Source organism: Engystomops pustulosus, chromosome 1, assembly GCF_040894005.1.
Source record: "Engystomops pustulosus chromosome 1, aEngPut4.maternal, whole genome shotgun sequence".
Taxonomy (NCBI): domain Eukaryota; kingdom Metazoa; phylum Chordata; class Amphibia; order Anura; family Leptodactylidae; genus Engystomops; species Engystomops pustulosus.
The window spans coordinates 252490808-252562896 of record NC_092411.1 but is presented as its reverse complement, the minus strand read 5'-3'; the positions used below and the strand labels follow the sequence as shown (position 1 = coordinate 252562896).

The 72089-nt window shown below is 42.8% G+C and overlaps 1 protein-coding gene across 1 annotated transcript; it reads left to right on the top strand.

Annotated features, from left to right (window-relative positions):
- The first annotated feature begins 41069 nt into the window (after positions 1-41069).
- Positions 41070-61646, top strand: NIPAL1 (NIPA like domain containing 1). The gene is made up of 6 exons (XM_072124696.1): positions 41070-41301; positions 53150-53413; positions 57288-57344; positions 58380-58470; positions 59251-59411; positions 60820-61646. Exons 1-6 carry the CDS (start codon positions 41244-41246, stop codon positions 61434-61436), a joined length of 1248 nt encoding a protein of 415 aa, XP_071980797.1. The 5' UTR covers positions 41070-41243; the 3' UTR covers positions 61437-61646.
- The last annotated feature ends 10443 nt before the right edge of the window (positions 61647-72089 follow it).

Genomic DNA, 72089 nt, shown 5'->3' with positions numbered 1-72089 from the left:
CTTAAAGACGCAGCCTTTTTTCGTTAATTATTTGCTTTCCACCATTAAAAAAAAAAGTATAACTTTTTCATTTTTCTGTGTACAAGCGGGGGGAAAAAATTCCACATGCAGTGAAAAAAAAAAAACACTTTCGTCTTGTGGCCTTGGTTTTTACAACTTTCACAGTGCACTCTAAATAACTCCACTACTTAATTTCTCGGTTCGGTGCACTCACAGGCATACAAAATTTATACTAGTTTTATTGTGTTTTAATACATTTGAAAAAAATTAAAACCTTGTGTATGGAAAAAAAAAACCCCCATTGACAGCTGAATGCATACATACCTGTGACTTACATCTTATAGACAACCCCTCAGATAAAGGAAACATTTCCCCAACATTTCAAAATGTAACCATTCTAATAAATATTTGCAAATGAGTTACTGATGAAATAATAATTCCACATCTCTGGTCACAATTCCTTCCTCTGTTATTCCTCCGGATTAAACAGTTAACTGCGCAATCACTCTCAGCGTTCAAATATGACACAAAGTTTTTACAGCAGCTTCATTCATCGCATTTTTCTAGATGGGAAAGGTAAATTGTACTTATATTCAGTACAGATATACAGGCGGTCCCCTACTTAAGAACACTTGACTTACATACGACCCCTAGTTACAAACAGACTTCTGTATGTTAGTAATTTACTGTACTTTAGTCCTAGGCTACAATGATCAGCTGTAACAGATATCAAAGGTGTCTGTAATTAAATTTTAGTGTTAACCATGGTTCTTATGACAATCCAACATTTTTAATATCCCATTGTTACACAGAACCCAAAAGAATTTTGTCAGGGGTTACAATTATAAAATATACAGTTCCGACTTACATACAAATTCAACTTAAGAACAAAACTAAAGAACCTATCCTGTACGTAACCCAGGGACTGTCTGGTATAAGTAGTAGGTTTATCTCATTTAGAAAACATATTAGCACCGGAAAAACCACCTTGTGACTATTATGACATTTCTAGTGTAGGAAGGTGTAATTAGCGGTTGCAACATCTTTGTCTTCATCATTCACTGCAGTCACAAAGTGCAGGTCGGTGATGTACATTGCTTCATAACTGGGTGAAAATCACGAGACACAAGGGTACGGCACTAGTTTATGATTTCCATTGTTGGACTTTCTGATCTATTACAGGTGACCCTGGTTATTGCTGAGGTGGGGGCAGAATTAGTAAACTGCTAGTTTCACACATTTTAATAATTTGTGTATGGCTTTACAGCTGAGCCTAATTTACATAAAAACATACAAGCTGTACTATAAACGACAGGCATATACTTACCTCCCAACTTTTGGAGCGACGAAAGAGGGACAAAAGTTGAGGCGCCTTTTACCCCACCACTTTCTCCACCTCCACACAGTTTAGTGCCTCTAATCTCCCCCTCACATCGTGGCTCCCTCATATTCAGGCCCCCCTCATATTGTAACTCCCCCCTGCAGAGCCCCTTCAAGCTGTGCCCACTCTAAGTGTCCCCCAGTAACAGCTACCCCTCACAGTGCCCCCTAGCAGCAGCTCCCCTTTGCAGTGCACCCCCACCAGCAGCTCCACATCACAGTGCATCCCCAGCAGCAGTCCCTCATTACAGTGCTCCCCCAGCAGCAACTCCTCATTACAGTGCTCCCCCAGCAGCTCCCCATCACAGTGCATCACCAGCAGCAACTCCTCATTACAGTGCTCCCCCAGCACAGTGCCTCCCATTACAGTGCTCCCCCAGCACAGTGCCCCCCATTACAGTGCCCCCCAGCAGCAACTCCCCATTACAGTGCCCCCCGGCAGCAGTCCCTCATAACAGTGCCCCCCAGAAGCAGATACCCCTCACAGTGCCCCTTCAGCAGAAGACTATTAGTAGTAAACAAACATAACTCTTAATAACTATATTAATTGCACTTTCCCAAATATATATACAAAACAACCCATCCCTTTAACCCCTACCCGCTGATGCCCTTTCTCGTTTTTGAGTTTTCATTTTTCACTCCCCACTTTCAAAAATCTATAACTTTTTTATTTTTCCATGTACAGAGCTGTGTTATGGCTTATTTTCTGCGTAACAAATTACACTTTAAAATGCTGGTATCTAATATTCCAAGCAGGAAAAAAATTCAGAAATTGGTAAAAAAAAGCGCATTTGTGCCGTATTCTTGTGGGCTTGGATTTTACGGATTTCACTGTGCGCCCAAAATGACATGTCTACTTTATTCTTTGGGTCGGTACGATTACGGGAATAACAAATTTGTATAGGTTTTATAATGTTTTCATACATTTACAAAAATTAAAACCTCCTGTACAAAAATTTTTTGGGGATTTTGCCATCTTCTGGCGCTAATAACTTTTTTATACTTTGGTATACGAAACTTTGGGGGGTGTCTTTTTTGCGGCTTTTGATGACGTTTACAATGGTATCATTTTTAGGACTGTATGAGCTTTTGATCACTTTTTATAGAATATTTAATTTTCTTTAAAATGGCAAAAAAGTGCCATTTTTGACTTTGGGCTGCAAATTTGCTGCCAGATATACTTCTCTCATAGGCGTCTATAGCGCCCGGGCTCGGGAAGGTGAGCACAACGAGCACTCACTGTTTTGAGCAAAAGAGATAGAGCGTGCTAAGAACGGCCATGCGGCTGTATTCTCTATGGAGAGGGGAGGGGTGAGACGCGATCACCTTTCCTCCTCTCCAGCGCGCCAGACGTGTGCCTGCCAGGCTATAGCCAGGCAGGCACATGTTTACGTGAATGCAGCCTACATATGTATATATTTTTTTAAGGGGAAGGGGGGCCCCATGCAGAAATCTGCTATGAGGCCCAGCCTCTCCTAGTTACACCCCTGCCTGTGAGGCAATCCTGGAAAAAGTCCTTCTCTGAACTATTCCCACAAAGTTGGAAACATAAAATTTAGCTGTTTTACAAAACCTCTAATCACAACACCATAGGATTATCCCTCTTCCATCAAACTCTACAGTTCGCACATTGCAGCCGGGTGATGTTCTCCTTGACTTCAACAAGACTTACAGGCATGTCCTTCTAAAAGCCAGATAGAAAAGTGAGTTTCCACATTGCACGGAATATGTGTCCACCTCCAGCATGTTATTCTGTCCATCGCTTGTGGATGGTGATGTAAGGCTTGCATGTAGATTCTCATCCGTGGAAATCTATACCATGATGCAGTGGTCATCATTGGGGCCTATAAAAATAATAAATAATTTTGTTATAAATAATTTTTATATACTTTTTACGCATTATAATTTATTTTATATGTCACTGTTCATTTATGGTAAATCCACTAGATGCCCATGTGATGGGTTACTTCATGGAAGGGCCAATAGCTTAAGGAAATAAGAACTCTGTACATCATATATACATAAATATAATGCCCCAGCATAGTCATCAGTCCTCAGGGGCGGACTGGGAATTTAAAGTGGCCCTGGAAAAAAGTTTAAAAGTGGCCCCGTTCTGTGGGCGGGGTCAAAACACGTAGGCGTGGCCTTGTGATGTGGGTGGAGTTACTAAACTCCATACAAACTATTAATAGTTGGTCTAAATCACATGTACACCGCCGAGAAAGAGACTCATACTGCCTCCTTGTAAAGGAATAACACTTTAAGAGCACACAACTTAATACTGCCATATATGTACATTAAAAACATACTACAATACCTTCTCCAATAAATAAGAATGTAACTACTATGATACTACTGCCCCTAAGTAAAATATATTGTAATACTGCCCCCTATGTACAAGAATATAACTACTATAATACTGCCCCCTATGTACAAGAATATAACTACTATAATACTGCCCCCGATGTACAAGAATATAACTACTATAATACTGCCCCCTATGTACAAGAATATAACTTCTATAATACTGCCCCCTATGTACAAGAATATAACTACTATAATACTGCCCCCTATGTACAAGAATATAGCTACTATAATACTGCCCCCTATGTACAAGAATATAACTACTATAATACTGCCCCCTATGTACAGGAATATAACTACTATAATACTGCCCCTATGTACAGGAATATAACTACTATAATACTGCCCCCTATGTACAAGAATATAACTACTATAATACTGCCCCCTATGTACAAGAATATAACTTCTATAATACTGCCCTCTATGTACAAGAATATAACTACTATAATACTGCCCCCTATGTACAGGAATATACACTTTATTAGGTACACCATGCTAGTAACGGGTTGGACCCCCTTTTGCCTTCAGAACTGCCTCAATTCTTTGTGGCATAGATTCAACAAGGTGCTGGAAGCATTCCTCAGAGATTTTGGTCCATATTGACATGATGGCATCACACAGTTGCCGCAGATTTGTCGGCTGCACATCCATGATGCGAATCTCCCGTCCCACCACATCCCAAAGATGCTCTATTGGATTGAGATCTGGTGACTGTGGAGGCCATTTGAGTCCAGTGACCTCATTGTCATGTTCAAGAAACCAGTCTGAGATGATTCCAGCTTTATGACATGGCGCATTATCCTGCTGAAAGTAGCCATCAAATGTTGGGTACATTGTGGTCATAAAGGGATGGACATGGTCAGCAACAATACTCAGGTAGGCTGTGGCGTTGCAACGATGCTCAATTGGTACCTCAATGGGCTGCCAGATTCCAAGATGGCCACCGCTACTTTCATATACCGAATGCGCCTGCGCGAGTGGTGACGTACACATCAATGTCATCACTTCCGGCGCTTCCACACACCCACTTCCGGTATTACGTGGATCTATGACGCATGGCCCTGGCGGTTCCGGACACAAAAAAACAATTTATGAATGAAACTCAGGAGACGTGGTGCAGGTCTGAATACCGATGGGCGGGATTACTGGTTTTAATAAAGCACTATGTCACTTTTATATCGTTTGCACTTTTTATTATGATATGTATAAATATCATTGCACTTTAACCCCTTAACGACTTTTTTTCACTCACCAAATTTTTCCACATAAAGAGCTGTGTGATGGCTTATTTTCTGCGTAACAAATTTCACTTCATGGTGACGGTATTTCATATTCCATGGTGTGTACTCGGCAGCGGGAAAAAAATTCCAAATGCAGTGAAAATGGTGAAAAACCGCATTTGTGCCGTATTCTTGTGGGCTTGGATATTACGTCTTTCACTGAGCGCCCCAAATGACATGTCTACTTTATTCTTTGGGTCGGTACAATTAAGGGGATACCAAATTTGTATAGGTTTTATAATGTTTTCATACATTTACAAAAATTAAAACCTCCTGTACACAAATTATTTTTTTGATTTTGCCAATTCTGGCGCTAATAACTTTTTTATACTTTGGTGTACGGAGCTGTGGGTGGTGACATTTTTTGCGAAATTTGATAATATTTTCAATGATATCATTTTTAGGACTGTATTTTTAAAAATGGCAAAAAAGTGCCATTTTCGACTTTGGGCGCTATTTTTCGTTACGGGGTTAAACACATTGAAAAACCGTTATCATATTTTGATAGATCGGGCATTTTCGGACGCGTCGATACCTGATGTGTTTATGATTTTTACTGTTTATTTATATTTATGTCAGTTCTAGGGAAGGGGGGGGGTGATTTGAAATTTTAGGGTTTTTTATTATAAATTTTTTTTTACTTTTTTTTATTTTTATTTTTACTAGTTTTCAGACTCCATAGGGTACTTTAACCCTAGGTTGTCTGATCGATCCTATCATATACTGCCATACTACAGTATGGCAGTATATGGGGATTTTCCTCCTCATTCATTACAATGTGCTATCAGCACATTGTAATGAAGGGGTTAAAATGAAATAGCCTCGGGTCTTCGGAAGACCCGAGGCTACCATGGAGACGAATCTCTGCTCCCAGATGACGTCACAGGGACCGGCAATCCCAGGTAAGATGGCGGCGCCCATGCGCCGCTATCTTTTTGAGGCTGCCGGCAGCTTTTGTGCTTGCAATATGCAGCAAAGACTTACCGGCTATGGAGAGGGCTCAGCCCGTGAGCCCTCTCCATGCAGCGCAACCTGACCGCCGCCGTGAATACACGGCGGGCGGTCGCGAACAGGTTAATATATATATAGGAAATAGACAAACTATAGGAGAGAGAGAGCTAGACAGATAGATGATAAGCATCTTCATCCGGGCATTCAACGAAGGGGTGTTAAAGGAGCAATACATCCTCTGCCCACAAAAGTTCACTTGCAGGGGGGCCCTTTAGTGCACGGGGCCCTGGGAAAATGACCAGTTTGCCGGGCCCCTAACACCGGCCCTCCAGTCCATGTCAAGGACTGATCATTGAATAATCTGAAACGAGCCTTAGACTCATTGCTTACTCTTAATGATGCCTCCGTTTATGAGGTATATTTATGTTAAGGCGCTCAAATAGTTTGCCTACTACTTGTCCATTCACTTTTAGACTTGAACACATTATCAGATTTATTTGAGTTTTATAAAGTCTCCGATGAAGGATAATTAAATCAACACTAATTAAATTGTCGGTAACAGAGCAACGCATGTGGAAACCGGACCCGTTTTACAAATACTATCAGAAGTAATGTTTGCTTTATCTACTGATATGTGGATTTTTTCATGTTGCAATGGTTCTACTGATCTGATCATGTTATTTGTCAGTCTCTACAGTTTATCTTGACCAGATTCCAGAATTGCGTAAGGAGAGTCGGACACAGTGGTACAATAACTTTTTAGGCTTAAAGTGTAACCAACCTTTCCAGATGACTCCTGATGACTTTCAGAATAAGCTGCCATGTGTGTATGTAAGTAATGGTATGGTATGCCTTATATTCTGCAATAATCTTCCTCTCTCATTCAGCAAAAAGGACAAGGAAATTTTGCTCCCCTTTCTCCCCATAACACACTGGCAAAATCAGCAGCGTGGGGCACATTATACAGCAGTATTGAGCAGTAATTGAGTCATTATTTTGAGAACACAAGTTTAATATTACTTCAACATAAAGTGAATCATTAGTTCTAATTCTAAAATATTCGCCTGATACATTTTAAAATCAACTAAGAACTAAGCTTACAGCATAGATAAGGTACAAGAACCATACTGACTAAAATTAATTCCTGATTTTTTATACAGTTTGGTCACAGATCTATTAATCTGATACAGTTCGTAAACCACCTGCACAGATATAAATTGAATAATATAAAACAGGCTGCCTACACTCAACACTAGTTTTGCATACACATTACAGATCAAAATTAGAGAACATCACAGAATTTCCTAAATGTCAAGGTCATGAGTAAAATAGCCATATTTTAAACTTATTTCATAAACTGTCTATATTCTAAAGCACAGAATAAACATCTAAATGAGATCATTGTAAAAGAACATTGATCAAAATTAGAGAACACTTTCACACTTTAGATACCTGCAAGTTAGGCTCTGCTGCATATTGGGGAAACTTGAACTCTGTGCATCATATATTAATATGATCCACAGAGTTCAGACCCCAGAAGAGTGATCAGTCCGTGGCACAGCACTTTTGTGAATCCAGTCTTGTTGTTGTTAGGGCTTATTTACACGAACCCAATGAGAACTGATATGCAGGGGCACAAGTTGTGCGTCTATGGCGCCCAGCCACAAAGTGGTGAGCACACGTCTCACCGCACCATGACTGTGCATAGCAAAATATAGGACATGTCCTATATTTCGTTGTGTTACGGCACCGGCCCTGTGCTACTCATCCCTCCTCTTCAGCGCGTTGACGTGTGCCCCCCGCTCACGTTTGTATGAATGGGCCCTTAATCTGGCACCTATTGTTAATTTTGTTAACTATCTGATATTTACCTGGCAGTCTAACTTTCCAGTTTTCACTGACTTGTTGCAAAAATGTTGTGCCATTCCAAAGTGACGGAAACCCTCTCACAGCAGGTTGTCCATATAAAGACCAAAGGGGTTACCCTATCATCCACAACAATAGAAGTTGGTCGTTCCAAGTCTGCGATTTCTAGAATATTGCATCTTTACATCATCACAAACTTATTCAGGTTCGTCAAGAAGGCTTAAAAGACAAGTGCAAGAGAGGAAAGGATAATGCGGAGAATCTCCATGGGTAATCATTTAAACACTGCAACTAGTATTGCTCGCCAGTTCAGCACTGAACAGGGTAAGGATCTGTCTCGTCATACAGTGTCTCAACATTAAAGAGCATTTAGACTGAAAGCCTAGTGTGCAGTGACCAAACCTTTTATTAGCAGAAAGAATCAAGGGGCTCGAATCACTTTGGCTGAGGCGCATGTTGTGTGGACAGAGGAGAAGTGCTCCACAGTACATTATGGTGATGAAAGCAGGTTTAATTCATTTAGATCTGATGGGAAACATTTTGTTCATCAACAAACTGGGGAAAGACTGAATCTAAAGGGCTACATTTATCGTGACTTGTGCATGGCCAGAAATTGCGCCTATTTCCTCCACTACACCATCAAATAGGCATGGAGGGGAGTGAAGGGAGCGCGGTCGATGTCAGAATGGGCCGGCGCTGCTGCCCAAATGGTCCATATTATGATCCACTACTGGTTTAGAGTTATGTTTACAGCATGAAAATGCAAATCACTTAATCACATTAATAATTATTAATGACAAAGTTATTAATGACACCACCTGCCTCCCGTGTATGTCGGGATACTGCAGTGGTGTGTACTGTCAACAAGGTACAATCATGCCCTCCGGAAGTGAAGATAACATGTTTCCATAACTAGATAAAAGGCTTGGGTATTCCTTCTAGAGATAAGAACAGTTTCATATTTCACATTCCATTTATAACTTTGTAATTTACCATTTCCCACCATGGTATAAAGTTTTAATCAAAATCGTTGCAATATTCTTGTGTGGGACAAGACCCAGCACATGGGAGAAGGAGTCTTACATCATCATATAAAATTTGTGGAAACTGTACTTACGGGATCACAGGAATCGAATAAGCTTCACTTTCATTTACCAAGATATGAATTGGTGCCCCTCCCCCTGAGTAATACATGCCGCCATTGATGTGTGGCTTTATAGTTCAGCGGCCTAGTCATTAGCCTGCTACGCCTCGGCCAAAGACGCACCTGTCAAGATTAACTAATTTTAACCAGGTTGTAATTTTTATGCGAGATAATACTGATACCAAAGCCCTGCTGTATAACAGCACAATTGTACATATCGAAAAGTGGAAACTTTAGTTGTGAAATTGTAGTAATAAAATCCCTCTAATCTCCATTATTATCAGTAAGCATGTGGGAACGGCCCATTAGTCGGTGCAGTGGCTTTCGCAATCTTCGTTTACTAAATAGCAACAAAATGAATACAGCATTATCTGTGGAATGGCATCAGACTATTGATGGAGGCTGATGTAATGGTATCACGGGGCTAGGCAGGAGGCTAGGAGCGGTAAGGTCATGACTCGTCCGGGCGTTGGGGCTTTTGCAAGCGCAATTTATGATGAGAATTGGGGTTTTAAAATAGGGGAAAGGTTCAGTTCTCCAGGGTTTAATAAAACAATGCTGCCTTCCCCAAAAAATAGTCACTATGGTTTGTGCAGATATGCAATTGCATTTGTACAGAAATGATGCAGCTATGCTGCAAGACACATTGCAAATGAGGCTGTTTTTGAACAACTTTTGTAAATCCTAGACTATCCCTTTAAAAAAATAATAAAATAAAATACAGACGGTCCCCTACTTAAGAACACCTGACTTACATACGAACCCTAGTTACAAACGGACCTCTGGATGTTGGCAATTTACTGTACTTTAGCCTTGGACTAAAATAAACAGCTATAACAGTTATCACAGGTGTCTACAATGAAGCTTTATTGTTAATCCTAATTCTAATGACAATCCAACATTTGTAAAATCCAATTGTCACAGAGACCAAAAAAAATTTGGCCGGGGGTTACAATGATAAAGTATACAGTTCCAACTTGCATACAAATTCAACTTAAGAACAAACCTTCAGACCCTATCCTGTATGTAGCCCGGGGACTGACTGTACATACATATGTTGATCATACAGTATTTCATCGATCCAATAAGTATCTCTGCTATACTTCTGTCGTAAACTGAAAACATAATTGCATCCCTGGACAGAGGTCCCCGGAGACTCCAGGTATCAGAGATGTTGAGGTAGAGTCTAGGTCCATGCACTGATTGATCTGGAAGATACAGTCAACATACAGTTCATATTTCATGGACCACACAAGTTCATCTGAAACGGGCGAAAGACTGGGGACTCATGTGTCAGGTCTACTGAAACCTTTCGCTAGTGATTTCCTAGAGGCTGCTCTATCACAATTCCGATATTTTGTGAGTAAAGTTTAGTGCACAGTGGTTGTTCATGGTACAATTTGCTCTCAAACATGTGCAAATCACAACCATCGGGTAATGATATTTGTACAGTCCAGTGGTGACATAAAAGGTCATTTCTGTGATTTTATACAGGGTGCAGTCACGCGTGGCGTTTAAGGCCGCGGTCATAACGCGACGCTAGCGCACAGGGGGAGGTCCTCGGCCCAAATGCACATGCGTTTCCAGGGAAACACATGCGATTGATAAGCCGATTGCATGCATTTCTCTGGAAACGAATGTTTGTTCGGGCCGAGGACCGCCCCCTGTGCGCTAGCGTCGCGTTATGAACGGATGCAGTTCAAAACATATTGTAACAACTGAAGAGAGATTTGCCTAGTTAAAGAGCTGTTAACACAACTGTTAATGCAAATGTTAACATGGTGTTAACAAATACATTCATTAACAATACATGCATTAACATTGCGTTAACGGTTGCGTTTTGTAAATGCAAATGTAAACAGCTGTTTAATTAGGCAAATCTCTCTTAGGCTGTTGCAATGTGTTCTGAAATCCAATGCGTTAAAGCCACCTGTGACTGCACCCTGAGTCTAACCCTCGAGGACTACCTACAATCTTCACTTCATAATGAAGGATTCCTTTATTGATCTACCTGTTTATGCGTTTCATCACTACTCAAGCAAGGGAACGTCACTGGCTCTGGGGTGGGGATTGGGAGGGAGTGGGTGTCTACCAAAGCATGCAGGCGTCCATAATTAGGAGTGTCAGGGATTAATTTGCATAATAAAAAAAAATACTTTGTTACAGAAATTACAAGATTTAATGCTGCATCAGTATAAGCACGCCGACCAGTGAGTATGTTTGGTTAAAATAGTGTTTGTAATAAATTATGGATTAAGTGTTGAGAGGAAATCATATTTGCCTTATAAGAAAACGTAATTAGCCCTAAGTCCCCCACACCACTGTTTGTGGTTTGTGTTTCCTCTGTGGTAGATTTAATTTTATACATATTGTCTACATTGTTTGTCCTTCGTTTTTTTTCCTCTGTTATAAACAATAGCAGTGTAATTCAATTATTACTTACTTGTCGACCTCCCTCCATAGAAATAATGTACCGTATGTACTCGAGTATAACCCGACCCGAGAATAAAGATAGCCAGTCCCCCCCAGGATAAAGCTAGGCAGGTCCTTGCCCCCTTATATATAGCTAGCCAGCCCATACCCCCCAGTATATAACCAGCCCCTACCCCCGTATATAGCCAGCCAGCCCATGCCCCCCAGTATGTAGCTAACCAGTCCCCTCAGTATATAGCAAGCATATGCCCTCTAGTATATAGCTAGCCAGATCATGCCCTCTAGTATATAGCTAGCCATCCCATGCCATCTAGTATTTAGCCAGCCAGCCTATGACCCCAGTATATAGCTAGCCAGCCCATGCCCCCTAGTTTATAGCATGCCAACCCATGCCCCCTAGTACACAGCCAGCCTGTCTATGTCCCCCGGTATATAGCCAGTCATACAATGCCACTTAGTATATAGCCTGCCAGCCCATGCCCCCCAGTATATAGCTAGCCAGTCCCCTTTCCTCCAGTATATAGACAGCAGCCACTGCTCCAAGTATATAGCCAGCAAGCCCCTGCCCCTAGTATACAACCAGCCAGCCAATGTCCCCAGTATACAGCCAGCTAGCCTTGCCCTCTAGTATTTAGCATGACAGACCCTGGCCCCTAGTATATATATCCAGCAGCCCCTGCCCCAGTATATAGTCAGAAGCCCCTGCCCCCATTATATAGCCTGCCAGCCCCCGCCCCCTAGTATATAGCCAGAAGGCCATTCCTCTAGTATATAGGCAGCAGCCCCTGTCCCCTAGTATATAGCCAGCAGCCCCTTCCCTCAGTATATAGCCATTCAGCCCCAGTATATAGCCAGCAGCCCATGCCCCCAAGCAAAAAACAAACACTGTACTCACCTGTCCGATGCTCCCATCGAACGCAGATCTTCTTCTTTCTCTGTCGATGCTCCGGCCCTGGGTCCCTGCGCACTGCTGTCGCACATACCATATTTTTGTCAATGGGAGAATCAAATCCATGGGTGGCTAAAGGTGGCTCATAGTTCATGCGGAAAATGTTTAAAAATTTCCAAAAGAAACTATGTCAGTGCTGATTTCCCATAGAAATCAATCTCCAAACAGCTTGTATCCCCCTTTTCCTCATCTCTTTTCATAGTCAGGAGGTCTCCCCTTGGAGACTCCCCTTCAAGAGATTTGGATAAAGTGGAACTTTTTCTTAGATATATCGATGATATATTTGTACTCTGGAGGGGAGACAAGGAGTCTTTCTGCACTTTTGTTAGGAGTCTGAATGATAACGATATTGGACTTCGGTTCACCTGTGAGATCCATCCGGACGAATTACCATTCTTGGACGTAATGATTAAAAAGGACACTAAGGGGAGTTTACAAACCTCAGTATATCGTAAACCCACCACCACAAACGCCCTGTTGCGGTGGGAAAGTAATCACCCAAGGGCATTGTGCAGCGGAATTCCTAAAGGCCAATACCTCAGAATGAGACGCAATTGCAGCAACAACAAGGACTTTAGGCTCGTCTCGGATGATCTAAGGAATAGGTTTAAGGAGAGAGGGTACCCTGACCATTGCCTCCGGACGGCATTTCAGTTTGCGTCCAATAAAACAAGACAGGACCTCCTGACTATGAAAAGAGATGAGGAAAAGGGGGATACAAGACAACCAATAAGAATGGTTGCCGTGTTTGATAATGGGGCAGATCAGGCAAAAGAAGTTCTGACAACACACTTGCCCATCTTGTGTATGGACCCAGATCTAAGAGACGTTATTGGAGACAGACCTGCCATCACCTTTAGACGGGGGAGGTCAATTCGGGACAGAGTGGTACATAGCCACTATAGGGCCCCCACTCAGAGTGGAACATGGCTTGACCGCAAAACATGCGGGTGTTTCAAATGTAGCGGTTGTATAGCATGCCCGTACTTGAAGACGGGCAAAACCTTCTTTGGAAGGAACAACAATAAGACCTACACAATTAGAGATTTCATAAATTGTAGATCAAATGGGGTTATCTACAAAGCGACATGTGCGTGTGGACTCGAGTATATAGGGAAAACCATCCAAGAGTTCCGAAGGAGGATTTGGGATCACCTTGGCGATATTGCAAACAATCGAGATACCCCGATCGCACGCCATATACACCTGGTACATTACGGACAAGCCTCAGCAGTACAATTCACAGGGATTGAGCTAGTACCCCCCCCCCCCGCAGAGAGGTGGTGATTGGGACCGGAGGGTGTTACAAAGAGAGGCAAGGTGGATCTACCTATTGAATACGGTGGCACCTAGTGGTCTCAACATGCAGATGCAATATGCATGCTTTATCTAAATACCTCCTCGAATATAATTCCACAGTAAAATGCTACAACAACAATAACTACTGTGTGTTTGGACTGGGACAGTGTCGGAACACGGTGGCACTTGGGGTCCCTTTACGTAAAGACAATACGCACTATTTATCCATCGGTATACCCTCTTCAATATAATATAATAAAACACAGCAGAACAAGAATGTTTCGTTATATTGGGACATCTTAATAGTGTGATGTGATTGTAATGCAATTTACTGTTCTTCTTTAAACATACTTCTATACTTACCGCTCGATCTGCCAACACCAGGCACGTCCTGGCTCGTTGCTATTTATGTCCGTCTGCTAGGATAAGCTTCGCTATTCATAATGGAAGAGTTATGCAGTATATCCGCGATGTAGGTACGCGGATGCAGTATCAGGGGTTGCTAAGCAACCTCCGGAGGTAACTTCGGCCGCCACCCCGGAAGTGACGTGCGACACTTCCGGTTCGTCAACCAGTGGGTCACAGATGTCAATCAAGAGTGAGTATGTGACGAGCACACTGGGGGACCTATCGGGTGAGTCCTTCGTGAACGGAGACGTCACGGGGGGTGGGGCTGGTCGTTTTAAAACTTAGCTCACACCTTGGAAAGGCGTCACATGCCAAACCACCCGGTGTGAATATGAGGTATTGTTGGTGAGAGAGGGCACTCCCTTCCCACCTAACACCTCTTTGGAATAAACCACGGACCCCTATGGTGAGTGATGCGACACTTCCTTTAGGTAGTCTGTTTGGAGGCACTGCATTTAAATACTAAAATTAGTGTTTCCATTAACCTCCATTTATATGTATTTTCCCTCTGATGAAGCCTGATGGTGGAAAGCGTCAGGGAGGTGTGTGTTTTGTGTGCTACTTAGGACAACGGACAGAGTCTTGGGACTGCCCTTGTAAGGGCGGGAGTCTTTTTGGGGTGTAGGGTGAATTTAGACCACATCTCACACCTCCCCCACTAGTCCACAAAAAACAGAGGATGGACCTTCTCCCGCTTTAGGCCCTTTCAGAACTGGCTACATTAGGAGTGGTAAGTGTGGATCCAAGAGGGGTCTCATGCAGTTTACACCCCCTCAGGGTATGTAACTAACTCAACTTACCAGTCTCCAGCTTTTTTCTGAGGTTAGTCCATTTTTTATGTACTTATTTGTTGACAATTGGATTCGCACTAGGGTGCCACTGCTTGGTGCGCTATTGAATTATCATTGTGTATGTGTGTGAGCTGTTGGTACTTTAGGTACTTTTTAGAGGAATATAATTAAACTTATACCTTTTAACTGTCAAAAAAAAATATTTTGTCTTGCTGAGATTTCTTGCATATACTTGATGACAGAATTACCTATGGAAAAGTTATGCTATTTCTCATTATGGACATCAAAGACAATTTACAACTACCTGGCTCCACATGGCTTCTAAGGTGAAATCTGCTGCACACAAGAAACCACCTCAGAAAATATAATGGATGTGGATGTCACAATGTTGTATAATCCCTGTTATGTAATGCATTTAGAGATGACTTTTCATAGGTGTCTATGAACCACATAGAGTTGGCCAGGAAGCTGCTAGACTGACCTGGCACAGCTCAGTGCTCTATTTACCCACTTATCCATTTATCAGATTATTCTCTGCCACATGGAATGTGAATATCAAACAAAGGAAATACGAGTAAACACATGAGGTGTGCACGGGTCCTGCCCAGATCTTTCAGTTGGAGACAGGAGGCCATGTTAGAGCTCCATTGAAATCAAATATTAGTTAGGGGGCCCCCCTATAAAATAACCACATAAAACTCCTTGTTGGGTGGTGAATTGGTCACAATTTTTTTTCTCAGTAAACCCGTAAAGTGCCTTACATGAATGCAAGGGCACTTTGATTAAGTGTACCAGACATAACAAGCTCAGGCCGCTGTATGCCAGCTGGACTCCCAGCTGGCAAGTTGGCCAGCCGAGCATCACCATCTCAAATATTCTCTTTCCGCCAGCTGGGACTTGATAAAAAAAAAACTACGAAACAAGAGAACAATATCATAAAAACAAATCAAATATACAAACAAAAAGTGGGAGGGAGGACAGGACTGCTGTAATTTCCCCTTGACAGAAGGATGGAAAACCGGAAGCATAGCCTAAATCCCCTTGGGTGCCGCAATAGGGTGGGACAGCGTGATTAGGAAGCAAGGAGGAGGGAGAGTAAATACCTAAGGGACCAGCCCACTCCCCTTATTAAAGTGCCAAAACACTCCCTTTAAATGTTAACTCTTTACAACCAACTCCTACAACCAGCAGTCCATGCGCACCTTCCCTAATTGGTCAGGAGTACTTGGCATGACAGAAGTCAGATCTTGGTTGGTAGCTGACGGCTCACTCAACACCATCCCATACTAAATAAACTCCGCTCCGAGTAGGTAACCATACTCCTTACAATGGGTTAAAAGCAGAGTTGAAATTGGTGGCTGTTCCCCTCAAAACGATTGGCTTAGAATATGGCGAGGGCTTGTGGCTACCCTCCATTCTTCAGAATGGAGTGAGTCTCAGGATGTGATGAGGGCAGGAGTCTGAATGACTGAGGTGATAGGAGATATGAATTTACATGGAACTGTGTAAGAAGTGCTAAATGGACTTGATTGTTTTTCACATAGGTGATTAAAGAAACAGACGTTATGTCATTGACAAGTGACTGTATGTTGGGCAGGATGTTTTACATGGGACTGTATACTCAAGCAGACCAAAGGGATTGAAGCAATACTGTAATGCTGCAGTTAGGGAATAGGCAATAAGATAGAGAATAGAGATGAGCGAACACTAAAATGCTCGGGTACTCGTTATTCGAGACGAACTTTTCCCGATGCTCGAGTGCTCGTCTCGAATAACGAACCCCATTGAAGTCAATGGGAGACTCGAGCATTTTTCAAGGGGACCAAGGCTCTGCACAGGGAAGCTTGGCCAAACACCTGGGAACCTCAGAAAAGGATGGAAACACCACGGAAATGGACAGGAAACAGCAGGGGCAGCATGCATGGATGCCTCTGAGGCTGCTTAATCGCACCATTATGCCGAAATTATGGGCAACAGCATGGCCATGACAGAGTGACAGAATGAAGCTAGATAGCATGTAAAACATCCAATAATTGACCCTGACACTATAGGGGACGGCATGCAGAGGCAGAGGCAGCGGCAGCAGGCTAGAGAGTGTCATGGCGACATACCCTAATTGGACTCAGGCTTCAAACCAATGGGTGTCAGAGAGGAACCAAAGGAGGTGAGCAAGAAGCGCTCAAATAATATCGGTACATGATAAAAGTTTGCCAGTATATTTTGTGGATTACACAGCAGGGTGGCGACAAAGTTAACATGGAAGCCATGAAAACAACCCAAAATTCTGCCTGACACAGCTCGTTTGATAAGGGGACCATGTATGCTTACAGTTCATGCCAGTCGCTGCACTGGCTGCCAGTCTCCTTTCGAATACAGTTTAAAATAATAATAACCCTCATCCATAAAGCTCTGTATAATGCTGCACCCCCCTACCTCTCCTCTCTTATCTCAGTCTATCGCCCAACCCGTGCTCTTAGATCCGCCAGTGATCTTAGATTAACCTCTACCCTAGTGCGGACCTCCCACTCGCGTCTCCAAGACTTCTCTAGAGCTGCACCAATTCTATGGAATGCTCTGCCCTGGACTATCAGACTAATACCTAACCTCCAAAGTTTCAAACGTGCTCTTAAAACCCATTTCTTTAGGCAAGCCTATAACACTCATTAACTGCATGAAGTTTTAACTCTTCTACTAACCCGTCCTGTGTCGTCCTCCCATCTGTTATCCAGCAACCAACAGGCACCAGACTTCTCTGCAGTCCCATTCACCCTGGACCTGGTATATAAGATGACGGCTGAGTGGTTCAAGCGACAGCAATTCCATTTATTATATTTTGTTCTATTCCCTAAGAAGAATGGCTTGACCGTTAAATATTCTTTTACCTCGTGTTACCCCATCATCTTCATAAACCGTAAGCTCTGGCGAGCAGGGACCTCACTCCTGTTGTTCCATACAAATGTTGTGCTCTGTTACAATACATTTGTATTTGTTTCCTATGATTTGTAAAGCGCTACGGAATATGATGGCGCTATATAAATAAAGATTATTATTATTATTATTATGGAGGCAGTGAACTAGTAGTAGATTAAAGGTGCTGCAACTATGTTAGTTGGATCTTGGGATGGAGCTGGCGCTCTGCAGCCAGGCGAGCTTTTGCCAATCCAAGCCCCTGTCTCTAGGCTACTCCCCAAACAGCACTTCTAAGAACCTTTTGTATAAGATCAAGTGTAGTAGCGTTCTTATAAGTTTAGGATATGGCGGGTGAGGGGAATGTAAACAGATGCGCAAGAAGCGCTGAAATAATATCCCTAAATGGTAAAAGTTTGCAAGTATATTTTGTGGATTACACAGCAGGGTGGCGACAAAGTTAACAAGTTTGATGTGGAATGCCCTGTAATAGCTCTTGGGCGGTGTGCCTTTTATCGCCTAGGCTCAGCAGTTTCAGCACCGCCTGCTGTCGCTTAGCGACGGCACTGCTGCTGTGCCTAGAGCTACCGACTGATGGCGCCATGCCCACGGATGGTAATTCGGAGGAGGAGGAGGTGGAGGAGGGGTGGGAGGAGGTATAGTAGGCCTTTGAGACCTGGACCGAGGTAGGCCCCGCAATTCTCTGCGTCGGCAGTATATGACCAGCCCCAGGGTCAGACTCGGTCCCAGCCTGCACCAAGTTAAGTGTAGTAGCGTTCTTATAAGTTTGGGATATGGCGGGTGAGGGGAATGTAAACAGATGCGCAAGAAGCGCATGATGCGCATGGAGCTGGCGCTCCGCTGCCAGGCGAGCTTTCGCCAATTCAAGCCCCTGTCTCTAGGCTACTCCCCAAACAGCACTTCTAAGAACCTTTTGTATAAGATCAAGTGTAGTAGCGTTCTTATAAGTTTAGGATATGGCGGGTGAGGGGAATGTAAACAGATGCGCAAGAAGCGCATGATGCGCATGGAGCTGGCGCTCCGCTGCCAGGCGAGCTTTCGCCAATTCAAGCCCCTGTCTCTAGGCTACTCCCCAAACAGCACTTCTAAGAACCTTTTGTATAAGATCAAGTGTAGTAGCGTTCTTATAAGTTTAGGATATGCCGGGTGAGGGGAATGTAAACAGATGCGCAAGAAGCGCATGATGCGCATGGAGCTGGCGCTCCGCTGCCAGGCGAGCTTTCGCCAATTCAAGCCCCTGTCTCTAGGCTACTCCCCAAACAGCACTTCTAAGAACCTTTTGTATAAGATCAAGTGTAGTAGCGTTCTTATAAGTTTAGGATATGCCGGGTGAGGGGAATGTAAACAGATGCGCAAGAAGCGCATGATGCGCATGGAGCTGGCGCTCCGCTGCCAGGCGAGCTTTCGCCAATTCAAGCCCCTGTCTCTAGGCTACTCCCCAAACAGCACTTCTAAGAACCTTTTGTATAAGATCAAGTGTAGTAGCGTTCTTATAAGTTTAGGATATGCCGGGTGAGGGGAATGTAAACAGATGCGCAAGAAGCGCTGAAATAATATCCCTAAATGGTAAAAGTTTGCCAGTATATTTTGTGGATAACACAGCAGGGTGGCGACAAAGTTAACAACTTTGATGTGGAATCCATGAAAACAACCCAAATTTCTGCCTGACACACCTCGTTTGATAAAGGGACGATGTATGGAGGCAGCTATATGGACGACTTTTGGAGGTAGCAATGGAGACAACGTGTGGAGGCTGCTATGGAGACAATTTAATTTGGATAGTGCCTGTATGTGGCAGTCCCAAACATTTTTCAAACCAGAGGAGCAGGTAGGTGGCCCTCCAGTAAAATGGAATAGATTGAGTGCCTGTATGTGGCAGTCCCAAAAATGTTTCAAACCAGAGGAGCAGGTAGGTGGCCCTGCAGTAAAATGGAATAGATTGAGTGCCTGTATGTGGCAGTCCCAAAAATTTTTCAAACCAGAGGAGCAGGTAGGTGGCCCTCCAGTAAAATGGAATAGATTGAGTGCCTGTATGTGGCAGTCCCAAAAATGTTTCAAACCAGAGGAGCAGGTAGGTGGCGCTGCAGTAAAATGGAATAGATTGAGTGCCTGTATGTGGCAGTCCCAAAAATTTTTCAAACCAGAGGAGCAGGTAGGTGGCCCTCCAGTAAAATGGAATAGATTGAGTGCCTGTATGTGGCAGTCCCAAAAATGTTTCAAACCAGAGGAGCAGGTAGGTGGCCCTGCAGTAAAATGGAATAGATTGAGTGCCTGTATGTGGCACTCACAAAAATTGTTTCAAACAGAGGACCGGGTAGGTGGCCCTCCAGAAAAATTAAATGCATGAAGTACTATAGCAAGAGCCAGTGGGCCCTGTCAAAAAATAGCCATTTTCCTCTGCTTTACTGTACAAAGAGGAGGAGAAGGAGGAAAATGAGGAGGAGGAGGAGTGGATCAATTATTCAGGTTGAGCTTCCTTCACCTGGTGGAGATTGGAAATTCTGAGAAATCCAGCCTTTATTCATTTTAATAAGCGTCAGCCTGTCAGCGCTGTCAGTCGACAGGCGTGTACGCTTATCGGTGATGATGCCACCAGCTGCACTGAAAACCCGCTCGGACAAGACGCTAGCGGCAGGGCAGGCAAGAACCTCCAAGGCGTACAGCGCCAGTTCGTGCCACATGTCCAGCTTTGAAACCCAGTAGTTGTAGGGAGCTGTGTGATCATTTAGGACGATGGTATGGTCAGCTACGTACTCCCTCACCATCTTTCTGTAAAGATCAGCCCTACTCTGCCGAGACTGGGGACAGGTGACAGTGTCTTGCTGGGGTGACATAAAGCTGGCAAAAGCCTTGTAAAGCGTACCCTTGCCAGTGCTGGACAAGCTGCCTGCTCGCCTACTCTCCCTCGCTACTTGTCCCGCAGAACTACGCACTCTGCCGCTAGCGCTGTCAGAAGGGAAATACTGTTTCAGCTTGTGCACCAGGGCCTGCTGGTATTCATGCATTCTCACACTCCTTTCCTCTGCAGGGATGAGAGTGGAAAGATTTTGCTTGTACCGTGGGTCCAGGAGAGTGAACACCCAGTAATCGGTGCTGGAATAAATTCTTTGAACGCGAGGGTCACGGGATAGGCAGCCTAGCATGAAATCTGCCATATGCGCCAGAGTACCAACGCGTAAGAATTCACTCCCCTCACTGGCCTGACTGTCCATTTCCTCCTCCTCCAACTCCTCCAACTCCTCTTCTTCTGCCCATACACGCTGAACAGTAAAGGACTCAACAATGGTCCCCTCTTGTGTCTCACCAACATTCTCCTCCTCTTCCTCCTCATCCTCCTCCACCTCCACCTCCTCCGATATGCGCTGAGAAACAGACCTGAGGGTGCTTTGGCTATCAACAAGGGAATATTCTTCCCCTGTCTCTTGTGACGAGCGCAAAGCTTCCGACTTCATGCTGACCAGAGAGTTTTTCAACAGGCCAAGCAGCGGGATGGTGAGGCTGATGATGGCGGCATCGCCACTGACCATCTGTGTTGACTCCTCAAAGTTACTCAGCACCTGACAGATATCAGACATCCACGTCCACTCCTCATTGTAGACTTGAGGAAGCTGACTGACCTGACTACCAGTTCTGGTGGAAGTTGACATCTGGCAGTCTACAATCGCTCTGCGCTGCTGGTAAACTCTGGATAACATGGTCAGTGTTGAATTCCACCTCGTGGGCACGTCGCACAACAGTCGGTGAGCGGGCAGTTGGAGGCGGCGCTGCGCTGCCCTGAGAGTGGCAGCATCAGGGCTGGACTTCCTGAAATGCGCACAGATGCGGCGCACCTTCGTGAGCAAATCAGACAGATTGGGGTATGTCTTGAGGAAACGCTGAACTATCAGATTTAACACATGGGCCAGGCATGGCACATGTGTCAGTCTGCCGAGTTGCAGAGCCGCCACCAGGTTACGGCCGTTGTCACACACAACCATTCCCGGCTTGAGGTTCAGCGGTGCCAGCCACAGATCAGTCTGCGCCGTGATGCCCTGTAATAGCTCTTGGGCGGTGTGCCTTTTGTCGCCTAGGCTCAGCAGTTTGAGCACCGCCTGCTGTCGCTTAGCGACGGCACTGCTGCTGTGCCTAGAGCTACCGACTGATGGCGCCGTGCCCACGGATGGTAGTTCGGAGGAGGAGGTGGAGGAGGGGTGGGAGGAGGAGGAGGCATAGTAGGCCTGAAACACCTGGACCGAGGTAGGCCCCGCAATCCTCGGCGTCGGCAGTATATGAGCAGCCCCAGTGTCAGACTCGGTCCCAGCCTCCACCAAGTTAACCCAATGTGCCGTCAGCGATATATAGTGGCCCTGCCCGGCAGCACTCGTCCACGTGTCCGTGGTCAGGTGGACCTTGTCAGAAACGGCGTTGGTCAGGGCACGGATAATGTTGTCTGACACGTGCTGGTGCAGGGCTGGGACGGCACATCGGGAAAAGTAGTGGCGGCTGGGGACCGAATACCGAGGGGCGGCCGCCGCCATGAGGTTGCGAAAGGCCTCGGTCTCTACTAGCCTATAGGGCAGCATCTCCAGGCTAAGCAATCTGGAGATGTGCACATTAAGGGCTTGGGCGTGCGGGTGGGTTGCACTATATTTGCGTTTCCGCTCCAGCGTCTGGGGTATGGAGAGCTGAACGCTGGTGGATGCTGTGGAGGATCGTGGAGGCGACGATGGGGTTTTTGTGGCAGGGTCCTGGGCAGGGGGCTGACTAGCAGCTGACACAGGGGAAGGAGCAGTGGTGTGCACGGCCGGAGGTGAACGGGCTTGTTGCCACTGAGTGGGGTGTTTAGCATTCATATGCCTGCGCATACTGGTGGTAGTTAAGCTAGTAGTGGTGGAACCCCTGCTGAGCCTGGTTTGGCAAATGTTGCACACCACAGTCCGTCGTTCATCCGGTGTTTCCTTAAAGAACCTCCAGACTTCTGAAGATCTAGCCCTCGCCGCAGGAGCCCTCGCCACGGGAGCTTCACTAGTTGACACATTTGGCGCTGATGCACCAGCTCTGGCCCTGCCTCTCCGTCTGGCCCCACCACTGCCTCTTCCAACCTGTTCTGGTCGAGGACTCTCCTCCGTCTCAGAAGCACTGTGTTCACCCGGCCTCTCAACCCAGCTTGGGTCTGTCACCTCATCATCCTCCGATCCCTCAGTCTGCTCCCCCCTCGGACTTCCTGCCCTGACAACAACTTCCCCACTGTCTGACAACCGTGTCTCCTCATCGTCGGACACCTCTTTACACACTTCCACTACGTCAAGAAGGTCATCATCACCCACAGACTGTGACTGTTGGAAAACCTGGGCATCGGAAAATTGCTCAGCAGCAACCGGACAAGTGGTTTGTGACTGTGGGAAGGGTCCAGAAAACAGTTCCTCAGAGTATGCCGGTTCAAATGCCAAATTTTCCTGGGAGGGGGCAGACTGGGGGGGAGGAGGCTGAGGTGCAGGAGCTGGAGGAGTGGCGATTTCGGTGACATGGGTGGACTGCGTGGAAGACTGACTGGTGGTGGACAAATTGCTCGAAGCATTGTCAGCAATCCACGACATCACCTGTTCGCACTGTTCTGGCCTCAACAGTGCTCTACCACGAGTCCCAGTAACTTCAGACATGAACCTAGGGAGTGTAGCTCTGCGGCGTTCCCCTGCTCCCTCATCAGCAGGTGGTGTCTCACCCCGCCCAGGACCACGGCCTCTGACCCCTGCAGTAGTTGGACGCCCACGTCCCCGCCCTCGTCCTCTACCCCTAGCCCTCGGGTTAAACATTTTTAAAATGAGAGTTATAACTTTATTTTTTTTTTTACTTTTTTTTGTTTTTTTTTGTGTTTTTTTTTTTTTTTTGTGTTTTTTGTTTTTTTTTGAGTTTTTAAAACCAAACAATGCTATCCTATTGCTATGGCTATTTTCTAGCCAAGTATCAAAGCACACTACTATGCCAGATGAGATGACACTGAGTTAGTGCCTAATTGAAATCCAACCCCTACTAAATTTTCCCACTTCGGTCTTTGCTATGGATATGTGCGTCACTAAGCGCAGAACACAGCGGTCGCAAGTCTCACTACAAATTGCTCAGAATTAGCTAGTACATGCACTGCAGAAAGTACAGCCACCAGCAGATCAACCAGAAATCAAATATATAGAACGCTACTGTATGCGTAAGTAAGCTCTTTGTATTCTCCTATGGCTATTTTCTAGCCAAGTATCAAAGCACACTACTATGCCAGATGAGATGACACTGAGTTAGTGCCTAATTGAAATCCAACCCCTACTAAATTTTCCCACTTCGGTCTTTGCTATGGATATGTGCGTCACTAAGCGCAGAACACAGCGGTCGCAAGTCTCACTACAAATTGCTCAGAATTGGCTAGTACATGCACTGCAGAAAGTACAGCCACCAGCAGATCAACCAGAAATCAAATATATAGAACGCTACTGTATGCGTAAGTAAGCTCTTTGTATTCTCCTATGGCTATTTTCTAGCCAAGTATCAAAGCACACTACTATGCCAGATGAGATGACACTGAGTTAGTGCCTAATTGAAATCCAACCCCTACTAAATTTTCCCACTTCGGTCTTTGCTATGGATATGTGCGTCACTAAGCGCAGAACACAGCGGTCGCAAGTCTCACTACAAATTGCTCAGAATTGGCTAGTACATGCACTGCAGAAAGTACAGCCACCAGCAGATCAACCAGAAATCAAATATATAGAACGCTACTGTATGCGTAAGTAAGCTCTTTGTATTCTCCTATGGCTATTTTCTAGCCAAGTATCAAAGCACACTACTATGCCAGATGAGATGACACTGAGTTAGTGCCTAATTGAAATCCAACCCCTACTAAATTTTCCCACTTCGGTCTTTGCTATGGATATGTGCGTCACTAAGCGCAGAACACAGCGGTCGCAAGTCTCACTACAAATTGCTCAGAATTGGCTAGTACATGCACTGCAGAAAGTACAGCCACCAGCAGATCAACCAGAAATCAAATATATAGAACGCTACTGTATGCGTAAGTAAGCTCTTTGTATTCTCCTATGGCTATTTTCTAGCCAAGTATCAAAGCACACTACTATGCCAGATGAGATGACACTGAGTTAGTGCCTAATTGAAATCCAACCCCTACTAAATTTTCCCACTTCGGTCTTTGCTATGGATATGTGCGTCACTAAGCGCAGAACACAGCGGTCGCAAGTCTCACTACAAATTGCTCAGAATTGGCTAGTACATGCACTGCAGAAAGTACAGCCACCAGCAGATCAACCAGAAATCAAATATATAGAACGCTACTGTATGCGTAAGTAAGCTCTTTGTATTCTCCTATGGCTATTTTCTAGCCAAGTATCAAAGCACACTACTATGCCAGATGAGATGACACTGAGTTAGTGCCTAATTGAAATCCAACCCCTACTAAATTTTCCCACTTCGGTCTTTGCTATGGATATGTGTGCCACTAAGAGCTAAACACAACGGTAGCAAGTCCCCCTGCTAATTCCTCACAAAATGGTACTAGATGCAAATTAAAATAAAAAAAGTAGAACGTTATTGTAGCCCTAAGAAGGGCTGTTGGGTTCTTTGAGAATCACTCCTGCCTAACAGTAAGCTAATAGAACACCCTAACGCTTTCCCTGACCAGCAGCAGCTCTCTCCCTAGCGGCATCCAGACACAGAATGATCCGAGCAGCGCGGGCAGCGGCTAGTCTATCCCAGGGTCACCTGATCTGGCCAGCCAACCACTGCTATCGACGTGTAAGGGTACCACGTCATGCTGGGTGGAGTGCAGAGTCTCCTGGCTTGTGATTGGCTCTGTTTCTGGCCGCCAAAAAGCAAAACGGCGGGAGCTGCCATTTTCTCGAGCGGGCGAAGTATTCGTCCGAGCAACGAGCAGTTTCGAGTACCCTAATGCTCGACCGAGCATCAAGCTCGGACGAGCATGTTCGCTCATCTCTAATAGAGAATCTAGACTAGACAGTGAGCCCTAGACCCCCAGCTGCCCCTAACTTATTGCCCATCCTACCCTAAATAGTGACAGCTGGACATCATTCCCTTCCTGACCCAAAGTGAAAACACAGAGACAAACAGGACAAAACAAAGAAGAATAGTCATACAAATATGGGTAAAAACCAAGAGCACAATGTAGTACAGAATTAAGAAATAAATGGATGGTAAGTAGACAGGAAAGGGTAAAAAAATCCAAAATACAGAAGCCCATAGAATACTAGCAAGCTCCAAGGAAGACTTATAGCAAGCACCGGGATGTTGGTAGACATTCACAAGGTTAATGGACCAGTCCCCTGACACCTAGATAAACCAGCATTGGAGGAATGTGAGAGGGGGAGGCATCTGTCCATTACAACTACCTAAACTATGCTGAAGCATTTTGAAAGGCTAAAGGGAGAGTTGGAGTATTCGTACTTGGACTGTACTATTGGAGGAACAGAAGTGGTTTATTTTACATGAAACTGTATGTTGGGGTCTAAAATACTATACTATGGGGTAGGAGTGTATTATTTTACATGGGTTTGTGGAACGGGGCTAATGCGCCAAGAAATTTTTTTTTATATACAAATATTTTTTGGAGAGATTAAGAACAGAGGAGAGACATTTTTACATGGGTCTAATATAAGCAAGGGTAGTTATGGTTTTACATGTGGCTGTTTATTAAGAGGGGCTAAAGTCAGAAAATGGTGAAAAGTAAACTGCTTGAGAGTTGTAGTTTTCCAGATGGGGTCATAACTCCAACCAAAAGTGACATGGCATCCACAACTCAAACTTTCTAATGTGAACTCCAAAAGCCAAACAGCACCATCCTAGGGCCATCCCGTGTTTCTGGCATGCTCCAGATGAGGCAGCAGATGTTCTCCTAAAGGATCTTCTTCCATACCTGGATCAAAGCATCAGTCAACTCCTGGGAAGTTTGTGGTGAAACAAGTCATTGCTTGATGGAACGAGACCTGATGTGCTTCATTGAATTAAGGTGCGGGGAAGAGGCAGGCCAGTCCTCGGCATCCCTTAAAGAAGCTGACAGGAAATCTGGGTTTGGCACAGACAATCTGGTGTGTTGTTGCTGTGTTTGGATTTTACCCATGGCCTTTTTATTGTGAATATTTTGTAAGTATAACAAATAAGCAGCTTTTTAAGAAGCAGACTAGACGATATGTACTTGATCGTCTCCTACAGAACAGCTCGATGAGATGGAAGCTTTGTGGAGCTGATCTGAGTTGGGGATAAAGGAGAAAGGAAATGCATAGTGATGGACAAGTGTTTATGATGTTAAAAATCTCGGCAACTGACATGGAAGTGAATCTCTGGAACCACAATGAGTGCCTTGGGATTTACCATTTTTACTGTCTACATCATCAATGCTTTCATCAAGCAGGAACTGCCGACACTACAACCACATGAGGCCTAGAACTGTGATGCATCAGAAGTAATCCACTGTATTGTGGTCTTACAATGAATCAGAGGATCTCATGATGGTACCATGGTGTAAGCATAACACTGATTTGTGGATATTGAGCCCTCATACCACCCTCATGGAGTCTCTTTCTGAGGGTTTGGGCAGACAAATGGATGTTTGTGGCTGCTGGAGGTCATTTTGCAGGGCTCCTCTTGTTGGAGGTAGCAACCTTGCTGTTGGGTTATTGCCCTCATATTATTGCGCCTTCCATGTCTCTTGGTATTGTTAAGGAGGTCGCACTTGTTTCGGACGCCATCTTGACTACTGTCCGCCATCTTAGATACAGCGGCCATGTTCCCTGACCATTGTCAAGTTAATGTCATGATTCAAACTTCATTTTATGTAACCTGTTTGCTGGCCTGTCAGCTAATACCCTTTGACATTTAATGAGAAGCCAGTCTGTCCTCGATGCTGCATAATAATATGATTCTGGAGCCACTTATCATCTCCTTCTCAGCAAACTAGTATAAACAATATCTGTGTACAAGGTCTCTGAGAACTGAGCACAATTAATTCACTTTTTTCCCAGAATGTGCTGATGACCAATAGGTTTGGAGTATACTATTCACGCCCCTTTGATGACTCTTCTGTCTGATATATATTATGCATTTTGATTATTAAACGGGAGAAGATCTTGACTAAGAGATTGACGTGTATGTCTTGGTCTTTATGTTCAATCATGAAAGGGTTAATTAGGACTCACCTTACAAAAGTCAAGAGGGCTGTTGGCGCCCTGCATAAAAATCCCTAACAGTATACGTCTCCTGGTGTCATACTCTGTACACTATGCAAACAGACAAACTTCTTGCCACAGCTCGCATTGATGTGCCATCCTGGATCAGCTGCACTACCAGAGCCACTTCTGTGGGTTCTAGGCACCACCTCATGCTATCACTAGGAGTGACAGAAATGACAAAATGCAAAAGAGACCAAAACAACAGGATGAGAAATAACAAAAGCTCTGTGGTCACCACCTACAGTACCACTCCTTTACAGGGGTTGTGCTGCTAATTTTTACTTGTTGTCTTCTCCATTTACAAAACAGAAGGAGAAATTGATTCACAAACGGTGTTGATTCATAACTGGCCAGGTTGATTTCACAGAAGAGTGAGTGACTCGGAGTTACATTGAATTGTTCAAGTATATAGTGTATATCGCATTTTTGTTTGATCCATCTGTAGGATAGGTCATCAATATCACCACAGACCCCTGGTAATCAGCTGCTTGTGGCAGCCTCCATCACTGATATCAACAGCCAGAAGATCATTTCCATTCTCATTATAGTCACCAGTCCAGCAACAGCTCCTATTCCCCGATCTGATATTGCTATTGGAAAAACTTCTTTACATTATGAAATTATTACATGAATGATTACACTTAATTTTTCCTATACAGTGCGCTGTCATGTAAAGGACTTTTACTATGTATAGTCATCTGTTTGTGTATATGTCTACAATATATTCTGTGTTCAGTTTGAGACACTACAGTAATAAATGGTATATTGATGTTAAATGCTTAATATTTGTGCGGTGCTCTTATGTACTTTAATTACAATCCATTGTAAGAGGATGTCCATCGTGTCTAATATATTCTTCGCTGACAGTTGTGTTCTTATCAGGTGATGTGACACCTAGGTCTGAGCTGTTACCTGGTGAGAGGTAGGTGAGAGTATGTGTTTACTCTACAACAACAGCGGTAACCAGTAGCCGGTGACCTCAGAGGATCTCATTAATGGGACCCGCACATGTCAGTCTCATCCAGGGTTGGACAAAGCAGATGCAAAGGGACTCATTAGCCAGGTCCATGTGACACGGTATATTTTTACCAGATAATTAGCAACTCAATGGCAACAGCAGGATTTTAAGGGATATAATTTCTCCCAAGTGAGACAATAGGTATAAAATAGTATCCAGGTGACACACGTGTTACTGGGTGATAATATAACAGCGTGACAACCATTTGTACAACACATTATTATCATAGTATCATAAAGCAGGTAACAATGGTCAAAGCAATCATCCATCAAAACAGGGTCACCTGGAAGCCATTCCACAAGCCATACTCCAATAATCAGAGCCATACAGCAGATAGAGTGTGGTAACTACATTGACACACATTGAGACATTGTTGCCATACAGTATTGCTTTAGCAAAGGATTCACATGACATAGAATACATACAAAAAGAATACTAGAAAACAATTAATTCAACACCTATCAGTACGATTACTGACTGCATTTGGCACTAGCTCCCAAGAGAAGCTGGTGCCCCATACAGCCGTCGTCAGCTGTATATGCAGTCGGAAGTGACTCAGATCGCAGGTGTTAACCATTTAGATGGCAGTGGCAGAACAAGACTTCAGGAGGCCTTGTTGTGATTGTACCCAGATATCTCTGTTCTTGGCCGCATTGATCTTTCCTTCAATCACAATCAGTTGCTCTGTCCCCCCTTCCCTCATATCATGAAACTGCCACCATGTGTCACTGTTGGGATTGTATATGGCAGGTGATGAGCAGCTTGGCTTTCTTCACACAAAACTCTTAAAATTAGCACCAAAAAGTTCAATAGTCGTCTCATCAGACCAGAGAATCTTATGTCTCATAGTCTTGGAGTCTCTATGGGGCTTTCATATGTCTTGCACTGAGGAGAGGCTTCCATCTGCACACTCTGCCATAAGGCCCCGAGTGGTGGAGGCTGCAGTGATAGGTGACTTTGTGGAACTTTCTCCCATCTCCCTAGTGCATCTCTGGAGCTCAGCTACAGTGATTTTAGGGTTCTTCTTTACTTCTCTCACTAAGTTTCTTTTCCCATGATCACTTAGTTTGGACGACCTGGTCAAGGAAAAGCTGTGGTCGCCCAAACTTCTTCCATTTAAGGATTACGGAGGTCCCTGTGCTCTTAGGAACCTCATGTGACGTCACCTCCCTCTCCCATGCTCCCAGCAAAGGAGGTGGCAAGGGCGTGCATAAATAACAGCTTGGAGTGCCGGACATTTGGTCCTGCGCTCCGTGCTGCTTTTTATAACTTTCTTTTCAGGTGATCCTGGCGTTCCAAGCTTAGTGAAGAACAGCGCTGGCATCGGAAAACAGGTGATTATCCTTAGATGGTTTCTTGTTTGTGTCTTGTTTTAAATGGTTGATTTTCTTTAACTACTACATGAAATACTTGGGCCACAGTCAGGTCCTTGCTTTCCCCAGATGGATCTTTAGGGAGAGTTAATACAACATCTCAGTTGGGTGCGGATCTATTGATAGAATGCATTCTCTATGTAGATGTTTGATCTTCTGTTTGATAGTTCTGTATGTAAAAGCAGGTTTTGAACTGACATGCAAATATGTTATGTATGTTAGCTATAGATATATCTCATCTATGTGAAAAATGGAGACAGTGGATTCTGTTACATATGGGAAACCTTGTGTGCTAAGGACAGGTTCAGTACAGTAAGAGTTTCCAGCAAACCATGGAGACCAGGTTTGTTGCCATTGATTGTCCCTGTTAATACCATGTTAGATTAGTTGGAAGTTGTTTAGCAGGTTATAGAACATTTGTCTTGTAGGTAACATGTGATGTTACAGATACTAGGCACATGCATTGTATTCTTAATGGGGTTGGCCACTTTACCTCATGTTTTTTGTAATGTGAGTGTAAGTGTGTGTGTGTGTGTGGGGGGGGGGGTGGCAGGATATGAGGTAATTTACCAATATACATCTATAAAAGGTTCAGCCCTGCTTTCCTGATATGTAAAGTGAAGCCTCCTGTCTTTACCTCATCATTCAGACATTCCTGTCCATACAATGGCCGCAGGTGGAGGGTCATGTGATCTCTAACTGTCCATGGACAATCGTCATTTAGAGATCACATGACCCTCCAGGCATTTTCTGGACAGGAATCTCTGGCTGATGAGGTAAAAGACAGGAGGCTTCACTTTACATATCAAGAAAGTGGAGCAGAACTAGTAATAGATGTATATTGGTACATTCCCAATATCCTGCCCCACACAATCACACACAAAAATCATGAGGTAAAGTGGCCAACCCCTTTAAGCCCCACAAGAGGTAGAATATGAGTTGAAATGGCAATGCGTTCTCTGCTAAGAGGTATGAAAAAGGAATATGTGAATACATTTTTTCATTTACAGAGATTTTGTTTATAACAGTTCATTCTTCCTACTGGTGTCGGGGTCGGGTCAACTCCGCCTTACACTCTTCTCTCAGGCACTCCAAATTATTTGAGCATGCGTGCACGTTTGGATAAGAAAAGACAGAAGACTGAAGTTCTGTTTTATCTTAGGTTCATGCTCTTAACTTGCCGAACAGAAAAGAGAAATGAACTGTGTTTATTTCCTGATTACATAGCTTCTTATACCCATAGGAAAAGGTGTGGTTACATACATTAAAATCATTATAATTGGTTATAGCTAAGCCTATATGTCTGGCCCCCCACCCCTGCTGATTGGTCCTCAAAACTAGGCCTTGGTTGCTATGCCAGGGGAATTTCCAGTCACCGTTGTCTACAGTAAATTGACCACTAGTCTGGATGTTAATGCTATTCTTATCAAACATCTGCTTTTCCATCTTCTGCTTTCCATCACAAGACTTGAGTTCCGCTGACAGTTGCATGTCTGGTTAAAACTGATGTAAGGGAAAAGCTCTGTATTTCATAACAAACAGTGTACAAAAATATATGTGGGCAAAGGCACATGTATACAATCATAAAGCATATAATTATTATGGACACATAATCATTACTTTGACCCTCACAATTCCCCCCTAAATACTGAGCTTTTCCCTACACTTCACTGCAATTCGTTTTTCCTATAGGCTGTCCATGTGGTGGGAGAGGGGAGTGGATTGCTTCACTGAGTCATTGACCCAACGTGCCCTTGTGACACCAGGATCGATTTCCCAGCACTAACCTTACTAACACATGGAGTCCTCCTTCTTTCCCTTACACTAAAGCTTCCACTATTGGGGAGGGGGCTAAGTATTCTGAGATCACAATGGCAGGTAGGTCATCTATCGGGGAAGAATTTGGGTGTTCCAGAACTGGAACATCAGGCTGTTCTGACAGAACTGAGATCTCAGGCAAATCGGGCAGATTTCTATTCCTCATGGACATATAACAAACAGACTGTTTATCGATATTCGGAAAAACTCCTTTAACCTTGTTATTCGCAATTTTCTTGGCCAACTTCTTATACAATGGTATACAACAACACAAGAGAAATAGAGCCAGGATGAACATCCCGAGTAATACCAATCCTATCTGTTGGAAAAGGGCCTTCCACCCTCCTGCCCAGCTAGTAAACCATGCTGCCCAGGAGGTATACCATGTAATATCATGTTCTATGGACATGGAGCCTTGAAAAAATCCAAATACAGTGATATTGACAAAAAAAATCTACTTCTAAAATCAACATTATGCTTATGCATCAGCAGTCCTCTGATGGGAATTACCAGAACCCCTCTGTAGCCTCACAGGCCGTTACACTGTCTCCTGCTCCCCCCACACCTACTCCCTCAGCACTATCCTCCTCTATCTTTAGTAATCCTACACAGTGGGAGGGGGGAAGTGCTCCTGCGCAGTGGAAGCTACAGCATGGTGTGGCTCTAGTAATGCCCCCAGAACACTTCTGGCTCCTAAGCATAAGATAATTTTTAAAGGAAGAAGGGCATAGATAGCAAATATAAGATTACCATAGTAACAGTGCGTGAATCTATGTGTAAGTGCCCCTGGATTATCATGCATATACTCAGTTTGGGGCTATTAATACCATTATTTAACATATGTGATGTCACCCTGTAACTTTATCTTGAGCTTTATCATGTTGGCTCCGCTCCTGCCTTGTACAGTACACAGCTAATGAAAGCTACTGTACAAGTACTGATAATAATACAGTATGTGATGATTAAACTGGGTAAGAAGCTCAGATTATTAGGAAAAACTTGTTTGAGGGAGTTCTATTTAGCCTAAATAAATCCACCCTTTTATAACTATAAAAACACAGTGCAGCACACTTCCATACCACAGGAGCTAACACCACAGTCCGAGACCGATCCAACAAGTCCCACTTTAAACAATAAAAAAAGGAGTATAAAAAACCCTGACCAGAGCTCCCAATGATTCCAATACGGCTGTTGTTCAAAATTCCTTCAAAGATCTTCAATTATATTCTACCGATAAGGAAAGTTTGGCAACAAGATGTAGGTCACTATTCAGAACGTCCTTAAGGTGCAGTTTTTCTCCTTAAACTCACTCAACAGTGGGGTAGCAAAAACTAAAAGAGAAAGTAGGCACCAAATCGCATAGTACGTTCTTAAAACCTTGGATTTTATTCTTAAAAGTTATAGGGTGCAGTCACACGTTGCAGTTAAAACTGCATCGCAATTAGTTTTGGGTTGGTTTTAGGTGGTATTACTTATTTTAACAAGTGAAAGACATCAAATCAACAGGTGAATGGCATTTGTGGAACAGCTTTCTCCTTCAAAATTAAATTCACCCATTCAGTTCATGTCTTTCACCTGTGAAATTGACAAAACTGCACCTAAAACCACCTCAAAACTAATTGCGATGCAGTTTTAACTGCAACGTGTGACTGCACCCTCACTCACAAGAGTATGTTTAAAATGCGCATAAAACAGTATACAAAACAGGACGCCAGCTCCACTCGCTCGCCCGACCCTGGGTTTCGCCGTTCTCAGCTTCTTCCGGGGCGTGTGCTGACGTCCAATATCAGTCCCGTATTTAAATACTTAATGACCATAGTACATATTACACAAACTTGTGAACAGTACATACATGCATAAAAAAATGTCCCGATAACATATTACATAAACTTATATGTGAACAGTACATACATAAATACCAATGCCCCAAATATATATACTAAACAAAATTAGTAGAAGATTTGTAAACCTTGTTCATTCACCATGCTCCGAGTAATTTGTTTCACCTGTGTGACAGGAGGAGTGCGGCCTCTATAGAGGGGCTCTTTCCCTAACTCTGAGTTAGTACAGATCAAGCGTCTTTCAACTACACATTGGTCTTTCATTTTGATATATGTATGTGTGTGTGAACTGCAACCAAAAATCTCCAATCCCATTGTTATTAGAATGTTCAAACGATTAAATGTGAGGGGAGATATGCTAGAGTGCATGTGAACTACAACAGAAGTCTCTAATATTTTTGTGGTGTGAAAGTGACTGAATAAGAATGTGAATGGGTGTATATATGCATTTTTTTTTTTTTTTTTTAGATTTAATCCTACCTATAGCTATAGATCTATTAGTGTCATGTCACCGCAAGTGTTTGCACTGTATATTGTAGTGTACAGATTAGTTCAACTGTAATTACTGTGTATAAATAATCTAACATTCTTTAAGAAAACATTTCAATTCAAAATCAATGTTGAGGCCACCTGGTGTGAGAGTGCCCAACTTATGTATCCAAAAGCCTTCTTTTTTACTAAGTTTAACATCCACCCGTTCACCTCGCCAATGTGTATTAATTTTTTCTAGCACTGAAAAAAATAATAAATTTGGATTGGAATTGTGGAACTTCTTGAAATGTGCCGATACGCTGTGAGTAAGGATCCCCTTTCTGATATTCCTACAATGCTCCGCCACCCTAGTTTTAACTTTACGTCCAGTTCTCCCACAACATAACCTAATCCACAGGGGCATAACAGAATGTAGATGACATTGTTCGTATTGCAGTTAGTCTCCTCTTTTAAAGTAATTTTATGCCCGTTCACCTCTACGTTATCTCTCATTTGTTTTCTCATCGGTCTAGTCTCACTGCTTTGCATGTCTCGCAGTAAGTGATTATCCCTATTTATTTTTTGTGTTTCAATGCTTTCTATCACATAACTTCGAGTCAAGATGTCCTTTAACGCTGGAGCCTTTCGGAACACTATCCTGGGTTTTTCTATTAGATTTTTTCCTATGATCGGATCATTTTTTTAAAATGTGCCAGTGTCTTTGTATGCTAGACTTAATCTACAGAGCTTTTTGTGAAAAAGTGGTGACGAATAGGGGGTTAATTGTCGTGTCGTCTACCTTATATTTATTTTTTCTTGTAATAGAATTTGTTTCTAAAAGCCTTTCCGGATAACCTCTTTCCCTGAACCTATTTTTAATCATTTTTGTCTGTTCTTCTGCATCTCGTTTGTTCATGCAGTTTCTTTCAATTCTATTAATTTGCCCTCTCGGTATGTTATCTATCCAAGGTCTATGGTGGCAACTATTATATTGAATATAGCTATTTACGTCCACCGGCTTAAAATATTTCTGCTACTTATTTTATTACCCTCACGATACAATTCTAAATCCAGAAAATTAATCTTACTTTCGTTTTTCTCATATGTAAATTTTAAGTTGTAATCGTTCATGTTTATGTATTTTATGAATTTCTTTAATTCTTCATTATTACCCCTCCAAATAATCACGCAATCATCTATGTAACGTTTAAATAACAAAATGTGTTTACTGAAAATGTTGCGAGGCCCAAAAATATATTCCTCTTCCCATTTCTCCATGTACAGGTTGGCGAACCATGGTCGAACCAAAAATAGTTGTGCTGTAAACAAAATCGTGTAGCCTCTAAAAGAAAGTAGCGTTTTTGCCATCCAATATTGTGGTTGTTCATTAATCTTTCCTTTATGGCTAACAGACCCAAGTTCTGTGGAATTGAAGTATATAGAGATGAAACATCGACTGAGCACAATAGTATGTCTTTCTCTTCTCCTATGTCTAGTGATCTCAGAATATCGATCAGGTGTTGGGAATCCCTAAGGTATGATTTCATGATTTTAGTCATAGGTTGTAAATACCAATCCACAAATTCGCCTAGGCGACATGTGACTGAATCTATGCCTGACACTATAGGTCTGCCAGGAGGGTTAAGTGGATCCTTATGCCCTTTAGGTAAATAATATATGACTGTGGTCTTGGGGGTGTGTATATTTAAATACGCAAACTCTTTAGCATTGATGACATCATAATCCTTACCCCAATTTAAGAGTTCAATAAGGTCTTTTTTTATACTCTACTACAGGATCACTCCTCAACTTCATATAAGTGGAAGCGTCATTGAGTTGCCTATACATCTCTTTATAATAATCCGACTTTTCCAATAAGACTACCCCCCCCCCCTTTATCGGCACTTTTAATAATAATATTTTTGTTCTCCCTAAGTTCTTTTAGGGCCGACCTCTCATTTCTACTCAAATTATCTCTATTTATATCATTTTTTATTTTGCTGAAATCATTAAGAATCAACCTTTTAAATGCATCAATGCAATCATTATTTGCCATGGGTGGTGGTATAAAATCTGATTTATTCTTCAAAGTCGTGTAATTATTAGTACTTGGATCTACAGACTTTTTATTCAAAAAATATTTTTTCAAGTTAATATTCCGTACATATTTATTAATGTCAATATAAGATTGGAAAATGTTCATCTTAGTTTCGGGGGCGAATTTTAGTCCTTTGTTAAGTAATGAAATATGGTGTTGGTTCAACTGCATTTTGCTAAGATTAAAAATACCTGCTGTGTCTATGTTTCTTTTGTCCTCTTGATCCCTACCCTGCTTTCTTCTTCTTCTCCCTCCTCGTCTAGTTTTCTTTTCCCCATTCTTATATTTTCTAGATGGGCATTGCCAATTTTCTGATGGGGAAAATTTTGTTTATTCATATGGGGACTATTCACATATTGTGACAAAGGGGCAAACCTATTTGAGGTGTGATAATCGATAAAACTGGATTCAAAATAGCTAATCTGTACACTACAATATACAGTGCAAACACTTGCGGTGACATGACACTAATAGATCTATAGCTATAGGTAGGATTAAATTTAAAAAAAAAAAAATGCATATGCATATATACACCCATTCACATTCATATTCAGTCACTTTCACACCACAAAAATATTAGAGACTTTTGTTGTAGTTCACATGCACTCTAGTATATCTAGCATGTTTAGTATATATATTTGGGGCATTTGTATTTATGTATGTACTGTTCACATACAAGTTTATGTAATATGTTATCGGGACATTTTTTTATGCATGTATGTACTGTTCACATGTAAGTTTGTGTAATATGTACTATGGTCATTAAGTATTTAAATACGGGACTGATATTGGACGTCAGCACACGCCCCGGAAGAAGCTGAGAACGGCGAAACCCAGGGTCGGGCGAGCGAGTGGAGCTGGCGTCCCGTTTTGTATACTGTTTTATGCGCATTTTAAACATACTCTTGTGAGTATAACTTTTAAGAATAAAATCCAAGGTTTTAAGAACGTACTATGCGATTTGGTGCCTACTTTCTCTTTTAGTTTTTGCTACCACACTGTTGAGTTTAAGGAGAAAAACTGCACCTTAAGGACGTTCTGAATAGTGACCTACATCTTGTTGCCAAACTTTCCTCATCGGTAGAATATAATTGAAGGTCTTTGAAGGAATTTTGAACAACAGCCGTATTGGAATCATTGGGAGCTCCGGTCAGGGTTTTTTATACTCCTTTTATAATTATAGTGAATTCTAAGTAAAGCACATTGCCACCCTGCGGCTAATGAAGTGTCCGTATAAAATTATTTCCAGGATAATGCAGGAAGTAAAGAAATGCGAAGCTCTACCCATGCACATGGGTTACCTGCAAGAGCCACGTGCATGAGCCGTTCATATATGTTCGGAATAAGATGACTAGAGGAAGTCACTATGATCTGAGGGTTTGTTTTCTGTGTAACAAATTGTACTTCGCAGTGACTGTATTTAATATTCCATGTCATGTACTAAGAAGCAGGAAAAAAATTCCTGCATTAGTGCTGTATTCTTGTGGGCTTGGTTTATACAGCTTTTACTGTGCGCCCCAAATGACATGTCTACTTTAGGTTGGTACTGTCACAGGGATACCACAGTCATATACCGGTAGGTTTTAATGTGTTTTAATACATTTAAAGAATTCGAACCTTCACTCATTTGCATATCAGAAAAACAGCTGTAATTAAGGCACAGGGCCTAATTGGCACATAATATTAGGTGATATGGGGAGGACATTTAACCCTTTACCAGAAGGTATTACTGGTGTGAGAAGTAAAATTCTGGTGACAGGTCTTCTTGAAAGAAAATACTAAATATGTTAGATGCAGGGATGTTGGTTTTCTTTACATCAGTTGGAACTACCCCTTGATCAAGGTTTTTATTATTGTAGAGAACATGTGAAAATGGAAACTAAATTACAAGTCCCTGTGGAAATGGGAAAAAAGATAGAAAAGAATATGTTACAAAAATAGGGCATTGCTAGGTAAATAAAAGGAAGTTTGGGAAAGATGGGAGGTGTCTGAGAATTTTTATTAAAGGTTTATTTTATCCCTGGCTGGACTGTTACAGATTGGGGGGTTGGAGGGATTTACTATAGATTGTTGGTTCTTTTGATTTCTTATTCTTGAACTGCCAGCCCTGACCTCTTGCTCTATCCCCGACCTTGCATCATTGCTGCCTGCCTTGAGAGTCTGCCTGTTCCTGACCACGAGACTGCCTAGTGATCCTGTACCTCGACCTTGGAAGCACCATGGACAAGTCGTGCCTGTGGAACGACCTGGTGGTACCACACTGCACCAAGACCATCCTGCTTTGCGGCGTGCACTGCTGAAGACCGGGTGCCACTAAAATTCCGGTCCTAGGTGTCTGCTTGCATCATCGTCCACGGAGGTCCAGGGGGTTCACTACTCCAAATCCTGACACCCACCACATGCCTCCCAGTAGATAGGTATTCCCAACACATGCCTCCCAGTAGATAGGTAGCCCCAGCAAATACCCCCAGTAGATAGGTAGCCCCCAGCAAATACCCCCAGTAGATAGGTAGCCCCCAGCAAATACCCCCAGTAGATAGGTAGCCCCCAGCAAATACCCCCAGTAGATAGGTAGCCCCAGCACATACTCCCAGTAGATAGGTAGCCCCAGCACATACCCCCAGTAGATAGGTAGCCCCAGCACATACACCCAGTAGATAGGTAGCCCCAGCACATACACCCAGTAAATAGGTAGCCACAGCACATGCCCCCCAGGAGATAGGTAGCCACAGCACGTTTCCCAGGAGATAGGTAGCCCCAGCACATGCCTCCCAATATATAGGTAGCCCCAGCACATACCCCCAGTAGATAGGTAGCCACAGCACATGCCCTCAAGTAGATAGGTAGCCACAGCACATCCCCCCAGTAGATAGGTAGCCACGGCAAAAACAAAACAATATTCACTTCCCAGCGCTCTCAGCAGCCATCTCCCCATTGCTCCCATGCTCTTCTCTTTGACCCAGGCTTAGACGATGGCAGCGATGGACTATGTCCAGAGATCAGTCTAAGAGGAACACAGCAGCCATTACTATTTATTAAAGATCTGCCTGAGAGCCAGATGCAGCCAACAAAAGAGCCATATCTGGCTCCCGAGCCATAGGTTCCCTACCCCTGCTCTATAGCAGCCACATACAGTGCATGGTGCGTCAGTAAAGTAATACTGGTAAGTGTGGTTTTTTGTGCCCCTTTGTTCATGTATCATTGCAATTCTCATTTTTGCAATTGTGTCACAATTGCCACATCTGCCGTTTTGCTCCAAAGTTGCAATTAAAATTTTTTTTGACAATCCACTCACAATTCAGACAACTTCAGATTTTTTATGAGAATTTACATGTGGTAGACAGATTTATGAGTTTCAAATGTAGGCGCAAAGTCACGCCCTGATATAGGAAATACATAGGAACATGTTGAGCTAAATGTGCAACTTTTGCGCTATGCTAGAACTGTAAAGTCGTATATCCCTTCAGACAATGGGGGTCATTTACTAAGGGCCCGATTCGCGGTTTCCCAATGTGTAACCCGAATTTTGGCGCACGCGAGCGGATTGTGGCGCATCGGCGCTGGCATGCACGCGATGGAAATCGGGGGACGTGGCCGAACGAAAACCCGACGGATTCAGAAAAAACGCTGCATTTTTTAAAAAACAGTGTCAGGGGACTCGCGCTTACCTTCACTCGGTCCAGCTTGGTGAAGATCAGTGCATTCCGGGGAACTTCAGCGCAGCAGCGCCACCTGGTGGACGTCGGAGGAACTACCTTAGTGAATCCCGGCCGGACCAGAATCCACCGCAGAGAACGCGCCGCTGGATCGCGAATGGACCGGGTAAGTAAATCTGCCCCAATGGGTCGCATTTACTAAAGGTCCATGGAGCACATTTTTGTCGGGTTTCCCGATGATTTCCATTTTGCGCCGTATTTTACAGGGGATTTTGGCACATGCGCCGGCTTGCACGCGCCACAAATCGGGTGGGGGGGCATCAGACAACCCGCCGCATTCGTACTACGAGCGGGATTTAACATTTTGAATTGTGTCGCAAGACACGCACTTACAAGCACCGGGAAGAAGAAGGTGATCTCCGGCGAACCTTGGCGGGGAAGCGACAATTGCAGGAACTCGGGCGCACGAGCTATGTGAATCGTGCCGGACTTCATCTTCGTCGGACTTTCCGAATAGGGGATCGCGACAGGACCAGGTAAGTAAATTTGCACCATTGGCACCTTATTGGTCACATGTATCAAGCAAAATACTTCTATAGAGCCTATGTCACTCTATAAAGCTGGAGTAAGTTACCTGTCTAATAATAAATCCGCCCCATTATCTTTTTAGGGCAAATTCTCAGTGTTCAGTGGATATGACGTCAGACAACCTCAGGTTGTGTGTGTGATGTGCACCTGGATGACAGCTCACTGTAGAGAAATGCAAAACCTGGACTAGCACCAGACTGGAGGATGGCTTCTAGAGTGATAGATCCTGAGGCACTGGGAGGGTGTGGACCTCATTGAGTCACAGGGAAGAGGAGGCAGGTCTACAGCACAAAGCACAGTCCTGACAGCAGTGTCAGGGGACAGGGAGACTCTGGAGGGGACAGCTCAGGGGAGTCATTCCTGAAGAATGGGAGAGTCACCACCAGCCCTGATAGATGTGCCTGCAGGAGCCCTGTGCAGTACAGGTGAGTGTCAGCTCCATTGCCTGCCTAGGAAAGCTCATTGTCTATTCCTTGTTTACTTATGGGACTTAATACTTTCCTACTAGGAGGGGACTGTCACCTGCTGCTTAGAAGAAATTCATCTCTGCTGGGGGTTGTTATGATACCTTATAGATGATAAACATTGTATAACATAGCATTGTCTGATGGGTGGTCTATGCTGGGGGTAGTGATGATACTTTATATGATACAGTAGTGTTTGTCAGTGTATGCTTGGTTTTGGAATGATAGGTTACATTGTGTGAGTGCATAACATTGTTTGTTAAATTACCACCCCAAGCCTGTAACAGTCAGCGTATGTTGAGAGTTGTAGTATACAACACATACATTACATATATAGCATTGCCAGTCTTCAGGATATTATCTTATTATCTATTTAGCTTTTCTTAAACTACGCCTGTGACTGTCATTGTATGCTGGGAGTTGTAGTAATACACTATATATTAAACGTTATCTATTTAGCTTTTGTGAACTACAACTCTCAGTCTGTTACTTTCAGTGTATGATGCGAGTTGTAGCGAGAATAATATCCGCTTATTAATCTGTGGTTAGAACACTTGTTCCGTCAAGGAACGCTGAGAGTTGTAGTTTTACAATGGGGTATATATGTATTTGTGGGCACTATTAGCAATGTAAGCTGGAGCTGTTGTGAAACTCCAATCCTGTGTCATAAAAGAACACACAATATGAAGACTGTGGATACGAATATATCATTGTAACCCATGGATTTGATGATCAAAAGTAGTAGGGTAATCAATCTATTGGGGCACATTTGCTAAGGCTCCGCGAACCGCATTTCCATCGGGTTTCCCAACTATTTCTGTTTTGCGCCGCATTTAACAGTGGTTTTTGCCGCACGCGATCGGATTTTGGTGCAATCGCGCCGACTTTCATGCGAAACTAATCGGGGTGCGTGGCCGTCGGACAACCCGACTGATTCAGGATTTAAAATTAAAATTGTGTCGCAAGACAATGCACTTACATGCACCGGGAAGAAGAAGGTGAACTTCGGCGGACCTGAGAGGGGAAGCGACACATGCAGGATATCGGGCGCACGATCTTGGTGAATTTCGGCAGACTTCATCCTCGTCAGACAACGCACCTCGGGGATTGCGCAGGGACCATGTAAGTAAATGTGCCCCATTGTGTTAAATAGTTTTCCCATATCCACAGAATGGCCCATATTTACTAAGGTCCTTGCACCAGTTTTCAATCTTTACACGTTCTGTTCATTGCAAACTGCTTGCACATGTATTTAAGAAGTGTCCGAGACACAATTCTGGCGCATGTGGCACAAATTTCTGCACTGGTTCCGGTGCTAAGTCAGACCATGCACCTCTTTTATCATGCAAAGTTCAACAGAATTGTTTTGCACCAGAAAAAAAAAGTGTTGAACCCTGTCGGAGCTGTGCAGAGAGTGCCAGATTCATGAAGAATGTGCACCAGAAATCCTGAATCTGGCACTCTGTGCACACTACATATACTAATACATGAGACTTGCATCTGGAACCTACACAGCAAGCCCCAACCGTGTATCACTGACTGTAATTACACTGCTAGCTCGAAACCCTCTATAGCTCTGTATGGCTGGAGATATATGGGAGGAGATTAAGCACAGCTTTTATGCTTGATTTGGTTGCATGTGATTTGGTTGCAATTCCCGGCGCAGAGTGGGGATTGCTCCTATACCACCGGCTACGCCAATTGCAGTGTAGAACTAAGCTGGATGCATGTCTTTTGCAAATTTTGCAGCGGCATGCTATGTAACATTCACAGTATAAGGCTATGAAAAACGGCCGTACGCTACCCATACTGTACCGTTGCGATATGGGTCGCATACGGTCCCATGCATTTTAATGGACGGAAACAGTGCGAACTGCACATTGGGGGACATGTTTTATTGTATCTGCACCTAAAAAAATGCAGTGATCTTTCATTTTTTTGGGTGCAGAATTGTTCCGGATTATTTATAATGAGTTTCAGAAAGAACAGATGTTTCCGACTATCCCGATTCCTGCGGGGTTTTTTTTTTCACAAGTGGGCGTGGCCTAACTTTTCCACATTATCCGTCACATTTATGTGTATTTTGTCGGCATTTTTAGGCACAATTTTTGCCGCACAATAGACCAGGAAAAAATGGTCAGAGAGTAAAATTAAGGTGCAGTCCATGTAAGCCTTTGGCGCACATCTCATTGATGTTGGCATTATTATGGCGCACAACTGATTATTACCGTCTACCCATTATTTACTTACAGCCGTGCGCCACTTAAAAACATCGGGCTGTGCTTTCCGGAGACTGATCTCCGATGCCGTCAGTCGTGCTTGCGCCACAATTAGGAAATCCCCCCCATTGTGTAGTGTGCAGGATGCGCCAGATTCATGATTTTTGGTGCATTTTCTTCATGAATCTGGGGTCCCCTGCACTGCTCCCACAGAGTGCACTAACATTTTTTTGGTTCACTTTTTAAATACGGGGAGCGACACATTTCTATCAGACTTTGATTGATAAATGTGGCACATGGTCCGAGTGGACACTAGAACGCCCATTTCAGTGCAGAAATTTGTGTCGCCTGAAGAATAGTGTCACGTGCGACACAAATGTGGCGTGGACACTTCTTAAATACATGTGCGAGCAGTTTGCACTGAAAAGAATGTGCAAAGGCCAATAGAAAAATGGCGCAAACACGTTAGTAAATGTTGAGCAGTGGTTCAGTTTGCAGGTTTTTTTGCAGTGTGTGGATGTGATTTCATCTATTATGCCTCTACTAGAGATCACAGCTAATTAGCCATCAGTTAGTCCATGGCAGCTAATCCTGAGTTATTCCTTTGGAAACTTAACCTTAATGTAATATAGTAGCTATATAGGTTTTTCACAAACATTGAACACATTGAAACATTTACCAGGGCTCATGAATATTGTAAAGGGGAGCTGTGATTGTTTGCCATGGGCAACTAGAAATATTCTGACTTTCAGACAGCTTCCCCATAAACTTTACTTCTCATTGTAGTAAACTGCAGAATGATGACATAAAGCTGACATGCATGTGTCTTTTTCCACAATTACGTATGTCAATAAATTGTGACTAATGTGAAAAGTATTTTCCTTTGCTGTTCCAGTTCTGAATCATACTTTGTAGGATTGTGTGTTTTGGGGAATGCAGTCAGTCAGTAATCTGACTCGTACGGTATGGCGTGACTGTGTGGTCACAGAGGCGATGTGACAAATCAGTGCGGGCTTTCTCCCGGTGGTGGCGTTGTCCTGTACATGGTGCGTGCGGTGGTGTGGCTGAGCTCATGCAGTGAGTCAGGTATGGATGACAAGGAGGGGCCGGGCAGGTTGTACAATAAGCCTGACATCAATACAGGAGAAAACTGGCTGTACCCGTGTGTAGTGTGTACACACAGCCCGGCTACATGCAGCTGATTCATGCCGAGTGGTTTGGGCAGTTTACACCTAGATGACTTCTTCCACAATGTCTGTACAAAGTTGAGTTTCAGTGCAAGATTTGTTGTTGTACCTTCTGAAGACTTCAGAGCCAAGCCTATGCCATGACGTAAAGCCTAAGCTATTAATAGCATAACAAATTACTGACAAATACATTTTCCAGGATGGGATAAAGAAAACATTGCTTCTTTTTCCTACTTTGTAAGGCAGCTCCATTAATATCAAGCATGACTTTCAGGAAGCCTAATGACATGATGCAAGTGTAAAACCAAACCAATATATCTATTCCAGAGGGAACATATTCTCAAATGTAGACAGCACTGTTTTAATTTTTTTGCATCCTGTAGAGTAGAGTGTAGGGAACTGGTTTAGCTGAGAAGTCTCCTTACGGAAACTTTGACAATTAAGGCCACCTTACTTCTGTGTGGAGACTTAGGCTGCCTGCACAAGATGAGAAAATGAGGATGTGTGCTAGCTGCATTTTCACACACAGGCCGGATTATAGGGGGGGGTGCATGCCCCGGGGCCCCCACCACTTTGCCCTTAAAGGGACCCCACCAAATGTGGGCAATTCGTCCACATTGTATTTGGGTCCGGTCTCCCGGGCTTAACCCTGCCGGCATGCAGCGTGCCCCGACTTCAGCCTATGGCAAAACGAGGGAACACTAAGTTCCCTGCTCTGCTATTAGAAGATCAGAGGTAAACCAAGATGTCGCCGCCCCCTGGTACACCTCCGAGGGACACAGGGAGGGGAGAAGATGAGGTTGGAGCTCATTGGGGAAACAGAGGAAGGTGAAGTACAATTTTATTATTTTATTCTGTTCCTTCTGGAATAGATATACTGGTTTCATTTTAATCCTGTATCATGTCATTAGGCTTCCTGAAAGTCATGTTTGATGTTGAGAGGGCTAAATCATGTAATTTCGTACCTTCATGGTTTTTATGAATGGTTGGAGTATGAAGCCAGAGCTGGCAAGACTGATTGCATACTAATACCATGAAACCTGTCCCCTCCTATACCAAAATAAACACTGACAACAGTATTATGTATTCTTTTGCTGGGTCTAGGGGGGAAATGAAATTTTAATTAAAATATTTTCTAGAGCAAAACTAAAACTTTCAAGGAATCTAAATAGTTAGGCTCCGAAGCAGTATGCCAACTTAATGTTTGGCAAGTACACCTCCATGGTTGTCAAAAGATTCTGCGTATTTCTTGAACACTGCCATCTGTGACTTAATACTTTGACTAAAGACAGAAAAGAGGGTGGGACAACTCCAGGAACTAGAGGAACTGCAGGTACAGACACACCTGATACATATTGTTCCAATCCCGCAGTGCAGAGAGATGGCGAAATTGTTTCCCATTGAGAAGTACTAGATGGATTGGGGAGCACTACCCAATACACAGATAATACTCACCAACAGTACATATTCACCCATCCAATGAAGGGGAGAGTATTTGATCATGGGTCTAACCATATGATTAGTCATTAATTACAGATCAATGGACTGGTGCTCTATAGCAGCTTTGTTTCTTTTGAATCACTGCATTGCTGTTGTCATTGTTTCTTATTGTCCTTGACAACATGTCCCATTGTGAAGCAGGAAAACCCAACTAATGTTGCCATGAACATGTAGCTTAAGGACATGTGCGCCGTTTACCAGTGATGTAATGTTGTTCATCTGATTACTTTTTATATCCTGTCCATATATTGACTCAGTCCAGGACTGGCACAGGCTATAGTTAAAACACCAACACGGGGCATCCACAGACCACCGCACCCATTGGTACAAATCTTGATATTGTTACATTGGTGCACATAGGCAGCATTGCAATACAATTTTAACACATTTTAACAGAAATTGGATTTTTTGAAAAAAACACAAGCCTGATGGGAATTTCATTGTAAATTTGTATTCATTTGCAACATATCCGCAAGATATGTTAGAAATACTGAATACAAGATATGTTAGAAATACTTTACAGCTGTGGGTCCAGCTCTGGCACTCACATCTATCTTTGGCCCCTTTCAGACTGCCATTGTGGGGACGTACACTCACCGACCACTTAATTAGGTACACCTGTCCACTGCTCGTTAACACTTAATTTCTAATCAGCCAATCACATGGCGGCAACTCAGTGCATTTAGGCATGTAGACATGGTCAAGACAATCTCCTGCAGTTCAAACCGAGCATCAGTGTGGGGAAGAAAGGTGATTTGAGTGCCTTTGAACGTGGCATGGTTATTGGTGCCAGAAGGGCTGGTCTGAGTATTTCAGAAACTGCTGATCTACTGGGATTTTCACGCACAACCATCTCTAGGGTTTACAGAGAATGGTCCGAAAAAGAAAAAACATCCAGTGAGTGGCAGTTCTGTGGGCGGAAATGCCTTGTTGATGCCAGAGGTCAGAGGAGAATGTTGCCGAGCTGATAGAAAGGCAACAGTGTCTCAAATCGCCACCCATTACAACCAAGGTAGGCAGAAGAGCATCTCTGAACGCACAGTACGTCGAACTTTGAGGCAGAAGACCACACCGGGTGCCACTCCTTTCAGCTAAGAACAGGAGACTGAGGCTACAATTTGCACAAGCTCATCGAAATTGGACAGTAGAAGATTGGAAAAACGTTGCCTGGTCTGATGAGTCTCGATTTCTGCTGCGACATTCAGATGGTAGGGTCAGAATTTGGGGCCAACAACATGAAAGCATGGATCCATCCTGCCTTGTATCAACGGTTCAGGCTGGTGGTGGTGTCATGGTGTGGGGAATATTTTCTTGGCACTCTTTGGGCCCCTTGGTACCAATTGAGCATCGTTGCAATGCCACAGCCTACCTGAGTATTGTTGCTGACCATGTCCATCCCTTTTTGACCACATTGTACCCAACATCTGATGGCTACTTTCAGCAGGATAATGCGCCATGTCATAAAGCTGGAATCATCTCAGACTGGTTTCTTGAACATGACAATGAGGTCACTGGACTCAAATGGCCTCCACAGTCACCAGATCTCAATCCAATAGAGCATCTTTGGGATGTGGTGGAACGGGAGATTCGCATCATGGATGTGCAGCCGACAAATCTGCGGCAACTGTGTGATGCCATCATGTCAATATGGACCAAAATCTCTGAGGAATGCTTCCAGCACCTTGTTGAATCTATGCCACGAAGAATTGAGGCAGTTCTGAAGGCAAAAGGGGGTCTAACCCGTTACTAGCATGGTGTACCTAATAAAGTGGCCGGTGAGTGTATATCCAATATAGGCCCCATGGAAGGCTATGGTGGCCAGCGTCGGTACAGTGCATGTGTGCAGTGCATTGATATGGAGAGGGGAGGGGTGAGCAGCATTCACACCTCCTCTTCCTCTCCATCGCACTTCAGTGTGCTAGTCCTGGATACGGCCGGGTGTGCACATGTGTACGTGACATCAGGCCATGCACCCCTGGAGCTCTATATTCATGTCTAGGTAAGCGTCAAATCTTTCCATTATACTTTTTTTCTGCACTCCTGGTTTTGGCTTTCCATGCAAAATACTAAAACTTGAAAGTGGCCCAACTGTGTTTTTCTTATCGACTTCAGGAAATAAAAAAGTGACCATAATTATTAAGCAGCTGCCTAAATTAGGGAATACATTAGTTTATTCACATTGGTATAAGAAATTCTCAAGGATTTTTAGACGCAGCTTGCACTACTTCCATCTGTTTTGCAGAATGACAACCCCTCATTCTGGCCAAGAATCATCCCATGTGTTGCCATTGTTTTTCGAGGACCTTCTTCCATTGGTGAATCCATGGAAACAGCTACAAATAATAATACATGAACTATTTTTTATCACTCACAGCACACCACAGCAAAATACAGACTTGTGCATGTAGGATGTAGCCAAAGGAAGTGGTTTTTAGCTACACGACTGCTTATGTTTACCTTAGTACAGTTTTTAACCAAATTGCAACCTCTGTATGAAAGCCGAGCCTTCCATATGCGTTTTGTATTGTATCAGGATAGTATTAGTATTATCAATGGATGTCTCATGTAATTGAGAATCCTGCTTAGAAGAAAAACTATTCCTATTACCCTTATTTAAGTCTACTGTATCATGCCTTAAAGGGGTGTTCCCATTTTACCAAGAATTGTTATTGTTTGAATAATGAAAAGTTATGCAATTTTCCAATGTACTTTCTGTATCAATTCCTAGTGGTTTTCTAGATCTCTGCTTGCTGTCATTCTATAGAAAGGTTCTATGTTTACTTCTGGTGGACAGAAGTCTGACCGTGGTCAGACAGCAGGACAGCAAGCAGAAATCTAGTAAAACCGCGAAGAATTGATACAGAAAGTATATTGGAAAATTGTATAATTTTTCAGCATACAAAGAACAACATTAATTTGCCAGAGTGGGAATATCCCTTTAAGTCTTGGTCAATATTTTGACAGTTGAATAACGAGTATTAGAAAGGGTTGGGATGTAAGCGCTCTGCTTACAAAAACTTTGCCAATTAAGGCCACCTTACAGGTATGTGGAGACTTACAGCCATTGATGCTCCACTGGGGGATTCTGGGATAAGGATGAGACAAGGAAATAAGCGGTCGGCCGTATTCATGAGGGGGTGGTGGAGAGGCAGCATTGTACAGCGCTGCAGTGTTTGTTAGCATTATCGGAACTTTCCGATATTGCTAGCAGTGTAACACTGCAGTGTCTGTTGTAGCACTAGGAGCTGGTCCTCTTTAGGGCCGCCTTGTAGGCGTGTGGAGACTTATCCATTGATGCTCCACTGGGGGATTCTGGGATAGATGCAAATATGTTTTCCAGGATGGGATAAGGAAAACCTGGTATTAACTAGAATCTTTATTCAAGATGAACACATCAAGACATGAATCAGAATATACTGTGAGCTCTACTCATATTGTGAGACTGGAATAACAGGCTCAGCCGGATCACATTGTCGAGAATGATCTAATATCTGTAGCTGACATCAGTAGAAATCCTTATAAATGATTGGTATTTTAGGGAATACCTCCAGGCAGTGGATGACAATTTAACCCTCTCATAGAAATGAATTGATTTATTCCCTCAGATGTATTCTATATTCAGAAAGTAACGTTTTTATTGCCCTATTTTATTGTTTCCAGTATTTTAGCCAAAACAACCCATAAAGTTTTATTAGATGAAAGGAAATCTACCATCAAAATATAGCTGGATAAACCAGGGAGACTTACTCATAGATCCAGGCACTGAGACTGTGGTAATCTTCTTATATTTGTTATCCATGGCCTCTGTCCTTCTAAAATCTACTTTTTAACAATAATTATAAAAGTTGATTTTAGAAGGAAGGAGTCCATAGATAACAAATATAAGAAGATATCACAGTCACAGTGCCTGGATCTAAGAGTAAGTGTCCCTGGTTTATCATGATGGATTTTCATGGTGGATCTCCTTTAAAGAGGCTACTGGAGCCATGACTTTTTATATGGTATACAGTGTATAAAGAAAGACATCTCTTAAGCATAAGACTGAATAATTAAAAACTTTAGTGAATTACTATGGCTGTGTCACACCTGTGCAGGATGGTGAATCTCCCAAAACAGAGAAGGGTTCCAATACGGAAATGAATAACAAAGCTTTCCTTTATAACTCTTATACTTGGATCCAGTCCCAGTTGAAAGAAAACCTGTATATTAATATCATTAAGACGTCTTCTTGTCTCAAGTAGTTGTTAAAAGACTTAGAAACAGAGGTCTTTTTTTGTTCATAGAAAAAGTGCCATTCTCGTCCAAAGGCTGTCACTGGTATTACATCTCAGCCCGTCTGCTTGTATAAAGAAAAGGTGTTACATATTTAATACATTAAATATTTTTTCATGGTACAGCTCTTGCACAAAATACAAGCTGTGCACTGGTATAAGGATAGAAGATTCGAGAAAAACTTTGTGATGATTTTGTTGCAAAAACAGCAATATTTTACCCAGCTTTACTGGAAAGCTAGAAAAACTGAACAGTACAATCAACAAATCGGCAGAAGAGGACATGGCCTTTAATAAAACAACTAATGTTTAACCATGGCATGATCATTTATATAAACTATTGTTAATAACCTGCTCATAGATAGGACACTATGTACAATCTGCTCAGCACGTTCTGCTCTATAACATGCTGCCTACAGATAGGATATAATATATAATCCACTCAGCTTCTTCTGCTCTATAACATGCTGCCTACAGATAGGATATAATATATAATCCACTCAGCTTCTTCTGCTCTATAACATGCTGCCTACAGATAGGATATAATATATAATCCACTCAGCTTCTTCTGCTCTATAACATGCTGCCTACAGATAGAATACTATATACAGTATGCTCAGCTCCTCCTGCTCTATAACATGCTGCCTGCAGATAGGACACTATGTGCAATCTACTCTGTTCCTCCTGCTCTATAACATCCTATCTGCAGATGGGATACTATGTACAATCCACTCTGCTCCTCCTGCTCTATAACATACTGTTTACTGAGCTCCTCCTACTCTATAACCTGCTGTGTACAGACCAGTCACCGTGTTCAACATGACAAGTCCCCATCAAATTACTGACACACATGTCCCATAATGTGTTTGCATTTTACCTATTTGCATCCTATATTTATTCAAGACTGTAAGCTGCTCATGACATGTGATCAGGCATCCGCTAGCCAGCCACCTCTTAGATTATCCCTGTACTTTGCTCATTTCCAGTAGTACATAGAAGGGTTAATGTGTCCTGCAAAGCCAGAGGTCAGGTCCATCTGTATTCACACTCTGGTCACTGACCTCTGGTACGACATCTTCATACTGTGTGTATATATATATATATATATATATATATATATATATATATATATATATATATATATATATATATATATCATAATTTTTTTTTTTTTTTTTTTTTTTTACAAATACCAGATATTTTGGGTGGTCAGAACTAGAAGAAGACTTTTTATATATGAGGTCATCAAGAGTTTAAGGAAAACTTTTTCATTTTTTTTCAGGGATCTGCTTCTGCCTTTGCTATAAAATTATATAATGGGGGTTATTTAGCTGTTTTATCAGTTTTCTGGAATACAGGCCATAAAAAAGTGGCAATAGCTACTTTTTCCATCTTCTATGCCAAGTGGGTATGAAGGGTTGGGAGTGGGCCAGGTTGGTGCATACCAGTATTCTGAAATAATTCAGAATTATTGGCAGTGAGAGTATCACGACTGGTGCAGTGTGAATGTACAAAGTACAGATGTATTTGCCAGTGTGATATACTCACCTTATTTTACCCCTACCTGCCGTCCCATGGCTCTCTGGTCTCATACTTCCCTTTTGGGTCTCTACTAAAATGGACACTAACCTCCAGGGAAGCTGTCTTTTTCAGACACTATGGTCCAAGTTCAGGATATGACTAAGTAGAACCGTAGTTCAAAACCCATTCTTAGGATACTCCCTTAGACAATATACATATTTGTATACTAACACATTTATACAATTATGTGCACACATATTGCACTGATATATACATTTATACACTTACACAGATCTGTCCCAGTAGTTGTTGACCACATGGGGAAAGTACATGGCAGGAATTAGAGATGAAAGATTCCAGTCCTGTTGTTCTGCTGTCCCCTCCCTCTCCCACGATATTTCTTATCTGAACTGCCGATTCCTGCTGTATACTGTGGAAGATGTGCACTGTTATATACATATTATGATGTACAATGTGCAACATAATATTCATATATAAACGTACATCCACTATTCTTTAGTGTGTCAAGTTGGATGTCGGGGCCCCCTGATTCTGTGGGCCCCATCGCAGCTGCTATGGCTGCTACCGCTGTAGTTACTCGATTCTTATTTCTATTCACAGGTTATGGCATGACAATCTGATCGTTGGGGGTCCAACTTCTATCTATAGAGTTTAATTAAGCTGCAACATGTTTCATTTACCAGTGAGAACTGGAACCCTCTTCTTGTGATCTGCAAGGGATCCCTTCTTGTTATCAGTCAGGGTCTCAGCAGTCAAACCCCCATCTATCAGATTGTTACCCCTATAGTGTGGAGGGGGAAGTGCTGAACAGGATCAGAGTGGAAGGGTGATACTGTCTAACAGCCTGTGAACAGCCAGGCTCATTAGCATAATTTTAAAAGTGTATTTTAGAAGGAAGGAGGCCATGGATAACAAATATAAGAAGATCACAACAGTCACTATGGATCTATGAGTAAGTATCTCTGGTAGATCATGGTTAATTTTGATGGTAGATTCCTTTAAGCATGTAATGTGATAAGCTCTTCTTACATTGCCATAATTTGACATACATTACTAAGTCTGATAATTTTTTTTGTGTTTCTCATTCCAGGTTCCGTGTTACCTCTGATGTGCCATCACACGGGATCCCAGGCATGGTGTCAGATCATGAACACATCACAGAGCCAGTCATCATTTATCCTGCTGCAGAATGTCAGCAACGAGACCAACCTAAATGTTGCTGCGTTTAGAAACAAATACAACCTCTATATAGGTTTAATGCTGGCGATAAGTTCCAGTTTATTTATTGGGTCGAGCTTTATCATGAAAAAGAAAGGTCTTTTACGATTGGCTGACAAGGGAGTCACCAGAGCAGGTAAGGAAAATAATACGTGTTTGTTCATGATAAGATAAGCATTAGCGTGCTATTAGAAAATATACTCATGAGAAGGACGAGAAACAGTGAGTCAGTTTTATCAGTTTCACCATGTCACGAGAATACTGGACCAGCTGTCCTTAGGAGAACACTAAACTTACAAAAAATAAACAAAAGAACAAAATACTACCAATATTTACCATACATATATATTATGCTGCACATTCTACGTCATAATTTGTATATAATATACATGATGTATATATGCTGTATATATGTGTGTATCTGTGATGTGTATATGTATGTGTGTATGATGTATGTGTGTGTATATATGCTGTATGTATGTATGTGTGTATATGTGTGTGTATTAGTGAAGAGTTGTATGTTTATGTACAGTATATAAGTAGAGTAATGCCTGTGTCTATATATATGAGTGTAATATGTATATTTTTCAAAGTGCAAGGCAGGGCCCCATTCAGAAGTCTGCTATAGGGCCCTGCCTCTCCTAGTTACGCCTCTGCCTTGGACCATTAGGATCCTGGAAGTCCTGTCAATAACCTGCTGACTGGCGAGTTTCTGGTAGCCATCTGATACGCACGCTACTTTGGGTGTGTCAGGGCGGAGAGCGAGCAGGGAGCATGGCTGGCAGAGGGCAGGCTTGGTTGTGAACATTTACTATAGGCTCTGCCAGAAAATCATCAGAGACTACAGCAAAAAACTCAACTGCTCATTACAGGTGGAGTTCTCGCCCATTCATGCCAGAGCCTCTTAGTGTATATAATCACAGGACCACCACCGGGGGGAATTTAAAGACTAAACGCCCCTAATGTTTCTTTGAATTTTTGCAGAGCTAGGCGACATTCACACGATGTGTGCCTGCCATACCATAGCTTCTCACCCCCGCCCCTCTCCACAGCACCATATTCCCGAGAAAGATAGGACATGTCCTATCTTTCCCTCGGCTACGGAATGGTACAGTGCCGCACGTGTGCTGCACCGTACCGTTCCTGTACAGTGCCGTGAGCCCATTGCTGTCTATTAGAACATATACACAGCGTATATACACCGGCCGTATAAACATCCCCCCATGCGGCATTGTGAATGTAACCTTACAGAGTAAAGTGAGCTGTTTCTAATGAGAGAATGCAGTATATAAAACTGCTGACAGGTTCCCTATGATCCTGACATTTATGATCGTTATTTATAAATGATCGCCCATTATTTACTGACATTTACATGATAAGATTGCAAGACTGTTCCCTATGAATCCATGTGAATTTTCAGAAGAAAGCCTTGTCTAGGCCTCACGTTATGGAAGGCTTACAATGTCAGTGTCAGAGACATGTGACCTTGGGGGAAAGAGACAAGAAAGTGAAGAAACACAGGCAGCTTTTCATGAAGTAGAAGTTCAAGGCTTTTGAATAAAATTTATCTAGTTGAGGTCACGCAAATCTTTACAAGATCGGTGCCGGTTTGTGTTGGGAAGGTTTATCTTATCTCCCATCTCTGTGAAATGGTCTGTCCTGATCTTTACCAGATAGATGTTTAAATATTTTATGGATTTTTGGGGATAAAGTTCAGCTTTGTATACGTGTCACGTGTGGAGTCGCCTAAGCATGTACAATCCATTAGACATAGACGCTTTCATGACTGGTATTTGGAGGCTAATGACTGCCATGTTATGTTGTGTTATGTTCGGTATGTGGTATAATTTTAAGGAGTCTTTGGCATTCAAGGCTTGTGGGGGGCCTTAATGAGTTAATGAGCGTGTTGTTACTGGTACAGTTTTCCCATTGTAGAAGAAGAGTCCGGTGAAAGGTTCTGTCCTGACTGCTGGATTTATTGCTAGCCAGAAATAAGATGTACATTGTCTGTGGTAACAAATGACACATCATCTGCAATTAAAGTTCTCTAATTGTCTGAAGACACTACATATAACATGTAACAATAGTCAATATTTATTTTGGTGAAGGTCATTACAAATAACAGTTGTCCAATGTCTGACTGGCCCACCAGAGAATCAGAGGATCCTCCGGTGGGCCCAGGAAGTAATATCATAATGGACCTCAGAGGTCCAACTCAGATTGAGGTTACTAGAGTATAGTTTCTTGGAATTCATGGAGGGTGAGTTATAGTATTATTTTAGAAAACATGGCTGGCACTACGATGGTCAATAATGTCTTCTATTTTGAAATGTGGAAAATAAATTTTTCTCAAATTTATGATAATTTACAGCATATAATATCATATTATTGAACAATTAGACAAATCTTTTTATGAGTTTCCCAGGTTATTAATATTAATGAACTATCATTATGATAGGTAATCAGCATGAGGCCTGTGGGGGTCGAACAATATGGGTTCTGACCAATAAGCTGTTCTTAGTTACCCCCAGGACTAGAACAGTACAGTGTATGGAGCCAGAAGCAGATGGCTCCATCCACTGTGTAGTGACCGTACTGAGGTACTAAAGCTCAACTTATATGTATAATGTATATGTATTTTGGGGGAGTTTGATATGAATCCTACAATTGTTAGGTCTTTTCAAATACTTTTTTGTGATACAATTGAGTATTTTAACGCAAAAAAATAGTAATTCCTATATCGAGCCTGTGAGTCCTGCATCTTCCATCTATGTACTATCAATGATAGTTTGTTGGCATGAGACAGGGAGAATGGTAATCAGATGAAATAGGACTCACAGGATTTTTTGTCATACTGCACAGCTTTAAAGGACCCAATAGGTTAACGGGTCACCAAGATAAGGAAGAAATGCAATGTATAATTAACTCTTTCTGTGAAATCTGTCTTAATGAATGTGTAATTGTTCTGCAATGTAATCAATACTAATAGGTAACTAGGGACTAAGGATTTATTTATTGTGATTATTACTTTTATGGCAGAACTGGTCCTATTATATTGCCATAGTATAATAACTGCACTGATCTGCTCCCTCACTTCGTGTCTGCCCTCCCACATAGATTATAAGCCCTCATGGGCAGGGTCCTTCTACCACTTTGTTCCCGATGGCTGTAGTTTTTGTATTTGTACCTGCAATTGTTCTTGTCTTACTGTTATGTATGTGAACCCCTTACTGCCTCTGGTCCATTCCTTTTTTAATATCTTGAAGACAGTCACATATAGATTAGGTGGTAGGCTAAACCATAACGGATGAACATTTTAATTTTTATGTCTGCCTAGATCCTGTCAGTAATGCACAGCATGTTCTACTGGGTTTTGAGGGCATTTTTTTATGAATGAAGTGTCCTGGTGATGGCTATAAGAGTTATGCAATTTCCAATACCGCATTATATAAGTGGGTTTAAAGCAGGTTGTGTTAACTTTGGTATGGCACAGCTGTGTACTTACCCTGATTAAAACTCTGGCAGCTAAAAATGCTGCTCCACCCAGTAATTGTTCCCAACCATCCTTAAATTCGTGGAAATTGGGAATATTTTTCCAAATATTTTGTTGTATCCATGAACTCTTCATGTCTGGTCTGACTTGAGAAGATCCTTGTACTTGTATTTATCAGTATTTTACAGCTCATAGTAAGTACTGCTAGTGATTTCACATTAGTGTATTGACATGTGGATACGTATAACTGTGGGTTATAATTATGTTGTCAACCCTATGAAACATATGGGTCCAGTGTCCACCTACATTTTATGTATGGAGAGGCATCACATGTCAGTAGTGTGCTGTCGCTTGCCTTAATTCTTACCTTGTCTTGTGCCATAACTAGTCACTCAAGTTTTTAGGGTGAACACATGTCACTTCCTGGGATGTTGTATTATAGCAATGCACTCTATTAACGTCATTATAATTATTAGAAAGATTTTCCTATGTAATTAAATAAATTGTTGTCTTACAGGGCAGGGTGGATTTTCGTACCTTAAGGAGTGGCTCTGGTGGGCCGGACTACTTTCAAGTAAGTCTGATTATTAGTGAACTGTGCCTTCAGCTAATAGTGATGTGTGTGTGACCGGACACACCCTGGAATGCTTACATTGTGGTCATATCTGATGCTTCGCTAGGCTGGTGGTGACAATGTATACACATTCATAGGGCCCGGTAGGCAATGATTGGGAATGAATGTTCCTAGGAAAGGTTGTACTCGATCATTGACCACTTACAGCAGATTATTGCTACTGTATGACTATAAATTAAATACTGTAATGAATTTGCTGTTTGAGGAATAAGTGGGTGGATATCCTTCATACATTGACGTGGATCAGATGTCAAGAATGGGAGTTACTACAAGAAGAGTAACTTAGGGAGAAGGGTGCAGTGGGGACAGTCACACCCAGTAAATGAGCCTTTAAAGGGTTGTACCAATTTTAATTTTTATACAACAATCTGATAAGTAATATAACTTATATCTGATAAGTAGGGGTCTCTACTGGGACCCCAATCAATCACAAATAACAGATCCCCGCAGTTTACGGGTCCCATTCTCATTGAATGCTGTGGGTTGTGCCAGAAATTTCGGAGCACCTCATGTATCTCCAGCACTTCCATCCATTATCTGAGAGTGCCGGTGATGGTCGAGTGCCATGTCCAGAAACTTTCGGCACTCCCATACTATTGAATGGAGTGTCACATGTCCTGCCACTTGCCAGATTGTTATTCCCTATCCTGTGGATAACGGACAACAATCAAAGTTAGTACAATCCTTTTAAGGAGCCCATGGGATCTCTTCTCCCCATGCAAAATGATAAATACAATAAATGATAAACTGTTGTCAGAGGAAGTGCTACAGATTTTGTATTGGGGTCCAAAGTTACACCAATGGTTCCTAGGAGTTCCTGTTCCCAATAATGCTTGTGTCCTCTGCCTTATGAGTGATTCCTCTTGATAAATAAATTCCTCTTTAATAAATCTGGGCCAATATATTTTCAAGAAATGTTATGCATGTTTTTCGTTTTTTTCCTAACGGAATTCTATTTGTATTCCTTGTTTCTAGTGGGAGCAGGAGAAGCCGCCAACTTTGCAGCATACGCATTTGCACCTGCTACACTAGTGACACCACTGGGAGCCTTGAGCGTTCTGATCTGGTAACTATCCTTTTACATTACATTTACTGTACGGACTACATGGTGACTATGCAACGTCCGTAGATTCATTGTGGGTGGTTTAGAAGTTCTTCTTTAGAAATCTCTAGCTAAAACGGCTAAAGATCAGTCTTATTGTATTTTACAGGAGCAAATCTGCAACTTTTCAATGGGGATTCCACAGCAATAATGAATTAACTGTGGCTTATAAAAATCACATATCTATGTGAATATGTTTGGAAAAACCATGTATAACATGTTAATAGCTTAAGGGTACTTCCAGATTTTAGTTCTGCGTCTGCCCAGAGGTTCCTGGTGGACTGGGGACCTGCTTCATCCAATGAGGGACCAAAGGGATGACATTTGTACTTCAGGGGAGTTCTTGTCCTGTGTTGTCCTCTGGCCTGAGGAGGTCACTCTTTGGTTGAAATGGGCCCCGGGTCATCCTGTAATTTCCAAGTGGGTGTATGCCCAAAAATCAAAACTACTGGGTTGATACAGGTACTGGGAGTCAGATTGGGGTAAGCATCTGTTCTTTTTTCCCACCCTGGACCTTTAGGGGCATATTCATAGAATACCCCATTTAAATATACCGTATTCATTTGGATTATGGGAGAAATGTTCCATTCTGTGAGTTAGGGGTTAGGTGTGAAATCCTGATGAATGGAACATGGTCTATGAATTTGTACATAGATGTTGCTGATGTCTTACTTTTAGTATAGTATTTTGTTAAAGACAGAGGTGTGGAAGATGCATTATAGCATGTTTTCTGTATTTCTTTAGTGCTGTATTATCATCATATTTCCTGAATGAAAAGCTAAATATCCATGGAAAATTGGGTTGTCTCCTGTGTGTCCTGGGCTCCACAATGATGGTGATACATGCGCCTCAGGAAGAAGAGGTCACCTCTCTTCATGATATGGAGATCAAACTCAGAGATCCAGGTTAGTGTTGACACACTTATACATAGAACTGCCTCAATTCTTCGTGGCATAGGTGCTGGAAGCATTCCTCAGAGATTTTGGTCCATATTGACATGATGGCATCACACAGTTGCCGCAGATTTGTCGGCTGCACATCCATGATGCGAATCTCCCGTTCCACCACATCCCAAAGATGCTCTATTGGATTGAGATCTGGTGACTGCGGAGGCCATTTGAGTACAGTGAACTCATTGTCATGTTCAAGAAACCAGTCTGAGATGATTCCAGCTTTATGACATGGCGCATTATCCTGCTGAAAGTAGCCATCAGATGTTGGGTACATTGTGGTCATAAAGGGATGGACATGGTCAGCAACAATACTCAGGTAGGCTGTGGCGTTGCAACGATGCTCAATTGGTACCAAGGGGCCCAAAGAGTGCCAAGAAAATATTCCCCACACCATGACACCACCACCACCAGCCTGAACCGTTGATACAAGGCAGGATGGATCCATGCTTTCATGTTGTTGACTCCAATTTCTGACCCTACCATCCGAATGTCGCAGCAGAAATCGAGACTCATCAGACCAGGCAACGTTTTCCAATCTTCTACTGTCCAATTTCGATGAGCTTGTGTGGTGGTGTGCTGCTGTAGCCCATCTGCCTCAAAGTTCGACTTACTGTGCGTTCAGAGATGCTCTTCTGCCTACCTTGGTTGTAACGGGTGGCGATTTGAGTCACTGTTGCCTTTCTATCAGCTCGAACCAGTCTGCCCATTCTCCTCCGACCTCTGGCATCAACAAGGCATTTCCGCCCACAGAACTGCCTCTCACTGCATGTTTTTTCTTTTTCGGACCATTCTCTGTAAACCCTAGAGATGGTTGTGCGTGAAAATCCCAGTAGATCAGCAGTTTCTGAAATACTCAGACCAGCCCTTCTGGCACCAACAACCATGCCACGTTCAAAGGCACTCAAATCACCTTTCTTCCCCATACTGATGCTCGGTTTGAACTGCAGGAGATTGTCTTGACCATGTCTACATGCCTAAATGCACTGAGTTGCCACCATGTGATTGGCTGATTAGAAATTAAGTGTTAACGAGCAGTTGGACAGGTGTACCTAATAAAGTGGCCGGTGAGTGTATATACATATATATAATGAGCATAAAAATAGTAAAAAACATATTCTTACCTTGGTCTTTGCCTTCGGTCCAGCATGGGGCCTTCCATCATAGACAGCATCTGCTGGTGTACCAAGGCTCAGCAGTGCCGTTGTGTTGACAGTGTGGTGGCTGAGGCCTGTATAAGGCTGTACTGGGTTCACCCTCTCAATTTTCCTTTGTTATTCATATAATTTAAAATCTGTTTTATGCTTTAACCAAATTGCCTATTTGAAATTTAATGTTTGTTTTTCAATTTATCTCCCAACAGGGTTCATTACATTCGCTGTGTTGGCAGTTGTGACATCCCTTGTCCTTATATTCGTTGTCAGTCCAAAGAAAGGCCCAACCAATATCCTGGTGTATATCGCCATTTGTTCCATTATTGGTGCCTTCTCTGTTTCATGTGTCAAGGGATTGGGCATCGCTATTCAGGATTTCCTTGAAAGAAAACCTGTTTATAAAGACCCTCTTTTTTACATCTTATTGGCAACTTTAATGCTTTCGGTCAGCACGCAGATCAATTATCTCAACAAAGCCTTGGATGTGTTCAATACGTCCATGGTGACCCCCATTTACTATGTGTTCTTTACTACCATGGTGGTCACCTGCTCCGTAATCCTATTCAAGGAATGGAACAGTATGGACGTCAGTGACATGATTGGGACCCTAAGTGGATTTGTCACCATTATTGTGGGCATTTTCCTTCTGCACGCTTTTAAGAACACCAATGTTAGCTGGAGCCATATCACCTCTAGTATCCAGAAAGAGAAACATATGCTCTCAGACAGACAAGAAGACCAACACAGCTTACTCGGGAACATGGACCAATCTGCATTGGCATTCGAGGATGATAATTTTATTCTCAGCAGAACTAACCAACCTTGAGTCCTCCAGTGACTACATAATGGCTGGAGGGTCTGTACTGGTTCTACGTTACTACTAAAGAAAAGCCTCAGGTCACTGCACCTCATGTAAATATACATATATATATATTTTTTATATGGAACGACTTATGCTGAAGTATTCTTGTACATTATGGATGGATTTTACAACTCAAAGGTGCTTGAATTAAAAAATAAAAGCCATTGAATTGTATTTCTTTGTCATGGCTGTGTATGTATTGTATCATATGTTTCTTGGAGCAATTTCTCCATCAATTGGAATGTGGAACTAAGATGGTTTCATCGGATCGGAATCCTCATCCGTTAGTGTGGTGGAGCTAAAACAAAAGTTGAGTGAAAAAAGATTATCCCCATAGTTTTGGAAGTAGCAAGTATTACGCAGTTGTTTCCTTTACCCCCCACGTGCCTTGGAGGGAAGCGTCATTTAAGATATATTTGTCCATACCCTTTTACGTGAACATAAGCCCTATGAGATATGAAGCACACTGAGACAAGACCCTAAACATATTATGAAATCCCTTGTCTATGTGGATAATATCACGTTTATTGCCAGGGCAGAGTATGGCCAAAGTAGACTGCTGCTGGATAGTGCTGGCGGTGGTATTGATTTTTTTATGCCAACAGATAATGTACTCTGGACCTGAACCTGAATCAGAGAGTTGACTGTACAAAGGCCAGAGCCGTTAGAAGAATTAATGCCTGTATTATACAAATAATGAAAATGGACTGTACCAATGAATAAGTGCATTTCAAGGGGACCTTGCACCGACTTCATCAATATCAGTTCATCAGTACGTGCATTTAAAGGGGACCTTGCACCGAGTTTTCTCTCTACCCCTACCAGTCCTGATTAATCAATGTCATCATTTCCAGATGGGTAGAGCAAGGAACACCCATCTGATAGCAGCTATCCTTATTATCATTATGGATAATGAAACTATGCTGGTTATTCTCTCTGGTGTCAGGTGGGTGGTCCTTGGCTTGAGGAGATGGTCTTGTTCCGCCCATTTAACAGGATAATAATTTATGAAAATTGATTACTCCGTTATAGTGGAGGTTATAGAGAAAATTCCAGAATCAGTAGAACAATGGCTGCTATAGGTTCCATAGAGTTGCGGTTGGATGAAAGTGGTGAAAGGTCCTCGCAAAATAATGTTTTAATATGTTCTTTAGTTTTTCCAAATACTTTAACGATAAGTGTTTTTTTGAGACAAACAATTTGTAATGAAATGTCTTTATATTCTATTTGCTTTTTTCGAATAATACAGCACTTTATTTTTAAAGTGAAATTGTCATGTGATTTATGTTGTCCTATGTGTATACAGGATATAATGAAGAGACTTAAACAGAGCTCTGTGATGTAAATGTTTATATGATATGGAGCATCCTGACTCCCAGGGGAGACAGTAAGAGTCCGGATTACCCCACCCACACAGTGTGAACAGCCATTTATATACTGATACAGAGAGTGCGGCCAATCACATAGTGTTGGGGTGGGTTCAGCGGGACTCTGTCTCTCGTAGGAGTCCTGTCAGGATTTACTTTTCTTTTTACTTATACTACCGTATTTTTCGGACTATAAGGTGCACAAAAAATCCTTTGATTTTCTCAGAAATCAAAGGTGCGCCTTATAGTCCAGTGCGCCTTATATATTAACCACTTACAGACAACAGCTGCCTTGAACTGTGCACAGGTCTGCCACCTGCTGGTCATTCATTCTTATAATCAGGTGCGCCTTATATATAAACCTAGACATTTTAGCAGGCATTTATTGATGGTGCGCTTTATAATCCGGTGCGCCTTATAGTCCGAAAAATACGGTAGTTTTAGTCTTCTTTTGATAATATATTCCAATGGATCACAAAGTTTAGCTGCTGGGTTTGCATGTTCAAATTTTTGTAGCTACATCTGTCCTTTATAGGTTTGCACCCTTTATGAGCCAAACCTGATTTTGTCATTAAAAACTGCATGTAAAAAGCTAAAGGTATAAACAATCCCAAAGGCTACAAGCAGACGCTGTGGTAACTACATGTGGCCAGAGCCCTGCCAACCCACAGCATTGTATAGCTGCTCAATATTACAGATAATAGTGGAGAGGCTATTGCAATAAGTTATGGTGGACTCCACAGGATTACATATTACCTGGTATCCTATTAATGGCAGCCATATAGTATATGTCACCTGCAGTGAAAAATGAGCAGCCATTGCTGTGTAATGTGAGGGCAAACACAGCTTCCCTTAGTGATATGATCTGATGTCTGTGTGTTTAAGAAGCTGGTTCTGCGTTGTGAACAGGTAAAATGAACCTATGACCGTACATGGCGGGGTGGATACAGGTAGAATAATAGCATTCTTATACGGATTACCCATTGTGAGGCGCAGGGGCACTGCCTACAGCTGATTTTACGCATGCAGAAGAGGGATTTTTTGTAGTAGGATGGGCTGGTATTTTGAAGATTTGACAAAAAGAGAACACCCGACCCCTGGTTAGAGACAGACCCCTTTGCCCACTGTGACCTCTGGTGAAGCTCTCTGGATGTTACTATAGTCCCAGGCTGCAATGATCAGCTGTAAGGTGTCTGTAATGAAGTTCCACACCTAGGACTCCAATATCTTACAGGGGCAATCCCACCTAATCGAATGATAAACGTAAATAGTTGCAAACAACAAAAAACTATTCAGTATTGGGTCATCCAGGAGGCGGAGCGGTTTGGTCTTGACCCCCTTGAACTGTTTAATGTGACCCATTTAGTTGGCCATGCACTTCTATAAGCTAAACGCTCATCTGGCCGACAGCTACTTCTTCTAGAGTTTCTTTTGGCTCGTGAAGTCTCTACTGAGGAGAGTAAATTGTATCCAGACCCCCTGGTAGCCTTTAATCTCAGTTGAGAAGAAATATTGGAAGCCAACATGCCAGATTCTTCTTCAGGAGCATCCGCTACATAATATACTTACTTCAGTCCGTACAGCTGACAATACACATTACATGTATAAACTGAACATATGTGCACTCAATGGTGCCCTATTCAAGCATGTTAAAGTGTAACAACCTCATTTTTCTCACACTTCTCAAACTTATGCTGTCCCAATACCAACTCCCTCCTTTGGCCACTAGTAACATGTATCTATATATATTGAAAAAAAACAAGATATCCAGCACTCAGCACACGCAAAATATGAATAAGGCTTCTTCTTTATTGTGGATTAAATTTTATGCAACTGCGACAAACAGATGCCATAAGATCAACGCGTTTCGAAGTCTCACTCATGATTTGCTCTTTTTCTATACATGTATCTGTATAGGAATACCTTATACAATGTCAGGAGCCAGCAAGGACTGTGCCCCTACCAGGCACCTGCTTCTTACCAATAGGGTAAGGCCACAACCTCAGAGTCCAGCATCTGCAATGCAGTTAATCCACTCGACAGCTGCATTTGCTTTGCTTGTCTATAATGCAGTGCTTCACATGTAGATAAAGCAACAATGGACTTAAAAAACAGCATGTGAATCACAGCCAACTGCATTACGGGTGCAAAATAACGCACGCAGTTGACCACAGGCAGATGTGCACGAGCGCACCAACTGCATTGGTGCCACAATACTGACAGTGAGAGCATAAGGCCTGACCCTGCCCATTCTTCTCCACAATGATCATTTCATACTATAATTCTTGTGCCGTCACTGGTGTCTCACAAAAGTCAATTGTTAATTATGAATGATATTATTCGTCACCCCCATATTCTGCTAATTGTACTTTCTATTGAAGTGATATATGTCACATGATTACTTGATAATAATCTACCTCACAATATTTTGAGTCATTTTTGGGGGGGTTTGCACAATTTATGTCATAGTTAATAGATTTCTAATTTGGGACTTTTTAGGGTGCAGGCTAAAATTTGTCACGTAGTGGTTTTGAGTCTCTGTGCGTTGACATAGTGAATGGGTGTTCTGCAGATATTTGCACTACATCTATCATTATTTTGTGCCTAAAAAGTCACAGAAAAAAACAAAACTTTCCTGCTCTGAGCAGGTCTTCACTTCCCAGATGAAAAATTAACTGAAAGCAACATGAAAAAATACTTCAGCCTCAAGTAACTGCTTCATCATTTTCTATAAGATCATATTTTCAGTGGGATAATTGTCAATCTTAATGTGCAGATCTAAAAATATTATCAGACTAGATTTTCTATACTGCATAATAAAAAAGGGAGAGACTTCTGCAAGAAAATTAATGGTTTTTTTTCCATATCTTTAACTTTTGGTCTCTGCACTTATAACATGTAGTGTGGGCATACGTACACTCACTGGCCACTTTATTAGGTACACCATGCTAGTAATGGGTTGGACCTCCTTTTGCCTTCAGAACTGCCTCAATTCTTCGTGGCATAGATTCAACAAGGTGCTGGAAGCATTCCTCAGAGATTTTGGTCCATATTGACATGATGGCATCACACAGTTGCCGCAGATTTGTCGGCTGCACATCCATGATGCGAATCTCCCGTTCCACCACATCCCAAAGATGCTCTATTGGATTGAGATCTGGTGACTGTGGAGGCCATTTGAGTACAGTGACCTCATTGTCATGTTCAAGAAACCAGTCTGAGATGATTCCAGCTTTATGACATGGCGCATTATCCTGCTGAAAGTAGCCATCAGATGTTACAGGGTACATTGTGCTCATAAAGGGATGGACATGGTCAGCAACAATACTCAGGTAGGCTGTGGCATTGCAACGATGCTCAATTGGTACCAAGGGGCCCAAAGAGTGCCAAGAAAATATTCCCCACACCATGACACCACCACCACCAGCCTGAACCGTTGATACAAGGCAGGATGGATCCATGCTTTCATGTTGTTGACGCCAAATTCTGACCCTACCATCCGAATGTCACAGCAGAAATCGAGACTCATCAGACCAGGCAACGTTTTTCCAATCTTCTACTGTCCAATTTCGATGAGCTTGTGCAAATTGTAGCCTCAGTTTCCTGTTCTTAGCTGAAAGGAGTGGCACCCGGTGTGGTCTTGTGCTGCTGTAGCCCAGCGGCCTCAAAGTTCGACGTACTGTGCATCAGAGATGCTCTTCTGCCTACCTTGGTTGTAACGGGTGGCAATTTGAGTCACTGTTGCCTTTCTATCAGCTTGAACCAGTCTGCCCATTCTCCTCTGGCATCAACAAGGCATTTCCGCCCACAGAACTGCCGCTCACTGGATGTTTTTTCTTTTTTGGACCATTCTCTGTAAACCCTTGAGATGGTTGTGCGTGAAAATCCCTGGCACCAACAACCATGCCACGTTCAAAGGCACTCAAATCACCTTTCTTCCCCATACTGATGCTCGGTTTGAACTGCAGGAGATTGTCTTGTCCGTGTCTACATGCCTAAATGCACTGAGTTGCCGCCATGTGATTGGCTGATTAGAAATTAAGTCTTTATGAGCAGTTGGACAGGTGTACCTAATAAAGTGGCCGGTGAGTGTATATACTCGTGTACAAAAAATCTGCTGAAAAATCTCACCACAAGTCAATAAAAGAATTAACTGACATACTCACCTTCCGGTGTCCCCTATGCTCGTTACGGGTCCTCTTCTGTCTTCTTTCCGCTGTAACAGCCAGCAGAGCCGCCGCCATGCGATCTGCCAGCCGGCGCATACTATGATGCAGCCGCTGGTGACGTCATAGTTTGTGCCGGAAAGAAGACAGAAGAGGACCCGCAACGAGCATCGGGATGCCACTACGAGCATGGGGGACGCAGGAAGGTGAGTATGTAAGTTTATTTTTTTAATGCGGGCTGGTTATATACTAAAGGGGGCTGGCTGGCTGTATACTTAAGGGGGCTGGCTGGTTGGCTGTACATTAAAGGGGGCTGGCTGGTTGGCTGTATACTTAAGGAGGATGGCTGATTGGCTGTATGCTACATGGGGCTGGTAGACTATATACTACAGGGGCTGGTAGGCTATATACGACAGGGGGCTGGCAGGCTATACACTACAGGGAAATTTCTGGCTATATACTGGGAGACTGTGACCAATGCATTTCCCACCCTCGGCTTATATTTGAATTAATAGGTTTTCCCAGTTTTGGTGGTAAAATTAGGGGCCTCGGCTTATACTTGGGTCGGTTTATACTCGAGTCTATACATTCGTTTTGTTGTTTTTTTTGTGAAAAAAATGAAGCTAGGAATGTTCAGCTTTTCTCATTCTAGCGTCATGATTGGTTGTAAATGAGATCTACTTAGGGGGAATAATTTGCGACAAATTAGGCGAAAATGAATTGGTTGTGCAACAATTCTAAACCCATTTAATAAGGCAAAACAACAATATACATAAATTACAAGACAAGTAAAAGAACAAACAAACCGCAAAAAATGCAAACCGGAGACACAGTGGGGCAGATTTATCAAGCTGTCTGAAATTCTGAATATTTCTAGTTGCCCATGGCAACCAATCACAGCTCCCATTTAAAATATTCATGAACACTGGTAAAATGAAAGCTGAGCTGTGATTGGTTTCCATGGGCAACTAGAAATATGCTGACTTTCAGACAGCTTGAAAAATTTGCCCCAGTGTAATTAATGTCCTCTTTTTACTTATGTGATTTTACTAACTAGCCAAACAAGTTTATGAGTCAAGTGCACTACTGGACGGGTGTAATTATGTAATCAGGGAGTGTTGATGCAGTACTCCATGGAATTATTTATTCACCATAAAAGACAATGGAGGAGATTTTGCAATCTGTCTACATCAGTGTACCCCACATTTACTGAAAGTTTTAGACCAGTTAAGGCAATTTTCCAACTCCTACAAAAAAGGGGCGTGCCCTCTGTAAAAGGGGGGTGTCTGCACCAAAAAATAACCTGTGCCCAAGAAAATTCAATATTGTGGTGCAGCAAATTAGACCGACTAAAAGAAAGTGCAAAGTCCGACTCTCCAGTCATACTGCACCAGATTAATCTTGCGCTGTAGAGAATGGTCTAGTTTTACTCTAGTTTAGTCTAAAGACTAACACATTAATACATCTCCCCATTAAATGCTAAATCTGTATTTATTACTACTGATTCATTGCCAAATTAACATTGTTTGTGCAAAATATTTACATTGGTTTTTTATATTGTTGATCTATCCTTCGTATAGGTCAGTGATGGCCAACCTATGACACGCGTGTCAGCACTGACACACGTAGCCATTTTCAGTGACACACGGCTGCTGGAGAGAAATTGCTGTAGTGCCGTTGTCTGTTGTCTGGGGCCGGTCGGGCGGTCGGTTGGCGATGTGGTCTGCAGCGAGCGGCTGCATCTCAGTCAGAGAGATTGCAGCTGCTGTCCCTGTCCTGCTCTGCGGAGGCCGCCCAATGATGCCAGAGTGGAGCGTGGAGACAGAGCAGCCCCAGCTCGCAAAGACGCAACCTATGCTGTGCCTGCGCGGGAACATCTACACAGGAGCAGAAGCGGCCTGAAGAGGAGTAACGGAGGCTCATGGTGTCGTTGGAGCCTGTGCCAGTTAGGTAAGTTAATTTATTGAGTTGAGCTCTTCCGGCTGGGCTGTGATGTACACTCTTTGGGGGGCACTTCTCAGGACACAAATGTCCTTAAAACTAGCTGTTGCTGGACTGCCACAGGTTCGCCATCACTGGAATAATTCCCCCTCACCCTCACTTATCTTAGTTCATGGCACCCTTGCAGCATATTGCAGCAAAGGCTTACCGGTAACACCCGCAATCGGTGCTAGCACCGATCGCGGGTGCTTTCACCGCGATCGCCGCCGGCAATGCTGCCGGAGGCTTCAAAAAGATGGCGCCGCATGGGCCGGGGAGCGATGACGTCACGGGGAGCGGTGATCCGTTGCCATGACAGCATCGGGCCTCACGAAGGCCCAAAGCTGTCTAGTTTTAACCCATTCATTACAATGTGCTATCAGCACATTGTAATGAATGAGGAGTAAAATCCCCATATACTGCCATATTGCAGTATGGCAGTATATGGTAGGATCGATCAGACAACCTAGGGTTAAAGTACCCTAGGGAGTCTGAAAAATAGTTAAAGTAAAAGTAAAAAAAAGTTAAAAAAAAAAAATTATATTATAAAAACCTAAAAATTCAAATCACCCCCCTTTCCCTAGAACTGATATTAACAGGGCCGCATCTGCCATGAGGCGAGATGAAAATCTCGCTTCAGGCGGCAGAATGCGGGTCCCTGTAAAGGGCGGCGAAATTCGCCGATCTAAAGTGGGCGATTCGGGCGTCCATTAACGCCCGAATCGCCCACCAGCTAAATAAATCGCGCCTGTCTCTTTAAGACACAGGTGCGATTTATATGCGGAGCGACGCAGCGCCTTTCCGGCAGCTGCGTCGCTCCGTTCTAAGCAGTGACACAGGCGTCACGACCTCACGCCGCCTGTGTCACTGTGCGGAGCAGCGGCTCACAGGAGAGCCGCGTGAACACCGGAGCCGCGCCGAGGGAGCAGCTGCCTGCAGGTGAGTAGGATTTTTATTATTTTTCATGTATTTAATGAATTGTGGCTAATAATTAATACTGCGGCGGGGAAGGGGGGCGCTATATATATCATATGGGGCCAAAATTATTTTAAACTGGGGGGGGGGGGGAAGGGATCATGGAATGCTATTTTATTTGGGGCTATAATTATTTTATACTGGGGGGGGGGGGGGTGCAATATATATTTATATTATTTGGGGCTATACCGTAATTATTTTATACTGGGGGGATGCAATATATATATATTATTTGGGGCTATGATTGTTTTATACTGGGGGGATGCTAAAGATATTATATGGGGCCAGAATTATTTTATACTAGGGGCGGGGGTGGGGGGGTGGGGGGGTTCTGTATATTTTATTTGGGGATTTGGGGCTATAATTATTTTATACTGGGGGGGGGGGCTATATATATTATTTGGGGCTATAATTATTTTATACTGGCGGGGATGCTATAGATATTATTTGGGGCTATACTTATTTTATACTGGGGGGATGCTATAGATATTATTTGGGGCTATAGTTATTTTATACTGGGGGGGGGGGATGCTATAGATATTATTTGGGGCCAGAATCATTTTATACTGGGGGGTGCTGTATATATTATATATCACTATATCACTAAGCTGGGGGGATGTATATGGGATACAGTATATCACTAAGCTGGGGGGCTGTATATGGGGTACAGTATATTACTAAGCTGGGGGGCTGTATATGGGATACAGTATATTACTAAGCTGGGATGCTGTATATGGGATACAGTATATTACTAAGCTGAGAGGGCTTTATATGGGATACAGTATATTACTAAGCTGGGAGGGCAGTATATGGGATACAGTATATTACTAAGCTGGGGGGCTGTATATGGGATACAGTATATTACTAAGCTGGGGGGATGTATATGGGATACAGTATATTACTAAGCTGGGGGGCTGTATATGGGATACAGTATATTGCTAAGCTGGGGGGATGTATATGGGATACAGTATATTACTAAGCTGGGGGGGCTGTATATGGGATACAGTATATTGCTAAGCTGGGGGGATGTATATGGGATACAGTATATTACTAAGCTGGGGGGATGTATATGGGATACAGTATATTACTAAGCTGGGAGGATGTATATGGGATACAGTATATTACTAAGCTGGGGGGCTGTATATGGGATACAGTATATTACTAAGCTAGGAGGGCTGTATATAGGATACAGTATATTACTAAGCTGGGGGGCTGTATATGGGGTACAGTATATTACTAAGCTGGGGGGCTGTATATGGGATACAGTATATTACTAAGCTGGGGGGCTGTATATGGGGTACAGTATATTACTAAGCTGGGGGGCTGTATATGGGATACAGTATATTACTAAGCTGGGGGGATGTATATGGGGTACAATATATTACTAAGCTGGGGGCTGTATATGGGATACAGTATATTACTAAGCTGGGGGGCTGTATATGGGATACAGTATATTACTAAGCTGGGGGGCTGTATATGGGATACATTATAATACTAAGCTGGGAGGCTGTATATGCGATACAGTATATTACTAAGCTGGGGGGATGTATAGGGGATACAGTATATTACTAAGCTGGGGGGATGTATATGGGATACAGTATATTACTAAGCTGGGGGGATGTATAGGGGATACAGTATATTACTAAGCTGGGGGGATGTATATGGGATACAGTATATTACTAAGCTGGGGGGCTGTATATGGGATACAGTATATTACTAAGCTGGGGGGCTGTATATGGGATACAGTATATTACTAAGCTGGTGGGAAGTATATGGGATACAGTATATTACTAAGCTGGGGGGCTGTATATGGGATACAGTATATTACTAAGCTGGGGGGCTGTATATGGGATACAGTATATTACTAAGCTGGGGGGCTGTATATGGGATACAGTATATTACTAAGCTGGGGGGCTGTATATGGGATACAGTATATTACTAAGCTGGGGGGCTGTATATGGGATACAGTATATTACTAAGCTGAGAGGGCTTTATATGGGATACAGTATATTACTAAGCTGGGAGGGCAGTATATGGGATACAGTATATTACTAAGCTGGGGGGCTGTATATGGGATACAGTATAATACTAAGCTGGGAGGCTGTATATGGGATACAGTATATTACTAA

Excerpts from the sequence above, each read along its gene's own strand:
- NIPAL1 (XM_072124696.1), top strand. The coding sequence starts at position 41,244 with ATGGGAGAGTCACCACCAGCCCTGATAGATGTGCCTGCAGGAGCCCTG. Across the intron at positions 53,414-57,287 it reads CAAGGGAGTCACCAGAGCAG|GGCAGGGTGGATTTTCGTAC; the intron begins GTAAGGAAAATA and ends GTTGTCTTACAG. Across the intron at positions 57,345-58,379 it reads GTGGGCCGGACTACTTTCAA|TGGGAGCAGGAGAAGCCGCC; the intron begins GTAAGTCTGATT and ends CCTTGTTTCTAG.